The sequence below is a fragment of the Eulemur rufifrons genome, chromosome 15 (assembly GCF_041146395.1).
Source record: "Eulemur rufifrons isolate Redbay chromosome 15, OSU_ERuf_1, whole genome shotgun sequence".
Taxonomy (NCBI): Eukaryota; Metazoa; Chordata; class Mammalia; order Primates; family Lemuridae; genus Eulemur; species Eulemur rufifrons.
This window is the reverse complement of record NC_090997.1, coordinates 61016959-61088404: the sequence shown is the minus strand read 5'-3', so window position 1 is coordinate 61088404 and position 71446 is coordinate 61016959. Positions and strand designations below refer to the sequence as shown.

The window sequence follows — 71446 nt, the reverse complement described above, 5'->3', positions numbered from 1 at the left end:
GTGTATATTTATATAAATATATATATGAATAGGAAGTGAAGAGATGGACAAGAGCAGGTAGTAGAGAGAACAAGTTTCTTTTTTCTCATGCTATTAAACATCTATATTTTCTCTTTCCAATGTCCTACCTACCGACTTTTGATAAGAGGCAGTTGACAGATTACCTTAATTTGTATCTAGCTGTTGCTAAGCTATCACCATGGTATCAAGACATTCAGGCAAATATAGATGCCTAAAAACAAATGTGTAGGAAGAAAACTTTGTCCCTAGTCCCCTCACCTCTACTGTCATCAATTTGAGTAGTACTAAATCTGTGTCGTAGTTGCTTCACAGCCATAACAAAACAAAACAAACAAAAAAAGCTTGAAACCCAAATTACTGCATCCTATAAAAAAAAAATGATGTCTGCAAATTTTATATTTGTCATTTACAAAAGTCATCACTAATCTTCATACCTACACCTTGTAATGACTGAAAGAACCTGCATAGTATTAATAACATTTATTGCCCTCTGGCAGTATAAAATACGTGCAAAAATAAATGTATCTTTTTTGTGCTGTTTCAATAACTAAAGTTCTTCAAAAATAATTCTTAAAATTTCAAATTCTAGTAGATGATTTCAGCAAAATGACGTAGTACAAGCTTTATTTTTTGAAATTGGTATAAATATAAACTGTACTTTCCAATGTTATGTCTTAGTCTTATGACTTCCTTTGCCTCTCCACATCTGCACAATAGGGAAACAGCTCAATTTTCTTAAAAGTGCCCATCAACACTATCAAAATATGTTTATAGACTGGATGTACTTGTTTACTCAAATAGTAGCATAAATATCTGTTTTTAGAAAGCTTTACCATAAGTCTTTCTATATGATTGGATTCTTAAGCAAGGCTATGATTAGGAAATAAACCATTTTCCCCTTTTGCTGGCTGTAATGAAAGCTTTCCAACTTAAACATTGTGTTTGAACACTTCTTCCATTCATAGCATGTGCCCATCAAAAAGCACTTTCCGTTTGCAGTATGTCAACTGTACTATTTATAACCTAGTTAACAATGCCAACGAAAGGCAGTAAAAGGTGTGTATTTCATAAGCTAACTCCCAGCAATAATTTCTACAGTTACATGTAGTTGCTTGCTCTATTATGTTCAACATCAGCATTATAAAACTGAGTACAGGAAGGAGAAAATAGTACTAAAATTATATCATTGTATTCCTTAAAGAATTTTATTGAATAAATTAGAAAAAGGAAAAGCATAAAATGAAAGCAGCCCTAACTTATAATGGACATTTTCACAAAATGACTGATGACTGTTACACTAGCTGTTCAGAGAAACAAAATCACTGTGTGCCATAGGCTCTTCTTCCTATTTGTCTACAAAGTTGTGTTTCCCCAAACAGTCCCCTTTGCTGCTGCTTTGTCTTACCAGACTGTGATTCCTCTGACTTGGAAACCCTTAGCAAAGAAAGAAGTGAGAAACCAGGGTAAGTTCATGCCTTCCTTTCACTGACATTTATTAAGTATTATTGTGTGCAAAGCACAGTCTTGGAATACAAAGGTGAACCGTAGAATGAGATTATTTGTATCTTTCCCACTACATTGTGGGGTTCTTGGGATCAGGTTCTATTTGAAGGCAGTGGGACGTATTAATAACAAATGGAATAGACAGATCTGGGTTCAAATCCTAGCTTCTCCATCAAATGTGATATGAGGCAAATTCCCCAAGTTACTTCTTGCTTTCTTATAGAAATGGAGACCGTCACGCTTACTAGTAAAGTACCTGCGAAGCACCTAAAACCACCTATCACTACTGCACCTGTCACAGAGGTTGCCATTCAATAAATATTGTTAAAGGCAGCAGTATGTTTTTATAACGATGAAACAAGCAAGTAAAATAGAGTAATAGTAAAGGAGCACTGGATTGCAAACTCTTAACTAGAAGAACATAGGTTATAAAATAGATCTGGAGACTTCTTTTAACATACAGAACAATATAAAGTGAGAAAGGGTCTAGAAAAGGGATGGCTAGAGCCCACCCAGAGGTATATATTTAAAAAGCAATATGTAAAGGGCCACCAGCAAATGTAAAGCTTACCATCTGGAAAGTTATGAGCTTGGATGAAAACGGTATTTGCACAATGTGGTCTGTGAACCACCTGTATCAAAACCAAGGGCTTGCATTAGAATAAGGGTTTTAGCCAGACCTACTGAACCAGAATCTCTGAAGGTGAGGTCCAGGAATTTACATTTTTCAGAAGCTTCTGGGTAATTCTCACACACACACTCCAGTTTTAGATTCACTGGGGTAGATGATAAACTTCTAAGATTCCATTAACATCTAATTCTTGGTGTAGTGCAGCAGACAGACATGAACTTTGGAGCAAGACAGGCAGACTGAAATGCTTAAGCCCAGAGTGGGGGGGGGAAATCTATCCAATGCAAAGAAGAAAGACAAAAAGAAGCACAAAATGTATAGTGTTATAACTTGGATGTGGTTTATCCCACCAAAACTCACGATGAAATTTGATCCCCAATGCGGCAGTATTGGGAGGTGGGGCTTAGTGGGAGGCCTTTGGGCCGTGGGGGCGGATCTCTCATGAATAGATTAATGCTCTCTCATGGGGGGGGGGAGGCGGGGGAGTCTTCCCTCTTGCAGGAATGGATTAGCTCCCAAGAAAGCAAGTTAAAAAGAGTCTGGCCTCCTTGGTTTCTCTCCCTTGCTTCGTCTCTCCCCGTGTGATCAGTTTGCACACTCCCATTCCCCATCTGCTTCCCACCACGAGTGGAAGCACCCTCAGACCCTCACCAGATGCAGCTGCCCGGTCTTGAACCCCCCAGCCACCGGAATCCTGACCAAAGCCCTTTTCTTTATAAATTACCCAGCCTCAGTTATTCTGTTACAGAATAAAGACTAAGACATGGAATAAACGAAAAGTATAGAATAAAACGGCAGAAACAAGTACTTATTACATGAATGTAGTAAATATAAATTAAATTCAGTTAAAAAACAGACTCATATTGGATCAAACAGATCTATTAATAAAGGACTGTCTAAAAGAGAAACCGAAATCAAAAGGACAAATAAAAATTGAAAATAAAAGATGAAAAAGAGTAACAGAAAAATATGAACCAAAAGAAAGAGGAGGAAGAATCTCAGTATTGGGCAATATAGAATATAAGGCAAAAAATATCGCTTCGGTCCCCAACCCTCAGGCCACTGCGGATACCTGTCCCTGCAGGGTCCAGGAACCGGGCGGGCACCACTGCCTGAGCTCTGCCTACCCCGCCCCACAACGCCCCCACCTCCCCTGCCTCCCTGGAAAAATTGCCTTCCATGAAACCAGTCCCTGGTGCCAAAAAGGTTTCGGACCACTGTATAAGGGACAAAGAAGGATGTTATATGCTGATAAAATGAACAATAGAGTAAGAAACCATAACCATCAAAAACATGTATGTATCTAATAACACAGCCTCAATATATACAAAGGAACAACTCAAAAGATTGCAGGGAGAAATAGATAAATCAAGTTAAAAGATTTTAACGCACACCCTTCAGAAACTGATAAATCAAGCATTTATAAAATATACATACTGAAAATGTTCATAATACAATTAATAAGCTCAAACTATGAAGTGTATGTATATAGAACTCTATAACCTAAGGAATAGTTTAATAATAACTATTAGGTTGAACTATATGAAAATGTCAATGTTTGATCATTTTTGACCTATAAAAATGACAGTTTCATATTATTCCTATGCCTATACCTATACCTCATAGGTTGTTGAAAGGATTAAATTAACTAATGTGTATAAAATAATTAGCACAATATCTAACTTAGTCCTCCTTGGTCATTAGTCTACTAAGAGAGTACTTGTCTCCATTATTAGTTATCATAAATCAATACAGTAAAAACCCTACTGTAATTGTGAGATCCAAAGAATTCAGTCATGTGAAATGTAAGGCCACAACTTTTTCTAGGGTTAGCAACAAAACAACCAATGTGGGTCTGCCTAGCTAGCTGCAGAGGACCTCTGGGGTCCAGCTGCCCTGGCTACATTCATGCCAGACTCAGCCGTGATTTGATGCCACGTGGTGGTGGTGGTTGGCCCCAACTTAAATATTACTGGGGACAATTCTGAGTCCAGAGGCAGCAGGATAGCATCAGTGATTCCAGAAATGTCTCAGTTAGTTGGCCAGATTTAGAGATTCAGCTGGGAGAATGGTGAGGAATGGAGACTCGCCCTTCACCTCTTCTCTTTCTGAAATAAGTTCACATGCTGTTCCCCCACCTTCATGGCTGTGGCCTCCACTTCACAACTTCCGTTCCCAATCCCTATACATGCCCTATTGTCAAACAGGGGCTAGGCAGGGAATGGGAGCCAGTGGCCAATTCTGCATTGTATCTAAAATTATATTTTTGATGAGTGCATTATCATGGAATTTTACTGAGCTTATCAGGGATTCCCTGAATGCTTATAGCATAGTAGCAAATGTATTTTTTTACTTTATAGCTTTTGATTACTGCAAGTGTTTTGGTTGGCTATAAAAAGTTTTTATCAGGCTGAGACTAATTAAAATTCATGCAGGGGAAAAAAAAGGGAAGAAGACATGCAAAGGTGAAAAATTCCATCCAGAGAATATTAACCCTATTGTATCAATGCCATGAAGTTTTATTTTTTATTTATTTATTTTTTTGAGACAGAGTCTCACTCTGTTGCCCTGGCTAGAGTGCCATGGCATCAGCCTAGCTCACAGCAACCTCAAACTCCTGGGATCAAGCAGCCCTTCTGCCTCAGCCTCCCGAGTAGCTGGGACTACAGGCATGTGCCACCATGCCCAGCTAATTTTTTCTATATATTTTTAGTTGTCCAGCTAATTTCTTTCTATTTTTAGTAGAGACGGGGTCTCGCTCTTGCTCAGGCTGGTCTCGAACTCCGGAGCTCAAACGATCCACCCGCCTTGGCCTCCCAGAGTGCTAGGATTACAGGCGTGAGCCACCGCCACCGCACCCAGCCGAAATTTTAAATAAACAGTTGCCATTTGTGGATGATCTCTTGTTACTCAGCAGGCTCGGAATTCTTTGTTTGGTTTTTTCTTTGTTAAATTTCTTGGTGTGTTGGGGCAATCTGTCCTTCCTTGCACAAACAGACATGTGGCCCTGCTCTAGTATTGTTAGGCGCTCCCCTGAATACACAAGAATGAGCTTCTTGGAAGCTGCATGGAGGTGCCAGACTGTAGAGGGACGATGGTCAGTTATTGGGTACGTTTCTATGTGTCTGTCCACATCCTCCCGATTCTGAGTTCCCACTGGATCCCTAAAACTGGATCTGAGATGGGCAGTCTGAGAGGCCAGTGCTTGCTGAGAGCAGGAAAGCTAGAGTTTTTGGATCAGGGTCTTCTTGCCTGTGGCTGCTCGTTGTCACATTTGTCTTCGATGAAATAGTCAAGCACCAAGCTGACTGCCAGGTCTGGGGTGATTTGTGGCACAGACTGGAGGAGGGCCTCAATCTGTTCACCACCTGTCTCTCTGGCCTTACCTGTTACTTCTGCCCTCCCCCTAACTTCTGGGCGTTCTGTTTTTTGCCCAAAAGGGCTACTTATAGTTTTCCAAATAGGGCCTGCAGTTTCCTGCCACAGCCACTGCCCCACAGTTTTGCAATCAAAGGTGCTAGTAAATACTTCTTAACTTTGAAAGCTTTTGTCATATTAGAGCTGGCCAGGCCATCTTCCAAAGAGGTCTCATCTTCTCCTGCCAACTGCACTTTAGGTACTAAGTGGTCTTGCTCACCTCACTGTACGATTGACATGAGCTAAATTCTGTCACTGCAAATACTCTCTGAGAACATAGGCATTAGGAAAGCACATTCACTTACTCCAGCCTAGACCAAAGATCCCTTTGGTACTTGAAGTAATTTACTTACTTACCTAATATCAAGGCCTAATAAATGCAGTTTCCACAAGTACATTTGCTTACTGAAAGCTAGGATTACAACATGCATCTCAGGAAGACTTTGTATGGCTATAGAAGCTGTACCTTTTGTCTTAATTGTTTAATATTAAATGTTGTTAAATCATTGGATATCAACTTGTATATATTTATTATGTATGCCGTTTGCAAACTTTGGTATCTCCACAAAAAGAATTCAGGAAATACCAAATGTTTGAGTCTTGGAGAGTACCATTTCTGTCCCCAAACGTGTTATGAGTTTCCACTTGCATACACTACTTATTTCTGCTGATGCTATTCCTTTATTTTTTTTTGAGCAGGGTCTTGCTCCATCACCCAGGCTGAAGTGCAGTGGCTCAACCATAGCTCACTACAACCTTGAACTCCTGGGCTCCTCCCACCTCAGCCTCTCAAGTAGCTAGGACTACAGGCGAGTGCAACCATGCCCGGCTAATTTATTAATTTTTTTTTGTAAAGGCAGGGTCTCACTATGTTGCTCAGGCTGGTCTTGAACTTCTGGCCACAAGAGATCCTCCCACCTCAGCTTCCCAAAGTGCTGGGAGTACAGTCATGAGCCACCTCACCCAGCCTATTATTTTCCTTTAAAAAAAAAAATGAATTTCATTTTATTGGAGAACAGGAATCCAAACATCTCCAATTTCTAATGTAATATATCTAGAGGGAAGAAGCAGGTAAATATGGATTATTGAATTCCTCTGGCCCTTTTTCCCTCAAACCCACACTTGGATTCCAAAGGGCAATTATTCCTCTTTGCTCCTGGCTGATTATATAGGTCAGGAGGGTAATAAGGTCATTTATCTGAAGGATTTTCATCTAGTGTATTTCTAATATTCTTGCCCCACTCCTGACCACTCAAATCATTATCACACTGAGACCAGCATCTCTCGCCTACCACGAAAGAAAATGATGAAACAAAGGTAATTTGAGTCTGAACTTTCTGCTCCCAAATTTATCATCTTCCCAGAGCACAGGGCTGTATTGCTTTAGTCCTTTAAACCAGTAATGACTCAGTAATAACTTTAGCTCTCTAAACCAATGATGGCTCAGTAATAACTAGTATCATATATTTACTGTTAACTCAGTGGATAAAACTTCACGGTGCTAAACTCCTTTTGGTGTAGCAATTTATTTCATATTTTTTCAAAAACCTTATTATTGAATGTAGAGATTGCCCATGGCAGAATCAAGAGAACAAGGTACTATTCTAGTAAAAGTGAATTTTATAATATAATAAATTGTTAGGAAGATGCTGTGTTAGATCCATATGTTTTACTGTGAAAAAAATGGAATATTTGATCAATTGGCTGAACTGGTAGTTCCTTTCTGAAAGATTTTCCTAGTACTTCCTTGGAGTCCACAGCATAGAGAAAATCTGAAACTTTTAGAAAAAACCTCAGATCAAATATGTTCTGTAAGTATGTGGGGTGGGATAATATTTTTGAGATGCCAACCTATACCTTTATTCCCCTGGTGTTTTCCCCTCTCCCTTCCCTGCCTTCAAGCAGATGTCCCAATCTGGGTTTGTTTTCTTGGTGAAGCAATGAGGTGGGGCAGAAAGCTGACATAGCCCTCAAGCTTTTGTTTCTGAAAGCTTAAGCCCCAGCAGGAAGAGGATTTGAGCCATAGGCAGCATCTTGGGCAAAAGCAGGCCCCTGGGTGGGGTGGTGGGATGAGCAGGGTGACTGTGTGGGCTTTCAAGCAACCTGGCTGGGAGTCGGGGCTGTTCTTAGAGATGTGGCTGTGTGCTGTGGCCAGGTCCCAAGTCACAAACTGGAGGCCACTGGGCTGGATCTGACCTGCAGACAGGCTTTGGCCATGTGAATTTCAGTCATTCGGTATTAAAATCCAGGCAATTTCTCATAAAAATCCAGATTTGGGGCTTCGCTTGAATAATTGGCAGATTTGGCCATACTGGGTTCAGTCTGTCATGGCATCAGTGGCTGCCTGCTTGGATACAGAATGAAGGCTCTGACCTGCCACAGTCCCCACCAGTCCCTGCTTTGTCCCTACGCTGAGGCTAAGGGCTCATTGTCATTCATCAGGACACTTGCACTGCTGTTTTCTAGGCAATAGAGGAATGTTCCTCTTTATCCAAGATTTTTTTCCATAAATGGGGAAACAAAAGATAGACTAGCGATGGCTGATACTGACAGATACACGAGAGCCAGTGTAATCCTTTGTGAAAGTGAAGCCTGTTCTTACGTGTTTAGTAGGCACACTGCCTGGTTCCCTCACGAACTGTCCTTGCCTGCTCCCTGTAGGCATCTGCACCATAGCCTTGTTCGAGGCAGCCTTGCAAAGAGATGACCTTGTCCCCTGTTGGGACAAGATGCTGCCTACAGGGCATGGTGAGCAGCATGATGAATGGCCTGCAAGATGGAGCAGATGCCTGGAGGGCAGAAGCCCCTAAGTCCCCTGAGGTTGAGAAGGACTCCAAAAGGATGGGATTCAAAATAGAAAGCAAGTTATAAAAATCATTATTTCATACACACAAATGTGTGAACCGAGATTTGCACGTACTATCTATTCCTTCTCACCGGCTTAGTTACTTAGCCCAGGGCTCTAGTGGCACCAAAGTGCACACGTGGCAGAGGCTACTAGATCCTGTCCTGGAGGAGGGCAGGACTCGTTGTTCCTTTCCTTGTGGGTGGGGTGAGGAGAATGTGGTTTGGGGACTGTCATATTTCAGACATGTTTTAGAATTATACAGTGGTATTTGTTTAACTTTCTGGGTGGAGTGTGAATTTAAAGTGGTGTTCCATGGGTGTCTTCCAGGACAGCAATGAGGATTGTCATATGAACCTTTTTGCTTTTGCTGCTAAACTAGAACTGTGTTTGGGGGGTTTTTTGTTTGTTTGTTTGTGTTATTTTGTATGAATGGAAAAAATTATCAAAATCTTGTTAATGTTTCTGGGCTAGTTATTAATATTTCAGCATTTTACTCAGCCAGGCATGGTGGCTCATGCCTGTAATCCTAGCACTCTGGGAGGCCGAGGCGGGCGGATCGTTTGAGCTCAGGAGTTCGAGACCAGCCTGAGCAAGAGCGAGACCCCGTCTCTACTAAAAAAATAGAAAGAAATTAGCTGAACAACTAAAAATACATAGAAAAAATGAGCCGGGCATGGTGGCGCATGCCTGTAGTCCCATCTACTCAGGAGTCTGAGGTGGGAGGATCACGTGAGCCCAGGAGTTCCAAGCTACAGCGAGATCCTGTCTCTTAAAAAAAAAAAATAAAGAGAGAGAGAGAGACCTGAGTAGCTTCCCCCTCCACGCACTTGTGAGCACAGGGCAAGAAGGCAGCCATCTGCAAACCAGGAAGAAAGCCCTCTCCAGAAGCTGACCATGCTGGCACCTGATCTCAGGCTTCCAGATTCCAGAACTAGGGGAAATTTTCTTTCCTTTTCTTTCTTTCCTTTTTTTTTTTTTTTTTTTTACATAGGGTCTTGTTCTGTCATCCAGGCTGGAGGGCAGTGGCCTGATTATAACTCACTGCAACCTTGAACTCTTGGGCTGAAGGTATCCTCTTGCCTTAGCCTTTGGAATACTGGTGCCACCATACCCAGCTAATTTTTTTTTTAATTTTTTGTAGAGACAAGGTCTTGCTATGTTGCCCAGGCTGGTATCAAACTCCTGGCCTCAAGCGACCCTCCCACCTCAACCTCCTAAGGTGCTGGGATTACAGGTGTGAGCCACCATGCCTGGACAATTTCCGTTGTTTAATCCACCAATCTATGGTATTTTGTTATGGTAGCCTAAGCAGACTAAAAAAGCTATGGAAATAGGAAGGCTAAACAAAATTTTACAGCTGTGTGATATTATTATTGCAGAGTTGGTATAGTATGAGCCTGCCATGAATTAGCTGCCTGCGTTTGGGCCATTTGCTTATAACAGCATATGTGATGCAGAGACAATTCCAGAAGGCACCATTCACTGTAGACTGGGAATAGTTCTGCTCTTAACCTTTGACCCTTTTGCTCATCTATACAAAGGGCAAGGGGAAGGGAACATTGATATCTAACAACTCATTTATTCTTTCAAGGAATACTTGTTGAGAATAGACTATGTCCCAGGCACAGTGCCAGACACTTGGAGATACAGTGGCCAGACATGGTCCTGCCCTCCAGGAATTTATGTTCTAGTTGGGGAGACAGACAAATAAAAAGGCAATTACAGCTTCATGAGAGCAGGGTCTCTGTATTAGTCTGCTTGGGCTGTCACAACAAAATACCACAGACTGGGTAGCTTAAACAATAGAAATTTTTCTCACAGTTCTAGAGGCTGGAAGTCCTAGGTGCTGGCAGTAGTGCTTTCTCCCAAGGGCCCTCGCCCTGGCATGCAATGGCTGCTTTCCCACTGCGTCCCACTGCCTTTCCTCTCTGCCTGCTTGTGTCCTAATCACCTCTTCTTATAAGGACACCAATCCTATTGGATTAGGGCCCCACCCTTATGATTTCAATTAACCTCAATTACCTCCTTCAGGGCCTTATCTCCAAATGCACTCATATTCTGAGGTATACTGGGGATTAGGACTCCAACATATGAATTTGGGGGGGACACAGGTCAATTTATAACAGTCTCCATGACAGAAAAAGAAAAACCTGGTTGGGCGCAGTGGCTCATGCCTGTAATCCTAGCACCCTGGGAGGCCGAGGCAGGAGGATTGCTTGAGTTCAGGAGTTCGAGACCAGCCTGAGCTGGTGTGTGAGAGTGAGACCCCATCTCTACTAAAAATAGAAAGAAATTAGCTGGACAACTAAAAATATATAGAAAAAATTAGCTGAGCATGACTGTAGTCCCAGCTACTCGGGAGGCTGAGGCAGAAGGATTGCTTGAGCTCAGGAGTTTGAGGTTGCTGTGAGCTAGGCTGACTCCATGGCACTCTAGCCCAGGCAACACAGCAAGACTCTGTCTCAAAAAAAAAAAAAAAAAGAAAGTGCAGAGTAGGGCTGCCAACTCAGCCCTGGGACACCTGAGGCCTCTTGAGAAAGGGGCCTAAACTGCTAAGGAACAAAGGATGAGGCTGGGGGTAGGGAGGTGATCATTTATATGAATATGATTCTGTGAAGCACAAACCTTGTATATTTCACTCCTCCATAATCTTTGATTTTTTTTTTTTTTTTAACCTCTGTAGCCTTTGGTAGGAATAATTAAGAAAGAGGAACCCAAAAGCATCGTTCCAAAAGCTGGCGAGCTTTGGGCAAGCCACCCCTTCTTTCAGCCTCGGTTTCCTTATTGGTAGAACCAGGCAGTTGACGTCTATTTAGTTTCTCAGGCCCTAATGTGTCATGATTCTAGGGAAATCTTAGATATATCCACAGTTACCTCTTAAAATACAATGTTGACACTTCAGAAGCTTGGAGAAAGGGGCCTTGTATTCTGTAGCCAAATGCCATATTTACTTTCGGGTAATTTTTACCAGGATTTCTTCTCTTCCTTTTTTTTTTTTTTTTTTCTGCTTAAGCCATAAAAATATGCGGAGGAAGAGGGGATTGGTGACCTGAGTGAATCTGAGCTCCCACACCAGCTAAGCGTGACTTAGCTACGGAGGGGTGACTTTTGCTCTTGAGGCCACAGCCATGACTCTGTTTTAGTTCATGGGAAGGGAAAAGGGCTACAAAAGCAATAGACACTTATTCTGGGGGTGGAAATAAAACGAAACATTACACATGAAAAAGTAGAAGTCCCTTTCTCCTTTCTACCATCCTATACCTCAGGGGTCACCACTGTTACCCCTGCATTTCCCAGACCTTTTCTACTTACACCCAGATACATGTGCATAAATGTTTTTCATTTTTTACACAAATGGGATTATACTATATATTAAATCTTAATTTTCTTCCTTTACTCGACAATATGTCGCATTCTTCTACTTCCATGAAAAAGATCACCTTCCTTTTTTCTAAAGCTTACGTAGCTGGTATTATTTATTTAACTGTTTTTTAATCTCTCTCCAATTTTTCTCCTATCATGAATGATCCTGCAGTGAACATCCTTGTGTATGTAACCTTGACTGAATATTTCACCATGAGGGATTCCCAGAAGTGGCATTACTGGATCTTGAGTTCATTTCTGTAACGTGTTTTACAAAGAAGATTTTGGGCAAGTCAAATAATTCTAATTAAAACATACCATCTCATTTATAGAGTCTTTTGATCCACAGCATAAAATAATTTTTTTAAAAATCGGTCAATTGCTAGAGCAGTATACATCTCCTCTTTCTTTAATGGGCTCTGATTGGCTGGGCTGACTGCTCGCTGCTCCCTGCCTGTCGCTGCAGCTGTGTGATCAGTGTGGGATGCCTGACTGTAGGCCCTTGGGCACCCCTCTGGGTGCAGGGGCCCTGGTGGCTTCAGCGCCTCCAGCCAGCAGTCTGGGTTCAGATTGGCACTTGTTTTCTCAAAGGCTTGAAATTGAGAGTGGGATTGCAGCAGTTTTCACTCTCCCTAATATATCTTTTTGCAGAATCCTATTGTGCAAACCAGATATTCAACCAAAATCAGATCCTAATGGCTGTGTTCGGTGCTTAAAATCTCAAGCTGCTGTAAATTATTAAGTAGTTCTCCTACACATAAGGAAAATGCCCAGCACAAATTCTCTGTAACTTTGCATTCAAACCTCTTTTTTTTTTTTTCCACACTGCGTTGTGGGGTGTCATTTACCTGCTCCTCATTCCACTAAAGGTAGTTTTTGTTTTGTTTTCTTTTTTTCCCCCCACACACAGGGGATTAAACCTTGAGGACTCCTCTTCCTGTAGGTCCTATTTAATAAAGTTAATATAACCTCTCTCGCCCCTCTTTTTCTCTGTTGTGAGTGTTCACAGAATCTGGATTTGCCAGCTACTTCTGTTTGAAGTTGAATACTTGGCAAGATTATACATCCAGCAGGCAAGAAATAAAGTGGAAATGTCTCAAAAGTAACAGTGAAATCTGCTGCGTTGTTTTAAGATTTAACTACTGAAAAAAAAGTACTACTAAATATTGTCTTGGCAACTATAAATATATTTTAGCAATGATAAAAACCTTTAACAGTTAAGATATCTGAAACTTAATGTCTGTCTGCCACTCTTAATTATATATATTTATATTATATGTATGTATCCCACTATTAAATGCTGTGTAATTTTCCATTTGAGTTTAGTGTTTTATTTAAGTGTTTTATATGGCCAAATAGCCAAATTTCCCTCTGCTGCATGTTACTCAGGTAAAACGGAAAATGGATTGACTAGATCAGTTGCAGCAGCTCTAACTTGAAATCTTGAAAAATGCATTTCTAATTAAGAATTTTCAAATCCAGCAGACCTCCAAAACTTAGGTTATTATTTTTTTCCAAATCTTTATCCTTATAAACCATGAACTACTATTGACTTCTTAGGGTTGTACTGGGCAGGGTTTTTGCTTTTTATACCTCATTCCTCTCCCCATCTTCTACCATGTTTATTCACATTTTTTCGTAAGGCACTACTTTATCTAATAGCACTTTCAGAATTAAAGTTTCCAAAATTAGATATAACTGTTCCAATACATTTATTTTCACCTTTACCCACTATATTCCCTTTGCCTTATTAAAAAAAGAAAAGAAAAGAAAACCCCATGTACATATATGCAAAACAATTTGAAGGTAGGCAATTTCCTTTCCTAGGTAGTAATGACTTCTATTTCCGTTAAAAACTTACTTGGAACAAACAACTTGTTTTGTTAAGTAGATTGATCTACTTATGCAAATGTACAATACTTAAGTTTTCAAGGTCAGTTTGAGCTTCCTGAAAGAAGTGTTTTAAAAGGTCAGCTAAGTCAGTTAAGCATAGCCTTGGACACTATTTATTAATACAATTATTGTATTTGACAAACATCTTTGGCTTCAAACAATATGAACAGAGAAATGCTAATTTCCATTATTTATTTCTATAGTTTTATTATTTCATTTCTCTTTAACTACATACCTGAGTTGTCACTGTAAATAATTGGCTAAAGATAAATCCCTTCACAGCAAACATTTCATCTAGTCCTCTTTCCAAAAATTTAACAAGTTCATATTACATTCTTAAAGCACTACAGCAAAGTGATTTAAATACAAGATGAGCTTAAATGCTACTCTTAACTGTTCCTAACTCTTCTACTGGGAAATCCTAGAAAACTGAACTAATGAAATGCAACTTCTACTTTTAAATTTCTAATTATAACTGCCACATTAAATTGAAGGTGAGAATAAAACTGCTGTATCTGTTAACTAAGTCAACCGACGTACTGTATCCTACGTGTTATTTAATGTGCAAGTGTAAAAGTCAAGTTCCCGGCAGAATTCGAAATGCCTCCACTCAGTCTTCTGAGAATGTATAAATTAACCATTCTCACCCAAGCAGCCCTCCTCCCTTCCTCCCTCCGCCCTATTTTAAATGTAGATAGGGCGATCCAAGTCTTTTGAATTTGAAGGGCTGCTATCTCGGCCCCATTCTTTTCATCATCCTTTTTTGAATGACACTGAGCACGTATGGATTCTTTTATAAAAGCTCCCCACCCCTCCCCGGATGCAGGGCTCGGATCCCCAGGCTGCTTGCTACTTTTGCATAGCAATTAGTACTGACTTCTCAAAGTCTGCAATCCAAATACAGGACGAGAATGTTCCACGTAGTTCCTCAAAGGTCTTAGATAACTGAACCCTGTGCCCTTTGGTTTCAAACTCGAAGGGGAGGAACTTGCATTATTATGAAATTCCCAATTGGAGTGGTGTGGAGAAGGATACGGTAATCCAAAACTATACGTTAATTCAAACCCTCGCCTGACAGGGCAGCAAGGAGCCAGCATATGCCTTCTTTTAAAACTCTATTCTACCTATTCACCGACCGCGCAGGGCTGGGCCACATGGTCCACCCTTGCAGCCAGTCAGCTGTGAGCAGCAGATGGGATCATTTGCATTTTTCTTTTTATACTTTCTTCAATCGGCAAATTAAAGGATTTTTTAAAAATTTACATTCTCATTGTTTGCCCAAAATACAAACGTGGCTTTTGAATTGGGCTTCCCTGACTCTCACCCAGCCCCTCCTCCCAATCACTGAGACTTGAAAAAATACCCGAGGGGTAGGTTTCCTATTTATCAACTTGGAATCTACTGTCCGGGAGCTGGGAGTAGACAGAATCAGCCTTTATTGAGTTGGTGACTCGTGTTTTCCTATTTTAAGCGCTAGGCGCAGATATCCCGTGGGTTTGTATTTGTGGCGTGTAGGTCTGTGAGCGCGCGCGCTTCTGAATCTCTCGCTCCGCAGCCTCAAACCCCAAAACTTCGGGTTCCAAGTACAACGCAGATTTTTAGCTCTTAGGTTTACAACAGAGGGCGGCCACCCTGCCGGGGGAGTGGCCAGAGCCAGCGTTTCCCAGCGCCCGGGTCGCTCTCCCGCGTCCCGCCAGACTCCATGCCGCCCCGTGGGGCCAAAGGGGCCACCCGGGCTGCGCGCCCCGGTGTCTTTGTGGCGGGCGCGGCGCGGGAAGACCGACCTGGGGTCCGGGGCCGCGGCCGAAATGCCAAAAATGCGGGACAGGCGCGGGCGCAAGGAGGAGACGCTCCGCACAGTCGCCGTCCCGCGGGGGGAAAAAAGTAGAAAAAGAGGGTTTTCGGGCCAAACTCTCGGGTCTGAGGAACCACGTTTTAGAGAAATGACTCGCGGGGGCAGAACACACGGCGTACAGGACACATTGTTCGGCAGCGCTGCCCGGCGCGCCGTGGGTGCGCGGCCGCCGCTCCCCGCCCGGGCAGCCAGCGCGGGCCCACGTGGAGCGGCGCGGCGCCGGCCGAGCCCGCCGGGCCGCCTGGGTCCCCGGAGTGCGCGCCCCAGCTCCCCGCCGCGGCCGTTCACGCCCGAGCGCCGCCGCCGGTCCCGCGTGTGTCCCGCTGAGGGGGAGGGGCGGGCGGGGGTGGGGGCGGAGGGGTTGTGGTTCCACTGCAGCGGGGGCTCCTGTGTCCTTGTGCGGAAATGACACACGGAGTCCCGTCACGTCACGCGAGAGCGCAGCGCACGGACACACACAAAGAGAGGGGAAAATACACGGCGCCCGCCTGCCCGCCGCCCCCAGCAACTCCCCGGGCCGCCCCGGCCAGGCCCTCCGTGCGCGGCCCCCACTCCCCGGCCCCGCGCCCTGCCCCCCACGTGGCGCCCAAACTCGGCGCGGGCCCGCTCTGCAAAGTACAGAACTCGTGTCCCAGGTAAGTGCGGGGCGGATCGAGCCGGCCGCGCGGTGGCGGCGGCGGCGGCGGCGGCGGCTCCGGGGCAGACGGACGGAAGAGTGACTGCAACATCCATGCCGGGGTGGGGGCGGGAGCAGGGGAGGGGAAGCGAAGGGGGGCTGCCCTGAGCGCGCCCGCCGGGAGGGGCGCCCACCCCCGCGCAGGGCCGAGCCGCCGGAGCGGGCACCCGGCGCCCACGGGCTCGCCGCACCCATTGTGCTGCGCGCCCCTTTGTGCCGCTCGGAACGCGGCGGCTCCATGGCGTTCCGGGGAGCACGCGCGCCGCGCGGGCGGGGGAGACGCGCAGTGGAACGGTCCGCGCCGCCGCCGCCCCACTCGCGCCGCGCGCCGGCCCCGCACCCCCGCCAGCCGCCGCGATGGAGCGGCCGGGGCTGCCGGAAGGCTCTGCGGTGCCCGCGGCGGCTCGGCGCTCGCGCTCGGCCGGGCTGCGGCTGGGGACGGCTCGGTGTGTGGAAGGGGGTGTCAGAGCAGGAGCAGGGGGCGGGGACTGGAGGGAGATGCCGGGCGGCGAGCGGGAGGCCGGAGGAGCCGCCGCTCGGAGGAACGAAGCCTCCGGAGTCCGCAAATGGAGCGAGGGAGGCCCGCGGCCGCGGCGGCGGCGGCGGCAGCTGGGAGCGGAGAGGGACGGGCCCCGCCGCCAGGTGGCGCAGCGCTCCCTCCCGGCCGTCCCACGGCGGTTCGCGGTTCTCGCTGCCCGGGAGCTGGAGGCGGGCCCGGCGCCTTGGGTGTGCACCGCGGCTGGCGCGAGGCCTTCCTGGCCGCCACGGAGCTGGAGCCTGGGGCACTCGCCGCCCCTCGTGACCGGCCCTTTCCCTCTATTGTAAACCTGATTTCCCACGCAGACTTTGCCCTCGCCTTAGCGGTGAGTTGTGCAGCACAGATTTGGAGGGCCTGTGTGCTGAAATATACATATGTATATCTGTCTTCCTACACATATGTGTGTACGCATTTATAATTGAACTAAGTGTTTTTACAAAGGTAAAAAAAAAAGAGTTTGACTGCTCAGGTGGCCCATCTGGAAGAATTTTGTAGGTAAAGCCTAACCAGACAGGAGTACCGGAATAGGGTTAAGAGCTTCAGCATCACCTTTCTTAAAGTAACTTTTGAATGCTTAACTGCAAAAGTTTAACGCGCCACAGGGCATCGCGGCTTAGAGTGCTAGAAAGTTACGTTGTGGCAAACTAAGGCAAGGAAGTGAGCCTTTAAGGCTAGCTTGGTACATAAACCACGGGAATGGAGAAGATGCTTTTGTTACCCGCTGCTCACTTCCACCCCTGTAGTTACTTTTTCTCTGTTTCTAACCATTCATCCCTAGTTCCTGGTTTTATATCACCATGCAGGACTCTGTCAAGCTTTTCTCAGTACTGGAACTTGGGCAAGATACTGTATCTTCTTGACAGTTTTACATCCCCAGCCACAAACCTGGTGTCTGATAACTTAGTAGCACCCTGTAAATGTTTGCTAAATGAATAGAGAAAGCCTCTTGGATTTGAGAAGAAAGAGGGAGTCAGAGCGGCCGGTTCCTTCCTGCTCCTGGGTTAGCTAGTGTGTAAGTGGCCCTTGAAATTCACATATTAAAAACCAGACCCATTAAAATCTGTCACATAAACATTCCTGCCACCAAATATGGGTCTCACCAGAGATACCATCTTCTTGCTGAAGAAGTAATTTAACAGGAAAGTTCTATGTCGTTCCACCCACCCTCCCCACTCACAGCAAGAAGAGAGGCCAGTTAGGACCCAGCAGACAAGACAGTCAGCATCCCAATGATTTATTTTATTTTATTTTTTTGAGACAAGATCTCTCTCTGTCGCCCAGGGTAGAATGCAGTGGCATTATCACAGCTCACTGCAACTTCAAACTCCTGGGCTAAAGTGATCCTACTGCTTTAGCCTCCTGAGTAGCTGGGACAACAGGTACGTGACCCCAGACCCACCTGATTTTTCTATTTTTTGTAGAAACGGGGTCTTGCTATGTTGCTCAAGCTGATCTTGAACTTCTGGCCTCAAGCAATCCTCCCATCTCAGCCTCCCAAAGTGCTAGGATTACAGGTGTGTGAACTACTGTACCCAGCCCCAATAATCTTATTAAAGGGTGCCACATTGACACATTTTCTTCACACATTCTCCTTTTGGGTCCCTTCTTGGCTCCTAAGCACCCCTCGTGTGAACGAAAGCATGGCAGAATGTCCAATAATTAGGAAGAGAAAAATTGAAGTCAACCCTGATAAAGGTTTGATTAGGTGAAAACTTAATATGTAGTAGGAATGTCTCACCTGCCACTTTTTAGAGCCATCTGGAAAGCTCCTGAAGCAATGAGGAAGAAAACAACATGCTTGTATGAATTGTATTGACACCATGATGAAAAGTTTAAATACCTCAAATTATATAATATAGAAACACATGAAGATCACTAGCCAACCAGCAAAAATAATTTAGTGTTAACGCATGGGAGGTTAGGATGTAATGATTATTTTCCTGGCACTTAATTTTGATGACAAGTGGTAGATTATGGTTGCTGCCCTAATTACATTCTACCTTTTATTGGCTAAAGTAAGCTTAGAGGCCGGGCGCGGTGGCTCACGCCTGTAATCCTAGCACTCTGGGAGGCCGAGGCGGGTGGATCGCTCAAGGTCAGGAGTTCTAGACCAGCCTGAGCAAGAGCGAGACCCCATCTCTACTAAAAATAGAAAGAAATTATATGGACAACTAAAATATATATAGAAAAAATTAGCCGGGTATGGTGGCGCATGCCTGTAGTCCCAGCTACTCGGGAGGCTGAGGCAGTAGGATAGCTTGAGCCCAGGAGTTTGAGGTTGCTGTGAGCTAGGCTGACGCCATGGCACTCACTCTAGCCAGGGCAACAAAGCGACACTCTGTCTCAAAAAAAAAAGAAAAAGAAAAAAAATAAATAAATAAATAAAGTAAGCTTAGAGAGAATTATTTGTAGAATTAATCGCTGGAATGATAGACCTTTTCTGTATCCTATTAGTAGTGTTTACAGGGGTGTATACATGTGTTGTCTTTCATAGAACTATACACCTCCAGAGAGTCAGTTTCATTGTATGATAATTTTTAAAAATAAAATTTAAAGTCACCAAAATGCACGTGCCAAAAAATGGCATTTTGTGTGACTTGTGAGCATCGCCTTTCTCTCGTGGTTTCTTTCTCCCTTCTGATTTGACAGGTGCTCTTCTCACAATGCTCCAGTATTTCTTGCTACATCATTGTTTCAGCTCACAGCTCTTGTGGTTTCTGGAATTAGCTGCCACAAGTTCCCCACACATGCCAAGCAGAGAGCTCTCTCACGCTTTTATTTTTAATTTTTTTAGAAACAGGGTCTTGCTATGTTTCCCAGGCTAATCTCGAACTCCTGGGCCCACGCAATCTGCCCACCTCAGCCTCCTAAGTATCTGGGACTACAAACACGTGCGACCTCGCCCGGCTCTTTCAGTTTTAATCCAACTTGAAACACATGTTGTTTAAAGTCAACCCTCTTAATTTTTCTTTTAGATTTATTGGGATTCTTCTGAAAAGTAAGCCCTCTTAATTTTTTTGTTTCCTAACAATGGCCACCTCTCCTCCTGATTTTTAGTTATCACTGGCTAGTGAAACACAGTTGCATCAGTATCAATAAGGGTATTGATTGCCCATTGAGTGAGTCACTTGTTGGCCCTTTCTTGTATACCAGGGGTTGTTGGTTTGAGCACGGAGCTAGTAAAGTAGAGCTGAGGCCTGCCTGGGGGTAGGGACCATTAGGGGCCAGATTGTGCCCCAAACCCTAATTAGCTCATGTAGTCATGAGAGGAAACTCTTGAAAAAGTGGGAAGTACAGAGGAAACTCAGCTTTTACCTCCTGGGAAAAATTAGTCACCATTGTCCAGTCAGTCACATGGGTGGGTGCTGGCACGTGCTGTCCCTTTCCACCTTGAGCCTCGGCTTCTGGATGACAAGGTTAAAATTATAAGCAGGTCTGTTGTAAGCAATCTGAGGCAGTAGCCCTTCATGAGACTGGGGAACTTAAGTACAGCCCCTTAGCTGAGGAAGATAGCACATTTAGTCACATTCATAAAATGCAGTGAGCAAAGGGTAAGATGCCGAATGGCAGGCAGGCAGGCAGGCAGGCAGGCAGGGTTGTGTGGTTATACTTGGCTGCATGCTGCAAGATGAGGTTGTGCTTTGACTGAATAAGGAAGGCAGTGACAATTACAGCTTTAGAAAAACTCAGGAGAAAATTGCCCTGGTTTTGTGAGGACTGGTATTTTTCAAACTGCATTTGCAGATGTGTCTAAAAATAAAAACAAATTGCGAACATGTCCTGCAAGTCCCATGGGCAGGATGCCACTGCCAAGAGGACCGGGTTCTGAGAGCGCCGGGGCTCCCAGCCGGTCCTGTGAACCCACAGACCCTTCTCTGCAAGAGCAGATGGCATGGGAACATTCTTCCTGTCCTTAGGGAGAGTGTGTTATTTGATTTCACCCTCCCCTCCAGTTTGTTTCTTTGTGCTTTTAATTTGAAAGAAAAGTTACTAAACTTTTTGAAACTTTTTGCAGTTCTTTTAAAAATGTACCATTGAAATGCACTTTAAAGAATATTTTTCTTTTTTTTTTTTTTTTTTTGAGACAGAGTCTCACTCTGTTGCCCAGGCTAGGGTGAGTGCCGTGGCATCAGCCTAGCTCACAGCAACCTCAAACTCCTGAGCTTGAGCGATCCTCCTGTCTCAGCCTCCCGAGTAGCTGGGACTACAGGCATGCACCACCATGCCCGGCTAATTTTTTCTATATATATTTTTAGCTGTCCATATAATTTCTTTCTATTTTTAGTAGAGATGGGGTCTCGCTCTTGCTCAGGCTGGTCTCGAACTCCTGAGCTCAAACGATCCGCCCACCTCGGCCTCCCAGAGTGCTAGGATTACAGGCGTGAGCCACCGCGCCCGGCCAAGAATATTTTTCTTAAAAGAAAAAAGAAAGCTGTATAATAGGTAACATTGAGTGCTATGTGCCAGGCATGTTCTCCTTTGTAATTTTCATGAAAACTCTATGAGGCAAGGTAGATGTGTTCAGCTCCGTTTTACAGAAGAAAGGACCAAGGCTTGGATGGGTAGGTAAGCAGTTTGCCTGGTATTAAATGCTAAATGCTTTAACTGGGTTAAAAGCCCTTTTAAAAAACCAGGTCAAAAGCTAGGGTTTTAACCCAGTTCTGTCTGACTCCAAAGTTCAGTAGGCAGTTCTGTTTTCTTCTAGATCAACTGCACTAGTCCCTTCCTTGGTCATCTGATGGTGCATCTGGCTAGATGACTTGCTGCTGTATCTGAGCTCAGCCTGTGTTCAATGGGAAGGGGGAAAGCAGAGCCAGGAGGTCATGCTCCTTTCCTCCTTGGAAGGTGGGACTGAGGCTTGTCACCTTGGGAGTCTGCTCGGTTCCTTTCCCTCCTCCTGGTCTCTGCAGCACCACCCAGCTAATTTTTAAAAATTTTTGCAGAGAAGGGATCTCGCTGTTGCCTAGGCCTCGCTCCTGCCTCAAGCGATCCTCCCATCTCAACCTCCCAAAGCCCTGGAATTATAAGCGTGAGCCACTGTGCCTGGACTTTTTCTGGATTTAATTTTTAAAAGTCACTATGACCTATGGCAGAGAGATGTCATGAAATATGCAGTGTGGCAGTTGTGAAAAGGTTGAAGTAAAGTTTTGGTTTTAGTTAAACTTTTTAAATCCTTGAGTTTGTTTTATTAAGGACATCTTTAAGAGGGTCTGAGCATATTCTCTCTGCTTTACTTTTTGTGTGTGTCAGGGGCTACACAGCCACTGCCCTGCATGCATCCCCCTTGTCTCAGGTTCCAGTCGCATTCTCAAGGAAATCTCCTGGTGGTGAGAGTTTGCTGCACTTTACATCTGGAAAAGGGTCTTGCGTGAGAGGCGGATTTTTGTCCCTGAGTGGCCTGAGATGTCAGGGCTTCTGGGGCCAGGGGACCTGCACATCGGGCTAGTGGCAAGTCCTACTAAGCCTGTAGGACATTTCTGATTCAGCAGGGCAAAATCCTGAGTCAGCTGGCTGGGATTTGAACCTCGAGGTTTCAGGAAGCCCAAGTACTTCCCATTTCTGGGCCTGCTGCTTGTCCTGTGTGACTCCGGGCCAGCCCGCAAGCCTCTGGTGGCTCTGATTAGGCTCGGGCTGAGTTCACACAAGAGGCCTTGTCAGGCTGGGCACGGTGGCTCATGCCTGTAATCCTGTCACTCTGGGAGGCCGAGGCGGGTGGATCGCTTGAGCTCAGGAGTTCGAGACCAGCCTGAGCAAGAGAGAGACCCCGTCTCTACTAAAAAAAAAAAAAAAAAAGAAAGAAAAAAAAAATAGAAAGAAATTAGCCAAACAACTAAAAATAGAAAAAATTAGCCAGGTGCAGTGGTGCGTTCCTGTAGTCCCAGCTACCCGGGAGGCTGAGGCAGGAGGATTGCTTGAACCCAGGAGTTGCTGTGAGCTAGGCTGATGCCACAGCACTCTAGCCCGGGCAACAGAGTGAGACTCTGTCTCAAAAAAAAATAAAATTAAAAAAGGGTTTGTCACAGCTGCTCTCTTCTAAGCCACTGATTGTTCGAAGAACTTAATAGAGAAGTACCCGGGGTCACTCCTGCCACCTGTGGGTGTGCTAGAGAACATGTTCCTTTGGAAACCTGTGGCCAGTTAGGGAAGAGACCAGTGACCCCACCGCGGGCTTTGCTGAGGCACGCCACATCAGGTGCCCCTGCTTAGGTTACTGTGTCATCTCGCATCTCAGTTCTTCAGGAGGAAAATTTCCCTGAGTCAGATTCTTGCATGACTCCTTTATTACCACGTTTAACCAGCGACCTAACCACGCTGCTTCCTTTTCCTATGGCCCAGCCACTTCTCGGCTCCCAGACCCTCTTTCCCCACTGCTGCCTTCTGTTCATCCTGGAGCCACGGCCCTGCACCAGGCCTCTGATCACCCAGTGTGATTCGGTTTCGAGGAGTCAGAGAAGGAAGGCTCCAGGTTCGGGACAGGATATCTGCCAGGGTGCTCAGGCACAAGAAAACCCCAAAGAAAGGACCACGTGTAACAGTCTCATCCAGCATCCGGCACGCAGAAACCCAGCCAGTCGGGCCTTTCTGCGCTGGCGAGTTGTGAAGCTTCCCTCCAGACCATTCGTTTCCCCAGCCCGCCACAAACCCCTCTGCCGTGACCTGCCTCGGCTCTCAGCCTGGGCCCCTGATCCAGAAGACTGGGTTTGGGGTTGATTTTTTCTTTTTTCCCCTCTCATGAAATTTGACTCATTTTGAAAAATAATTCAAGTATCAGGCAAATGTATTGATACAGTCTATAATGCACCCACCGGGAAATGACATTTCCTTAGTTTTCTTTTTCCTTTTTTTTAAAGCTAGTCAAATTTAGCAGTGGCAGGTTGTATACCAACTTGAGTGACACTAATGTTAGTAAGTTCTGATAACCCACTACCGTCGGACCAGCCTAGTATTCAAAATTGATCCTTCTACCTTCTTACTGACATGTGGCTTTGTGAGCTGAGACTGATTCCTCCTGTCCTCATACTGAGGAACTTTGTAGGCTGTCAGGGATGGTGAGCAAGTGAAAGGTCTTCACTAATTTGTCAGTTGTTATATTGTTATATTGCTTCTTAGATCATCAGTGTTTTAAATGTTTAAAAGTTAAATGATTTGATTTTATAAACATTCCTAGCTTGTTGCTATTTGTAAAGATAACAGAATAACAGAACAGACCTGCTGGGCAGTAAAGATTATTATAGAGCTAGATGCAGTAGCTCACACCATAGTCCCAGCTACTCCAGAGGCTGAGGTAGGAGGATCACTTGAGACCAGCCTGGGCAACATAGTGAGACCCCATCTTAAGAAAAAAAAAAAGAAAAGATTACTATGCTTCTTATTTTTCATCTTAAAAACTTTATTGTTCAGTATCAAAGAATTGCATGCTCACTGTAGAATACTTTGGAAAGTTGAGGAAAATATAAAGAAAGAATCAGCCATAACCTCCTAATTGGAGGTAATTCACATTTTGGCATATTTCTTTCCAGCTGCTTTATGGCATTTTTTAATTACAGAATTAAGATATCCCCAGTGAACTTTGAAGTATGCTATTATTGACTGGGTAGCCCTGTAATGAACAATTGATTTTGAATCTTAACATGTAATTTAATGCTCAGCTTTTTCTGTCAGTAGAGGTTTTAAAGTCGTATGTTGAGAAAATGTGTAGAAGTTGACTTTCTAACTTTGTATAAAGAATAAAAATAGTGATCAAAGGTGATCTTAATCCAGGTCACATTTGGTTTGTTGTCCCTTCCCTTTTCTCCACAGCTTTTTGTGGACTGCATCAGTAATTAATAAAGGCTAACGGTTGTGAAGGGCTTTCCTACACCAGGGTTCCCGTCCTCACTGGCCGAGGCTTCATGCTGTGTTTACTGTGCCACTAACTGCCACGGGAGGGAAGACCTCCTGGCCCAGTTCCATGTCCTTCTGGCCTTTGCTCATTGCTGTGGCTCCTTATCAGAAGTTTCAAGTGTGTGAGGCTCTGGAGGCGACAGGTCATAGGTCTTTAGAAGCCGAGAGTGACGAGGAAGATCAAGATATGCCTTGATTGACATTGATAGAGTTTTTTCCTAAGTGGACTTTTCCCCTAGAATTTGCTTTGATTAACATTATCTCTTTCCTAAAGGGAAAAAAATCTTATAGGTATATGTTAGGGCTTAAAAATATTTGCATCCAGATCACCAAATTCGAGAGACCGAGGGTCCTCTACACAGCTGTGATACATACATAGCCTGTGTGTAGTAGGTGTGATTATGGTTGTTATAGACACAGTAATTAATGTCCACTAACCTTGAGGTTCTGACTGCTTTTTCCTTCCTGTTGCTTTTATCTTCTTGTGTTTACCCATTCAGTTCTCCCATAGAAGTTCCCAGAGTCCCATCTTCATCCTGTAGGTCCTGTCATGGTAGAGGTGTTGACTGCAGTCCCCTCAAATAACCTCTACCCTGCACAAAGGACAGGTCTGTCCCTCATGGCCACCAGCAACTCCCCATCATGCAGCAAGGCAGAGGGCAGGGACACTGCAGTCCTGGAGCCGCTGCTCAGGAGATGGTGTTGGACATGTTCCTAACCTTCCTGAGCCTCGAGTCCCACACCTAGGAAATGAGAGAACTGCGCTAGATGTTCTCGAAGCTCCCTTTCTGCTCTAACACGGTGCCTCAGCTTTAATGTGTGAAATGGGAAGAACAGGAGTTCTGCCTCACAGGACTGTTAGGATGGATGACTTTACTGCAAAGCCCTCAGCACAGCACCTCCCGGCCTGTGCGGGCTGGTATTGCTGCGTCTCCACTGAGTGCACAAAGCCCTGGGCCGAGTGTGGCAGGAACTGGAAGGGAAGGGCGCAGGAGGGCTACTGCCTTCCTCCAGCTTGCCCAGGTGGGCTGGGTCTTCCCTCTGTTCCTGCTGCCCCTGGACGACACCTCGACACCTCGGGACTTCCTGTTGTGCGGGTGCTGTTTGTGACCGGAAGCTCATGATTGGCTTTCAGCCCATCTCTGTCTCCTCCCAAAGAAACTACTCATCTCCAAATCCTTGTCTCAAGATCTGCTGTTGGGGGAGCCCAAACTGAAACAAATAGTGATAGAGAAATTTCCATGACCTATTAAGGGAAAAAAGTGAGAAACAGAGTTCTCATACCGTTAGCCCCAGGATTCCTTTATGCTCTTAAAAATTATTGAGGACCCCAAAGAGCTTTTGTGTATGTGGATCATATCTATCAATATTTACTGTGTTAGAAATTAAAGCTGGAAAAATACATAAATATTTATTTTAAAGTAATCACATAATAAAAAATAACTGATAAAGCCACTAGACGTTAACATTTTTATGACATACTAGATGTTTGAAAAAACAGTGGGAACAGTGGCATTGTTTACATTTTTGCAAATCTCTAATGAATTTTTGTGCCTGTCCCTGTATTTAATCTTTTGTGAAATAATGTGTCATGTGGCCTCTGGAAAACTCCTCTGCACACCTGTGAGAGAGTGAGAGTGAAAGGCAATAACATCTTAGTGTTACTATGAAAATAGTTTTGATCTCAAGGAACCCCTGAAAGCATCTTGGATGTACTGGTAAACCAGCTGTCCAAAAAGGAAAAAAAATTATCCAGGTGCACACCTGTATTCCCAGCTAATTGGGAGGCTAAGGTGGGAGGATCGCTTGAGCCCAGGAGTTTGAGGCTGCAGTGAGCTATGATCACACCATTGCACTCCACCCTGGGTGACAAAGCAAGACCCTGTCTCAAAAAATAAAGCCCTGTTTGTAGTGAGTGTCAGTTTCCTGGTGTAAATCCTCCCACTCTGGCCAATCTCGGGCTGCGGTGGATTTGGAGAGAGGGACATGAGATCTGTGCAAGCCATGAAGGGGGCCCCAGCACTACCCTTTTGAGGATCACACTTGGAGAACCACTGATACAGACTATCTCTGGCAGGACACACAAGAAGGCAATCGTAGTTGCCTCCGAGACAGTAACCCCGTAACTGGAGGAGAGTGGACTTTTAAACCAAATATCCTTTTTACCTTTTGAATTTCGTTCCATGCGGATGTACAGACAGCCCTCCACGCCCTCGGGTTCAACCAACTGTGGATGGAAAATATTTGGGGGGTGGGGAAAGCCAATTAAAATATAACAATACAACAATAAAATATAACACAAATAAAAATACTATACTGTATAACAACTATTTATATAGCATTTTATTACATAAGCATTGTATTACTTTTTTTTTTTTTTTTTTTTTTGAGACAGTCTCACTCTGTTGCCCGGGCTAGAGTGCCATGGCGTCAGCCCAGCTCACAGCAACCTCAAACTCCTGGGTTTAAGCAATCCTCCTGCCTCAGCCTCCCGAGTAGCTGGGACTACAGGCATGTGCCACCATGCCCAGCTAATTTTTTTCTGTGTGTTTTTAGTTGTCCAGCTAATTTCTTTCTATTTTTTTTAGTAGAAATGGGGTCTTGCTCTTGCTCAGCCTGGTCTCGAACTCCTGAGCTGAAATGATACGCCTGCCTCGGCCTCCCAGAGTGCTGGGATTACAGGCGTGAGATACCACCCGGCCTGTATTACATATTATAAGTAAGTTAGAAATGATTTAAAGCATACAGGAGCATGTGCATAGGTTTTATGCAAACACACACCATTTTATATAAGGGACTTGCATATCCTTGGATTTTGGTATCCTCGGGGCTTCTGGAACCAATTCCCCATGGATGCTGAAGGATAAGTGTATCATCTGATAAAAAAAAGAAAAAAATCACTTTACGCACCTTCCCTTTAAAGGAACTCCAAAAGTACGAAATGTCCTCAACAGTGTAAGTCTTTCCGGCGTTTCCATTTCTCTGTGGTGTGGTTCTTCCTGAGCACCAGAGAATGACTCTCACTTTCTTGCCTTGTCTTTCTTCACAGACTTCCTTCCCTCCTCAGCGTCCCTGCCAGCCCCAGCCAGGTGCGCGCTGATAGGCACAATTCTCATTCTGGCTTCCAGCGTGAGGCGCAGAGGTAGCCCCAAGCCCTGCAAGTTACTGCATTTATGTAGCCCGTTTAAACAGTTTATCCTTTGTAATTTGATATTCGAGTGTCTAAAGCATCTTGTTATTTCTGAACATTTGGGATTATCCTCCCTATTGTGCTTTTTGTAAACTGAAGGGTTTCTGGTGACTTCTAATCTTCCCCACCCACATGCCCTGAATGGAAAATTCAACATTGTCCATCTCACTCCATGAGGAGGAATAGAGACTAGTAGGCATAATAATAAATTTATATATACTCCTATGAGCTCTGCAACATTTGAAATCTTTTTGTACCAATGACAGTCACTTTGCCTCAGGCCTCCTAGGCTATTTGTTTAAAAAAAAAAAAAAAAAACAAGTATTATCACTTATTAAATTAACCAGGAGAGATTGGTCCTGTTTGAGAGTTACCCTCTGACAGGTCATCTACAACCTGTAGCAACCTGTGGCATTTTAACTAGAGGCAGCTGCAAGCCGCACACGTCTCCTTCATTTGCTTCACCCTCCCTAGAAGCCGTCAAGGTTTCCCAGGGGCATGGAACAGCCACCCCTTGTAGAAGAAGCTGATTTGGGGGGGACATGTGGATGCACAGACTGTCTCACAATTTGAGTTTTGTGCTGAGTGGAATAAGATGATTTTGAAAGGCAGAGAATGTTAGAATGAGAAATTCTCTCAAGTCCGGCAGGCAAAGGTTGCAGCAGCTCCCACAAAACCTGTAGTCATGCAAGCAAAAGTAATGTCTGTGGCGTGCTAGGCATTCGGGTGCTCTGTGTCCGCCCGAGAGGAGCACAGCTTGTGACCCTCATCTGGGCAGATGACCAGGAAGTGGAAGTAGCAACGTGATGCCTAGTCCCTTTCTACCCAGCCGGCATGTGGTTCACGTGCTGTCACTGCGGCAGCGGGGGATGCAGGGAGTGGCCTACACTGCACTTGTGAAACTGCATGTCCGTCTTGTGAAACTTCTCTGTGCGGTGGGGTGGAGTCTGTTTGTGATGTGGAGCAGACTGGTTTTCCAGGCAGCTACCTGGAGGCAAAGGAGACTTGGGTTCCCCGGTTGCTGTTGGACAGAAAGACCCCAGTCCAGAAACAGGTCAATATATTCACCAAAAGAACCTTAATAAAATGTTATTTCCTCACTCAGCTGGCTGATGGGAGGCACAGGCAGACTGGGTCTGAATCCTGGTTCTGTCCCTCAGTAGCTGTGTGACACTGGAGGAGTTACCTGCCCTGAGTTTCTTTATTGCTAAACTTGAGACTAAAATAGCCCGGGGTGAGGCAGAAGCCACACGCATTGGGCATTGGGACCTGGCAGGAGCTGGTGGGCTGGGTGTTGCGAGCACCCTCACTGCCTCCCCGGTGCACCCAGTGCCTTGCATATAGGAGATTCCCTGGCTTCCCAGTGAGCGGGGCCGATCCGCTGGCTGGGAGGGAAGGGGCCCACCATCCTGTGTTGTGGGTTACTTCTGCGCTAACCTAACATCTGTCACTAGTCTATAAATGAACCGGAAATATTTTCCAAAGCAGATGCCCTGGCTGTCCTGAATGCCCCGAGGGGTGAGCCTTCCCAGCTTTCCGGCCCCGCCAGGTGGCTCAGATGGGTGCTCTTCCTTCATCATTTTCTGGGGTCTCAGAATTCAAGGCTAAATTGCCTGCTGTAGCATCACATGGCGGTTGTTCAGAACATAGCCTTCCTGCTCGCCAAGCCACATTCCAGCAGCAGCCTGGACGCCCTGGGGCTCCAGCACTGCTCTCACGTGGTGGCCCGAGGAGAAACAGGGCTGGCCGGGTGTCAAGGGAGTTAAATGTGCCCTCCTTACTCAGCACTTGTGGCTCTGCTGTGTTCTTTCGTCAACTCCTGCTTTCTTTCCTCCTGTATTCACTCATCCTTCTAATGCTTTCTGCTTAGCCCGAGTCTTTGCAGTTTTTCCTTCACCACCCTTTTCCGCCAAATAGACCATCCGTATCTTCTCCATCTCCTGCCTTTTCTCTGCACGTTGTGATTTGTCTTGTGCAGTGTGTGGGTCTCCAACAGCCCTTGTTCCTCCCCATCCGCTCTGCTGCTGCTCAGCCTGCCCTCAATGGGAGGGACTGGGTTATGTGACCGTGTGGCAGAGTTTCCAAGGGCATTTGGCAAGCTCGGGGCATTCGGGTGACCTGTGTGTTTCCTGGAGAGGTCCCCTGTCTGGGCTGGAATCAGGTCTGAACTTCTGCCTGGCTGTGTCTAACCCTCCTGTCTGTTCAGAGACACCCCGCTCAGGTGACAGTTATCGAATTCTGTTTATTTTCTTGAAATACAACGGAAGGAGTTGCTAAAATTCACGTCCGGTAACATAGTTCTTAAACCCTTGAGGTTGACTTACCACTTGTTTTCCATCACTATCACCTTGCGTGTTTTGTTTTTCAGGTAGGAGATGATTGGTGAGTAGGAATTATTTTCAGTTTCAAATAAATCTTACTATCTTTTTCATTCCTCTGAAAAGAAATTTGCCTATCTTGCACCATTGTATACTATTCTTGCATTAAGAATAGTGCTCCCCATCATAAGCACTTTATAAGTATGGCTATTATTGGTGAATTTTGAATTTTGAGTTACGGTGCTCACAGATTGCCTAGATGTGCTCTCTCTCTTGGCCCCTCCCACCCCATTAACCCGTCTCAGGCAGGGGACTCTGTTGACCACACACTGCTCTGTGGCTACCCCTTGAATGGGTTACTGACCATTGTAGATGGCATCCCTATTACAGGAATATCTAAGAAATACTCCTTAGTCCTGCTCTCCCCTGATCCTTAACCAAAATGAGAACTCAGTATCTACAGTCAGCTTAGTCAGTTGGCTCCCAGGGCCAACATTAAGGGTTGCAATGTGTATTCTTTTCCAAATGTTACTACCGCACTTGTACCTTATACTATTCATGTACATGCTGTTATGGAATTTGGGAAATCGCAAAGACTTAGTGGTACTTTTAATCTTGGTGGCAGGGCTGGGTTTGGTGGCTCATGCCTGTAATTCTAGTACTCTGGAAGGCCGAGGTGGGAGGATTGCTTGAGGTCAGGAGTTTGAGACCAGCCTGAAGAAGAGTGAGACCCCATCTCTACTAAAAATAGAAAGAAATTAGCTGGACAACTAAAAATATATATATAAAAAAAAATAGCTGAGTATGGTGGTGCATGCCTGTAATCCCAGCTACCCAGGAGACTGAGGCAGGAGGACCACTTGAGTCTGGGAGTTTGAGGTTGCTATGAGCTAAGCTGTTGGCATAGCACTCTCGCCCGGGCAACAGAGCAAGACTGTCTCAAAATAAATAAATACATACATACATTAAAAAAAAAACCAAAGGAAAAAAAAAATCATGGTGCCAGTTCTGTCCCAACTGGAGCAGTAGGAGTGAGGGGCTGGTTTGCACCACCACCCCTTCCTGCCTCAGTGTCTATCTGGTCTGTTTGGGACAGATTGTATGGACCTCTAACACCCTACACTTTAAAATCCATAATGCTTGTTTCTCCTTGTTACTTCTGAAGGAAGGGCTAGACCAGTGCCGTCCAGTAAAAATATAATATAGGCCAAGTGTGGTGGTTCACCCCTGTAATCCTAGCACTTTGGGAAGCCAAGGCGGGAGGATCACTTGAGGCCAGAAGTTTGAGACCAGTCTGGTCAATGTAGTGAGACCTCATCTCTACAAAAAAATAGAAAAATTAGCTGGGTTTGGTGGTGCATGCCTATAGTCCCAGCTACTCGGTAGGATGAATTGAGAGGATCACTTGAGGCCAGGAGTTTGAGGTTGCATTGAGCTATCATGATGCCACTGCACTCTAGCCTGGGTAATAAACTGAGACCCTATCTCAAAAAAAATTTTTTTAGATATATCTGCGTACATATATATATAAAAATATGCACATATGTAATTTAGTTATTTATTTTTGAGACAGGGTTTTATTTATTTATTTTTCTTTTAGTTTTATTTATTTATTTATTTATTTATTCTTTTTTTTCATCGTTTCTATCAACTTCACATCCACTGGCTTGAGACAGGATTTTGCTATATTGCCCAAACTGGTCTTGAACTCCTGGGCTCAAGTGATCCTCCCTCCTCAGCCTCCTAAGTAGCTGGGACTATAGGCATACACCACTGCATCTGACTCACATATACAATTTTAAATTTTCTAGTAGCCACATTAAAAAAAATAGGTAAAATTAATTTTAATAAGAATTATTTAGCCCAATAAGTCCAAAGTATTATTATTTCAACATGTAATCAGTACAAAACAATTATCGGTGAGATATTTTACATTCATTTTACGAGGCTAAATCTGTAGTATGGTGTTTATTTTACACTTACAGCACATCTTCATTTGGACTAGCCACATTTTGAGTCCTCGGTAGCCACGCAATGGCTAGTGGCCACTGTCGTGGGTAGCTCGGGTCTGTTGGGATCCACAGCCTCCAACCTTCTTCAGCCTTTTCGTGTTGTGGCTAGAATTTATAAGCATAGACTACAGGGAGATCATTACAATTGGGATCTTTTTTAAGACTTGATTAGTTCAAGTACTGTTCCCCTGGTTCAGAAGTGGCTCTCAGTGTATGCTTTAGGACACATCATGCTCACATGAAGTCCTAGAGAAGGGCTTCCTGCAGGTGTACCCAAGGCCTGTCTGCTCCTGAGTGTCTGTAAACAAGATTAAGGGGACACCTGTGTCCAGTGCTACGGCCTTTGGCCTTCTATTACCCAGAGCTGGGGTTGGGAGGGTAAGGGAATTCTCTGGGGGTAAGGGAAATTAAGAAATAAATCAAGCAATAAATCAAGACTTTTTCTTTGTCTTTTCATTTAGTGGAATAGAAGATGAACTCAACTGAATTCAGTGAAGATGTAGAAGAAGGTAAAAAAAAAATGTTTTACAAAATGTTTTTAATTTAGTATTTTTTGATTAGGTCATACATTCACGTGGTCTAAAAATATAAAGCAGTGTATAATGAAAAGTGTCCTCCCAGCCCTGTGGGTTCCCATCCGCCTCCACCCACACACCTGTTATAATTATAAGCATCTTATGTATCTTTACAGAGTTACTTTTTAAAAGCACAAAAAGATAATATTTATTTCTCTCCCTCCATCTCCTTCTCCCCCCCACCAAAAAGATGACTTTTAAACCAATTTGGAACTAAATATTCTTGGAACATGGTTTTATTGTATAGCACTGGTGCAACGAGAACAAAATTGCATTGTTGAAAAGCACAAGTTTGCTATGACTAGACCTCTTTATCTGAGCGACAGTGTCAAAGGGCCACCCACAAATCCCCCGTGGCTCAAGAAAGCCCTGCCGATTTCTGTGTGGCCCTGGTCTTTCCCACTGAGCCCTGTTTCTTCTCTGCCACAGTTCTGAAAAATAACACTGTGAAAGTGGAGACAGAGGCTGAAGATGCTGCCCTGGACTGCTCAGTGAATTCCAGGACTTCTGACAAGCACGCTCTGGACAGCGTCTTCACTGCCCTCCAGGACTCTAGCAAACGAAAGCAGCTGGCCAGCGATGGGCTGCCAGACTCTGTCCCCAGCGTGAAGAGGAGGCGGCTGATACCTGAGGTGAGGGCCTGGCCACTTCCTCGCTTTGCTTGGGCTCTAACCCTCTCTGATTTGGTGCTGAGTCTCCCTCTACTCCGGTGCTTCCAGGCAACTGCTAAACCCTTGGACACAAGAAGGGTTTCATTTAAGCTATCCCATCTCTGGCTGTGGTTTCTAGAAGGTGTCTTTAACAGGAATTCTTGTCTCTGTCTGGATTCCTTATGGGTAAGAGGATCTTCACAGTTCAACTGCTTCTGAGTTCGCTGTTTGGCTGTGCTCCACTGGGGAAGGCTAGAACTCGCTGATAGTAAGGACGGTTAACATAAGCCTACCTCAACTTTACGCAGTAGATTGGGGGCTAGATCTTTTCCTAAATTAAATCCATCTCTCCTATCTATTAGAGGATGTTGTTCCTGAAGAAACTCTTTTTGAGTGAATCTTTTTGTAAAATGGGGAATTCTTTACCCCCCAAGTTATCTGTTTTATGAATTTGCTTTATTTCTTAACCACCTACTGGTTATATTGAACTTGGCCAAATGCTGAGAGAGACAGAATATAGAAATGGACATGTGGCCCCCTGTAGCAGCCTACGGTCTGGGAGCGAGACAAGACATGTACATGGCACAGCCAAGGCCGAGGAGAGAGGCTGCTCTGGGAGGCGGGTGACTGGCCGGCCAAATGCCCCGTCAGCAGAACCTCCCTATGGTACAGCAGATCCGCCTTTAACTATTAGAAGAACATTTTCCCAAGTTCCCTGACCCAGCCCTACCTCCTACTCCCCCTCCCCCAACTCTTCAGGAGACCCAGATGAGCATTTCAACTTCTGCATGTTTGTTCAAAACCGCACAGATTTGCAGGCTCCTCATCGTTAGCCAGAGCACCGTGGGGTGTCAGCCTGGGACTCGGCTTTAGTGGTTTGTTTTAATTCTCCCCTTTCCAATGATGTTAGGGCTGATCCAAAGAAATTGATAATGTATGCATTTTAGGGGTTTGCTTAGGCTTCAGTAAGTGAAAACTATCTTCTCTTATTTAGCATAGTGATGGGACTAAGATTCTAACCAGAAGTTAAATATACGTGTTTACATTACATGCCAATGAGGACCTGCATTCCACATCATGGAACATCGAGTGATACATTTATTTATTGTTTTATTTTATCTTATTTATTAATTTGGGTTTTTTCCAAACAACTTTATTGAGATATAGTACACATACTATATAATTCACCAATTTAATTTGTGTAGTTTAGTGGTTTATAGTATATTCACAGAGTTGTGTGACCATTACCACAATCACTTTTATGAGGGTATAGCTCAGTGGTGGTGCATTTGACTGCACAATCAACTTTAGAACGTTTTCATAACTCCACAAACAAACCCCTACCCATTAGCAGTCACTCCTCATTCCCCCTTCTTCTAGCTCCTGACAACCACTAATCTACTTTCTGTCTCCATGGACTTGCCTGTTCTGAACACGTCATGTAAGTGGAATCATGGACACTGTAGCCTTTTGTGTCTGGCTTCTTTTACTTAGCATAATGTTTGCAAGGTTCATCCATGCTGTAGCATGTATACAGTACTTCATTCCTTTTTTATTTTTTAACAGACTGTATTTTTTAGAGCAATTTTGAGTTAACGGCAACATTGAGCGAAAGGCGCAGATTTTCCATATACCTCCTACCCTCACACATGCATAGCCTCCTGCATTGCCAAGGTTCCGCACCAGAGTGGTACATTTGTTACAATTGCTGATCCTGCATTGACACATTATCACCCAAAGTCCATAGTTCACATTAGGGTTTGCTCCTGGTGTTGTATAGTCTGTGGATTTGAAAAAATGTATAATGACATGTATCCACCATTCTAGTATCATACAGAGTAGTTTCACTGCCCTAAAAATCTCTTGTGCTGGGCCTGTTCATCTCTCCCTCCCACATAACCCCTGGCCACCACTTATCTCTTTACTATCTCAATAGTTTTGCCTTTTCCGGAATATCATATAGTTGTAATCATATAGTATGTAGCCTTTTCTAGATTGACTTCTTTACTTATAAATATACTCTTAAGTTTCTTCCGTGTCTTTTCATGGCTTGATAGCTCATTTTCTTTTAGCAAAATATTCCATCGTTTAGATGTACAACAGTTTATTTATCCATTCATCTACTGAAGGACACTTAAGATGCTTCCAAGCTTTGGCAATTATGAATAAAGATACTGTAAACATCCATGTATAGATTTTTGTGTAGACATAAGTTTTCAGCTCCTTAGAGTACAAGGAGTGTGATTGCTGGATTGTATGATAAGAGCATGTTTAGTTTTGTAAGAAACTACCAAACTGCCTTCCAAAGTGGCCGTACCATTTTGCATTCCGGCTAGCAACGAATAAGAGATCCTGTTGCTCCACATGATTGCCAGCATTTGCCGTTGTCAGTGTTCTGGATTTTGACCACTGTAATAGATGTGTAGTGGTATCTCATTGTTCTTTTAATTTGAGTTTCCCTGATGACATATGATGCAGTGAGTCATTATAAGCTTACTTGCCAGCTGTATATCTTCTTTGGTGAGGTGTCTGTTAAAGTGTTTGGCCCACTTTAAAATGTTGTTTGTGTTCTTATTGTTGAATTCGTTCTATATTTTGGTTAACAGTCTTTTTTTTTTTTTTTTTTTTTTATTAGAGACAGTTTCTTACTCTTTCACCGAGGCTGAAGTGCAGTGGTGCAATTACAGCTGCAGCCTCAAACTTCTGGGCTCAAGAGATCCTCCTGTCTCAGCCTCCTGTGTAGCTGGGACTACAGGTGTGCACCACCACATCAGCTAGTTTGTTTGTTTTTTTTTTTTTTTTTTTTTTTTTTTTTTGGAGATGAGGTCTCACTGTGTTGCCCAGGCTGGTCTCAGCGTCCTGGGCTTAAACTATCCTCCCATGCCAGCTTCCCAAAATGCCAGGATTACAGGCATAAGCCACTGCACCCAGCAATAGTCCTTTATCAACTGTGTCTTTTGCAAATATTTTCTCCCAGCCTGTGGCTTTTGTTTTCATTCTCTTGACAGTGTCTTTTATGGAGCAGAAATTTTTAATTATAATGAAGTCCAGTTTCTCAGTTCTTTCTTGTATGGATCATGCCTTTGGTATCATATCTAAAAAGTTATTGGCAAACCCAAGGTCATCTAGATTTTCTCCTATGTTATGTTCCAGGTGTTTTATAGTTTTTCATTTGACATTTAAGTCTGTGATCCATTTTGAGTTAATTTTTGTGAAGCGTGTAAGGTCTGTGTCTAGATTTATATATATTTGCATATGGATGCCCAGTTTTTCCAACACCATTTGTGGAAAAGACTGTCTTTGCTCCATTGTGTTGCCTTTGCTCCTTTGTCAAAGATCAGTTGACTATATTTATGCTGGTCTATTTCTGGGCTCTCAGCTTTGTTCCATTGGTCTATTTGTTTATTCTTCCGTCAGTACCACACTGTCTTGATTACTTTAGCATGAGTCTTGAAGTCAGGTAGTATCAGTCCTCTGACTTTGTTCTTCGCCGTCAATATTGTGTTGGTTATTCTGGGTGTTTTGCCTCTCCTATAAACTTTAGAATCAGCTTTTGATGTCAACAAAATAGCTTGCTAGGATTTTGATTGGAATGTATTGCATCTATAGATTGAACTGGGAAGAACTGACATGTTGGCAATATTGAGTCTTATCTATGAGCTTGGAATATCTCTCCATTTATTTAGTTCTTTGATTTTTTTTTTTGTAATCAGAGTTTTGTACTTTTCCTCATATAGATCTGGTACGTACATATTTTATTAGATTTATAAACATGTATTTAATTTTTGGAGGCTTAATGTGCATGGTATTGTGTTTTCAATTTTAAATTCCACTTATTCATTGCTGGTATATAGGAAAGCAAATTTACTTTTGTATAGTAACCCTGTATCCTTCAATCTTGCTATAACTGCTCATTAGTTCCAGTAGTTTTTTGTTGGTTCCTTTGGATGTCCTACATAGGCAGTCATAGCATGTGTGAACAAAGACAATTTTATTTCTCCCTTCCTAATCAGTATACCTTTTTGTTTGCTTTTTTTGTCTGATTGAATTAGCTAGGACCTCCAGTACAATGTTGAAAAGGAATGGTGAGAGAGGATATCCTTGCTTTGTGCTTAATCTTAATGGGAATATTCTAGTTTCTCACCATTAAGTATGATGGTAGCTGTAGGATTTTTGTAGATATTCTTTTTCAAGTTGAGGAAGTTTCCCTCTAGTCCTAGTTTACTGAGATATTTTTTTTTTTTCTAAACCCTTAGTTGGTGCCAATACTGAGAGTTTTTATTATGCATGGTGTTGGATTTTATCAAATACTTTTTCTGCATTTATGGATATGATCATGTGATATCTCTTTTTTACCCTGTTGCTGTGATAGATTAATTGATTATCAAATGTTGAACCAGCCTTGCATACCTGGGATAAATCTGACTTGGTCATGGTGTAAAATTTTTATACATTGTTAAATTGAACTTACTAATATTTCATGGAGGATTTTTGCATCTATGTTCATGAGAGATACTGGTTTGTAGTTTTCTTGTAATGTCTTGGGTTTTGGTATTAAGGTAATGCTGGCCTCATAAAGTGAGTTAGGAAGTATTAATAGTTTCTCTGCTTCTGTATTCTGAGATTATAGAGAAATGGTGTCATTTCTTCCTTAAATGTTTGGTAGAATTCACCTGTGAACCCATCTGGGCCTGGTTCTTTCTCTTTTGGAAGGTCATTAGTTATTGATTCAGTTTCTTTAATGGATACAGTCCTATTTAGATTGTTTCTGACTTCTGGAAGATAGTGTCTTTCTAGGAATTGGTCCATTTCATCTGGGTAGAGATGTTCATGGTATTCCTTCATTATCCTATCGATGTCCATGGGATCTGTAGAGTGATGTCTCCTCTTTCATTTCTGATATGATTAATGTATTAATTTGTGTCCTCTCTTTCTCTGTCTCTCTTCCACCCCCTCTCTCTTTTTAGTTAGCCTGGCTAGAGGCTTATGGATTTTATTGATCTTTTCAGAAAAATAGTTTTTGGTTTTATTGATTTTTTTTTAATTTATTGATTTCCTGTTTTCAATTTTATTGATTTCTGCTCTAATTTTTGTTTCTTTTCTGCTTACTTTGGATTTAATTTGCCTTTTTTTTTTTTTTTTTTTGCTGCTTTTCTATGGTGGAAGTGTAGATGAACTTTAGAACTTTGTTTCCTAATATATGCTAGCAATGCTAAATTTCCCTCTAAGAACTGCTTTTGCTGCATTCCACAAATTTTAGTATGATTTCTATTCATTTAAATTTATTAAGGTGTGTTTTGTGGCCCAGAATATGTTAGCGAATGTCCCATATGAGCTTGAGAAGAATGTGTACTCTGCTGTCATTGGATCAAGTAATCTATAGATGTCACTTATATCCAGTTGAGGATAGTGCTCTTGAGTTCAGCTGTGTCCTTACTGATTTTCTGCCAGATCTGTCAATTTCTGACAGAGGGGTGTTGAACTATAATAGTGGATTCACTTGTTTCTTCTTGCAGTTCTATAAGGTTTTGCCTCACAAAGTTTGACACTCTTGGTAGGCACATTCATGTTAAGAATTGTTATGTTTTCTTGAAGAATTGACCCCTTTATTATTATATAATGTCCTCTTTATTTCTGATAAAGCTACTCCTGCTTGCTTGCTTGCTTTTTTTTTTTTTGAGACAGAGTCTCACTCTGTTGCCAACACTAGAGTGCCGTAGTGTCAGGCCAGCTCACAGCAACCTCAAACTCCTGGGCTCAAGCGATCCTCCTGTCTCAGCCTCCCCAGTAGCTGGGACTACAGGTGTGTGCCACTATGCCCAGCTAATTTTTTCTGTTTTTTATAGAGATAGGGTCTTGCTCTTGTTCAGGCCGGTCTTTCAGGATTTTTTCTTTATCTTTGATTTTCTGTAATTTGCAAATGGTATGCCTAGGTGTAGGTTTTTTTGGCATTTATCTTGCTTAGTATTCTCTGAGCTTCCTGATTCTGTGGTTTAGTGTCAGGCATTAATTTGGGGAAATTCTCAGTCATTATGGTTTCAAATATTTCTTCCGTTCTTTTCTCCCTTTCTTTCCTGGTATTCCCATTATGTGTACGTGACACCTTTTGTAGTTGTCCCACAGTTCTTGGATAGTCGGTTTGGTCTTTTCAGTCTTTTTTTTTCTTTGCTTTTTCTGTTTTTAAAATATCTATTGAGTTACCCTCAAGCTTAGGGATTCTTTCCTCAGCCATGTCCAGCCTACCAAAAAGCCCATCAAAGGCATTCTTCATTCATATTGCAGTGTTTTTTTAATCTCTAGTATTACTTTTTTTCTTTCTTAGAATTTCCATCTCTGTGTACCTTGCCTGTCCATTCTTACATGTTGTCTACTTTACCCATTAGATAAAGTAGCATATTCATCATGCTTGTTTTATATTTTCTGTTTGGTAATTCCAACATCTCTACCATATTTGAGTCTGATTTGGTCTCAGTATGCCTTGTAATTTTTTCTTTTGAGTTCTTATTTATTTATTTTTTTGAAATGGAATCTTGTATGTTGCTCAGGCTGCTTTCAAATACCTGGGCTCAAGCAATTCTCCCACGTGGGACTATAGTGGGACTACACCGCGCTCAGCTGTTAATTTTTTCTTGATAGCCAGACATGATGTCCTTGGTAAAAGGAACTGCTGTGAGTAGTCCTTCCTTTAGTGATGTGGTGGGAAGGTGTAGGGGGAAAGGAGGCCTTCTTCAGTCCTGTGATTAGCTCTGAGTCTTTTAGCAGCCTTGTGCCTCTGGCCTGTGAATTTCACGTGGACTTCTTAGCTCCTCCCCTCCTCCGTTAGGTGGGACTGGATGACTCAGGTGGGCTGGAGTTTGGTGTTTTCCTTCCTCCAGGTGAAAGTCTAAAGGCAGCTGGGGTTGGGTGTTTCCCTTCCCCCAGGTCATTTAGGCTCTGATAAAACCTCTGTAGGTTTGGCTCTGGTTAAATAGTTTCTTCGGAGGGAAGGCTTTCTTAAGACAAACAGAATGCTCCGGGGTATTTCAAAACAGTTCCTTTCCCCTCCTCCTGCTTCAAGCACGAGGGGATTTTTCTGTAATATTCACTGTGAGAACCTGGTAGAGCTCTTGGAGGTAAAACCCACACAGTTGTGGGGACTCTGTGACAACTGGGTGCCCCTGGAGTTTTTAACTCTCAGCCCCATCCATACTGAGCCTCGGGCCAGTCATCAGTTACAGTTCAGGCTTTCCCACCGCGCACTGGTTGCCATGGACATGTCTGACCTGGTAAGTTGTGACTCTCTGTATTCGCCTGTCTGTCCACTTTTGGGCGCAGCAGTTTTCCCTGTGACCTTACCTGTCTTACAGATCTAAGGAAAGTTGTTGATTTTTTAAATTTGTTCAGCTTTTTATTTGTTAGGATGGAGTGGTGACTTCCAGGGTCCTTACATGCCAAACCAGAAACATGAAGCCACTTTATGCCTTTTTATGGCCAAATAGTAGTCCACTGTATGGATATACCACATTTTGTTTATCCATTCATCAGTCGATGGACATTTGGGTTGTTTCCACTTTTTGACTATCATGAGTAATGATTGAGCAAGACATTTTTTAAAATCTATAATGCCCAGAAAAAAAGTTTAATTTTTTATACCTATGAGCCTTTTTTATAAAGGAATAATTAGAAATATCCCACCCTTGGCGGGGCTTGGTGGCTCACGCCTGTAATCCTAGCACTCTGGGAGGCTGAGGCAGGGGAATCCCTTGAGCTCAGGAGTTCAAAAACAGCCTGAAGCAAGAGCGAGACCCTGTCTCTACTAAAAATAGAAAACATTAGCCAGGTGTGGTGATGATTGCCTGTAGTCCCAGCTACTCGGGAGGCTGAGGCAAGAGGATGGCTTGAGCCCAGGAGTTTGAGGTTGCTGCGAGCTAGGCTGACGCCATGGCACTCACTCTAGCTGGGGCAACAAAGCAAGACTCTGTCTCAAAAAAAAAAAAAAAAAAAAAAGAATTACCTGGCACTCTAGCCCCGGCAACAGAGCGAGACTCTGTCTCAAAAGAAAGAAAAACAAAGGGGCCGGGCGCGGTGGCTCATGCCTGTAATCCTAGCACCCTGGGAGGCTGAGGCGGGTGGATTGTTTGAGCTCAGGAGTTCGAGACCAGCCTGAGCAAGAGCGAGACCCTGTCTCTACTAAAAATAGAAAGAAATTAGCTGGACGACTAAAATATACACAAAAAATTAGCCAGGCACCATGGCTGTAGTCCCAGCTAGTCGGGAGGCTGAGGCAGAAGGATCACTTGAGCCCAGGAGTATGAGGTCCTGTGAGCTAGGCTGACGCCACGGCACTGTAGCCTGGGCAACAGAGTGAGACTCTGTCTCACAAAAAAAAAAAAATCCCACCCCATGACTCAGGCTGCCTAAACCAGTCACTTGCATACTTTGTGATCTGGGGAAAGGTTTCAAGCATGGGTTGCAGTTTCCAGTACACTGAGTAATGACTAGATTAAAACCCACAGGTTCCTTACTACTGTGGATACCTGCTGTGGCAGATGAAAGCTACAAGATGGTTAGTAGGACAGCTTATTTGAAAAACATTTAACCATCTGCTTTTTCTTATGTTTTACTCTAAACCATAATTTATTATACTTTTCCCTAATGATTGGTATTTAGATGTTTTTTAAATATTAATTTTATATTATTACAAATAATGCCACAAGGGATATCCATATACCTAAACAAACCTAGTGATCTTGTGAGTGTTTCCATAGGTTAGATTCCTAGAGGTTGTTCTGAAAGTTTTGAGAAGTTTGAGAAGCTGTATATTAAGTTCCCAAAGGGACACGTGAAAACATTTTTCTTTGTGTGTCACATTACTTTTTTGTTTATGATTAATTCTGAATTTACTTCAAGTTTGCAAGCAAAAGGAAATGAAAGAGAAAGTTGAGTGTGTCAGTTTATGTGAGCAGTGTAACAAAATACCCCAGAACTTAGTAGGTTTTTTTTTGTTGTTTGTTTTTTGAGACAGAGTCTCACTCTGTTGCCCAGGCTAGAGTCCTGTGGCATCAGCATAGCTCAGAGCAACCTCAAACTCCTGAGCTCAAGTGATCCTCCTGCCTCAGCCTCCTGAGTAGCTGGGACTACAGGTGCTCGCCACCATTCCCGGCTAATTTTTTGTTTGTATTTTTAGTTGCTGGGCTAATATTTTCTGTTTTTAGTAGAGACAAGGTCTCACTCTTGCTCAGCCTGGTCTCAAACTCCTCACTTCAAGTGATGCTCCCGCCTCGGCCTCCCAGAGTGCTAGGATTACAGCCCTGAGCCACCGTGCCCGGCCAGAACTTAGTAGTTTAAAGCAACCACCATTTATTTGTTTGTGATACTCTGGATCAGCTAGTGGTTCTTCTGATTTGGCTGTGTTGAGGGATCAGCGGTCTGGAGTGGCCTCACTCACATCTGGGTCCTCACCTGGGGTGGCTGGCATGGCTGGAGCTTCCCTTTGTGCACATTCTCCTGTTGAGGGGGCTACTCCAGGCTTGTTCGTGTGACGACGGAAGAGTTCCTGGGAGCAAGAGAGGGCAAGCTCCAGAGTGCAGACACTTGTCAAGCCTCTGTGGCCATCACACATGCTGGTGTCCTGTTGGTCAGAGCAAGTCATGTAGCCAAACCTATGCCCAAGTGTAGAAAAATAGACTCCATCTCCCGATGGTGGGAGCAACAAAGTCATATTGCAAAGAGGCATTCACACAAGGGTAGGACAGACTGTTGTGGCCGTTGTTATAAATAAGGAACAGCAAGCTCTCCCAACGAGGAGCTCTGTCCATACGAGGACCAGGTTGTCGCCTTTGTAGACAGCCTGAGGTGGCCCTGTTGCCTTGTTACACAAATGGTGTCATACTGTATCCTTTCAATAAGTTTCTGTTGTCACAGGATCATAGAGAAGGGACCATCTTCATATTCCTGGGGACAGAAAGGGAAGGGAACGTTCCTGTGATTTATATTTTAGCTGAATCCTTCAGCGTGTAAAGCAAATCAGAACAGATCTGGCACTGGGCTGGAGCTCCATCAGGTGTACAGTGGGAGCTTCCCGAGTATCACATGAATGCTGTGAGGTTGCAGATGTTCTTGATCTAGTGGGGCAGCAAGCTTTGTCTGGCTGGAGCTTCAGGTATCACCTAGAAATTCTGACGGGTTTGGGCAAGAGGGAACCAAAAATGCATCTGGATATTTCTAACATGGCTTGTCCAAACGACACAGACTAAAATGGTCATATGTATTTACTATACTCTTCAGTGCATTAGATACAGAAGGTAGTTCTAACTCATTAGACTATGGAGTAGAAAAGTCATGTTAAATCCTGAGTTTTATTTAAGTGTTTTATTTGCTCTGTTAATTTTCTGTAGTGTATATAAAGTGAGATTGAGAATCCCTGCTCTCCTTCCTGTTCTGTGAAAAGAATGTATATAAGTATAAATCTTTTGAAATTCCTCAACTCTTGTAGAAAGGTATTGTGCATTCACGCAGTATTCCTTTTTGAAAAATTTGTGTAAGTTGATGTGTCAGTAAATCAAGTCTTAGAACCTTGGGGACTTTAGAACAATTCATCTGTTTTATGAAATGATAGTATATTTTGATTTTGCAAAATAGTACTAGTCTTAGTTCAGAGTGAATAATTCCTTATCCTTCTCCCCGTGAATTTTCTGAGCCCCCTTGTACATGTGTGGGGGTGGGGCAGGGAGTGTGTGCTGTGTTTGAAGCACTTTCACCACCAGAGACAGAGAAACCTGGAGGCTGCAACCAGTGACAATCAAAAACAGTAGCGGCCGGGCGCGGTGGCTCACGCCTGTAATCCTAGCACTCTGGGAGGCCGAGGTGGGCGGATCGTTTGAGCTCAGGAGTTCGAGACCAGCCTGAGCAAGAGCGAGACCCCATCTCTACTAAAAATAGAAAGAAATTATATAGACAACTAAAAATATATATAGAAAAAATTAGCCGGGCATGGTGGCACATGCCTGTAGTCCCAGCTACTCGGGAGGCTGAGACAGGAGGATCCCTTGAGCTCAGGAGTTTGAGGTTGCTGTGAGCTAGGCTCACGCCACGGCACTCACTCTAGCCTGGGCAACAGAGTGAGACTCTGTCTCAAAAAAAAAAAAAACAGTAGCAAGGAAGTGCATAGTTATCAGAAGCTACTCAACAACTAGCACCGTTCCATATTTTATTCCATTTAATTCATAGAAAATCCAGTGATGAAGGGGTTGATATCACCACCAAGCAGATGAGCAAACTCAGGCACATACATTAAAAAGTGCCAGGATGCCATTGGGCAGCCTTGTTCCTGGTGTGAGTATGAGCAGTGATTGGAAGGAGCTGGCTCTCTGCTGCCCTTCACCTTCTTGATGGATCCTACGGGCAAGGTAAAACACCAGAATGAGCAGGGGTCAGGGAAGGGGCAGATGGCCAAGACTCAGGATCTCGGGCTGTGCTGAGGGGAAGTGTGGATCACGTCGCTGGTTTCTTGTGGGTCAGCGAGAGAGCCCAGGTGAGGAGCCCAGCACAGTCACCCTGCAGAAATGTCACCTGCTGCCCCTGAGGCCTCATCTCCACCTCCAACCCGTGACCCTCCACACTGATCAGAGTGCAGTTGGCATGGGAGGCCACTGGGTGTCCCCTGGGATGCCCCAGGCCTGAGCACCATCCAGTGAGAACACAGCTGTCTTCTGTCTCCTCTCCCCCACCCCAAGGGAGGGGCAAGAGGGCAGAGGGGGAGCCTGAATGGGAAAGTGCGTCCCATTTAAACCCCCATCAATGTTGATGACTTGTTTTATGAGTGACATTTAGTACAATGCTTAGAAGAAAATTAAAGCCTCCCTGTAATGAAGGGCTGTATAAAGACTTACTTGGCACCCCCGCTGGGGAGGGCTTCCTAGCCAAGTACAGCAGATGTGGAAGGTGAGTGGCCAAAGCTTTTATTGGTAGTCATCTTTTTGTTCACAGAAGTGACGGTGATGTTCAAAAGCTGCATGCCAGGCAGAGGTTAGCTTTATTCTCCTTGGTTTTTTGTTTGTTTTCATTTTATTTTGTTTTGTTTTTACATCCTAAAATGTCATTTTGGTTTGTTTTGTAATTGGAGAATGGACATGCCATCTCACTCATGCAGTGCGCATGTCCCGAACACCTCCCACCTGTCAGTTCCTGTGGAGCAGCTGGGACCCCTAGGGACTGTCACCCAGCCACGGCAGAGAGGTACCACGGCCGTTCCCATCTCAGCGAGGCTCAGAGAAGTCAGCACTACCAAGCCTGCCCGATTCAGAACTGTGCACTTAAATGCCATGCTGGTGGCCCTGAGGGCCAGTGGGATGTTTGTAAGATGCACAAGCAGCCTTAGATGTGCTAAGATTTTGCTGTCTCTTCTACTCTTCCTCTTCTCCTTTCATTATAGTTGCTTTATCTCCCCAGAGTCTTATTTCTTCAAGCTTCATAGCACATTCGTCATCGTCACCATATACTATTGGCAGCGTTATGGTAAAAGCCACGAGAGCAGAGACTGACTGGCTTTTTCCCCCTGTGCCCGAGGCCTTGCACAGTGCCTGCCAGATGTCGGGCGCTCGGCAGCATTTGTTCGCTGGCTCTAGGTGGTGTAGAGCTCTTCCAGACTCATTGCTAACTAGATCTGGTCACTTAATGATAATGATGATGATAAAGATAATTCTGTTGAAAATGAAAAAGATAAGCATCATTCTCACCACTGTTATTCCATGAGGGGGCCAGCTCCCTAGCTGCCATTTCACACGGACTGCCCTGAGGTCACTTTAATCCTCGACTCCTTGTGTCCTCGAGGCAGGCTGTTTTCTGGGAGTTCTGGGTTGCTGACTCTGAGCACTATTTAGCCACTCATCATTCATTGAACAAATTCAGTGACTGCTTCTGGATCTGGGGTCCTGATGAAGATGTCTCGTACTTGGATCATCTCCATAGTGACCCAGTCCCTGATGTCACTGGGCAGGGACACCTGGAATCTCCCTAGTTACCCCTCACTTGTAACCCAACATCATTCTTTTATGTCATTCACATTCTCCAGCTGAGAGATCCGGGCCTTCCCTCCTGAGTCCGCGGGAGCTGGTGGTGGAGTGAAGTGCCCTGGGGGTCCGGGCTAGAAGCTGGCACTGCGGAGCTGAGCTGTGCAGCAGAGCTCCCATATGGCGGGAAGATGAGCCTCAGAGAATTGGGCGTGTGTCAGCCAGTCACCCAGTGCCAACTAGCACAGATTTAAAGATTTCTTGATGCTCCTAGGCAGCTGAGCCGAGATTTTATCATCGGCAGCAAATGCAGCCAGCCCGTTGTCGCCTTGGCAGCAAACTGGAGCACTGAGTTGACAGGACACCAGTGTGGGGCTGTCTAAGAACCTTCTCTTTGGTGCCTGTGTGGTGTTCTGTGTTGAATTGTGTATCCAGGGTTTCTGGGAGTGAGGAATATTGCCCTCTACTGGGATGCTAACATTTTTAATGCAAGCAGTGTAGCCAAAAATGTTTCTGTTGACAGCAGTGTTTCTAACATGCTTGGTGGAAAGTGAAATATTTGTATTAATGAGGCTGAATATTGAGAGTTATAGAAGGCGTTTCCAGTTCTGATGTACTCTCGCCTCCTGCCTGTGGTAGGAATGTGAGGAGTCAAAAAACTTATATTTGTTGTTGGTATTGAAGTAATTCACCCAGAAATTCTTCTCTGTACTTATTTGCTACCCTGGGTAATTAATTAGGGCAGGTCTCCCTCTACAACGTGTACTCTTGTTGGATGGTATGTGAATGATGATCTTTCTGCGTGGAATCCTATTTTAAATGTACCGCTTGGACCACTTGTTGTAAACCAAGGACTGCTTTTCTAAAATCACTCCTAATGTAGTTATGATTTATAATTATTGGTATTACAAAAAATTTCTCTATATTGGTAAAACCTCGTAGTAATCTCATGGTCCCTAGGACCTCTAAAATTATTTTGATGTAATAGAATTTAATGCTGAATAAATTGCTAGAAATCTAATTTATATTCTACAGGAATTAACAAGTAAGGCACTTTGAATTTGTTAGGGCGTGCTTTTCAACAGTGACCCACAGTTAGAAATCTACCTTGTAGGGCAACAGCTCACGTGTATGTATTTGTACCTAAATATATAGACATACACATGGAAATGAAACAAAACTTTCCCAAATTTATTCTGTGCAGTACACTCTGATATTTCCTGTTTTTCTTCCTATCTTTTATTTTATTATATTATTATTTTTTTGAAACAGGGTCTCACTTTATCACTTGGGCTGGAGTGCAATGGCATAATCACAGCTCACAGCAACCTCAAACTCCTGGGCTCAAGCGATCCGCCTGCCTCTGCCTCGTAAGGCGCGAGGATCACAGGTGTGAGCCACTGCTCCTGGCCTCTTCCTGCCTCTTCCTGTCTTTTATTTATTTATTTTTTTTTTGAGACAGAGTCTCACTCTGTTGCCCGGGCTAGAGTGAGTGCCGTGGCGTCAGCCTAGCTCACAGCAACCTCAAACTCCTGGGCTTAAGCGATCCTACTGCCTCAGCCTCCCCAGTAGCTGGGACTACAGGCATGCGCCACCATGCCCGGCTAGTTATTTTTGTATATATATATTTTAGTTGTCCATATAATTTCTTTCTATTTTTAGGAGAGACGGGGTCTCACTCTTGCTCAGGCTGGTCTTGAACTCCTGACCTCGAGCGATCCACCCGCTTCGGCCTCCCAGAGTGCTAGGATTACAGGCGTGAGCCACCGCGCCCGGCCTCTTCCTGTCTTTTAAATGTCTACTTCCTTCTTTCTTCCCTCTTTCTTCATATGCTGGTTGTGACCCACCAAAGTCAGTCATCATCTCCTAAGCCATGGTTTGAAGCATACTGCATTAGGGATAAAGATTTTCAGCTATCTCCACCCCTTCCTTTCTCTAAGTTTCTGGTGGGTGGGTGGTGTGAGTGTGTGTATGTGTGTGGTTCTTTTCTTTTTAAAAATAATCCTCTGCCTTCTGCCAGATAGCAGAACAAAAGAAATATGAAGAGCTTAGAATCCCCACCTTCGCCTTTGGACTCAGTTGCCCTGACTCTCCTCCAACCGTTAGGGCAAATAGCCCTCTCAGAAGTGCCTTCCTCAGTGACTTACCCTGAGGTGCTGTAGGAAAATCCTTCTCTGTTTACTGGGGGAGAGTGACCATTACAACTGCTTTAATAAGACCCACAGAATTACCTCTGCTGTGGCTTGGGAGTAGCATTATTTAATAATCATATTGTAATAGTAAATATTTATTGAGCACTCAATGTGATTCAGATGTGGCCTCAATGCTTTATGTGTGTTATTCATTGAGTCTTCACAACTACCCTGTGGGACAGGTGCCACTACTTACCCCGAGTTACACACAGGTGTAAAAGGCCATGCAGAGGACGCCTCGGTTGAGCTGAGTCCTTACCCATGAGCCACCTCTCTGCCAGAGGGCCCAGCAGAACAGCCGTTTCCGCAGGCTGCGCTTGAGAGTGGCGGGACGCCTTGCCCTGCTTTAAGTGTTCGTGCGTGTGGTCGAACACAGGCATTCGTTGACGTCTTCTGTGCCCCAGGCACTTTGCTAGACACTGTGGACAGACTCAGGAATGACATGGTCCCATCATGCAGTGTGATGAAGATGGGGACCGCTCCCTGAGGAGACCCCAGAGGGAGCAGGGCAGGGGGCAGGCCACCCATGGTGGGCTCCCTCTACCCGAGTATATGCCTGCTTCTCTGCTCTTGGGGAGTGGTGTGGGGTGGGGAGTGGCATGTAGGAGGGTCACAGGGGCCAGGTGCCACTGGCCCTTCGTTGGCTTATATACACAAACCCCAAGGAAAGTATTGGCCAGCTTTGTGGGATAACTAAAAAACACTTTTAGGAATCCCTTTATCTTCATGTTCCTAAGGGAGTAAAGTAGCTTTTCTTTTGCATGGTTGTCATCAATGGGGATGCAAGAGAAAAATTAACCATTCTCTAATTGAGTCAGATTATTATTATTTTTATTTTAGAGACAGGGTCTTGCTCTGTTGCCCAGGCTGGAGTGCAGTGGCGAGATTATAGCTCACTGCAGCCTCAAACTCCTGGGCTCAAGTGATCCTCCTGCCTCGGCCTCGTGAGTAACTGGAACTGTAGGCGTGTATCACCACACCTGGCTAATTTTTATTATTATTTTTTGTAGAGATGGGGTCTCACAAAGTTGCCCAATCTGGTCTCAAACTTCTGGCCCAAGTGATCCTTTCACCTTAGCCTCCCAAAGTGCTGGGATTAATAGGTGTGAGCCACCATGCCCAACTAGATTATTCTGTTATCTAACAGAGGGTCCTGGAGGTAATTCTTTAATTTAAATGAAAAATAACAGGCTGGGTACAGTGTCTCATGCCTGTAATCCTACCACTCTGGGAGGCCAAGGTGGAGGATCACTTGAGGTCAGGAGTTCGAGACCAGCCAAGAGCAAGACCCCGTCTCTACTAAAAATAGAAAAATTAGCCAGGCATTGTGGCACATGGCTGTAGTCCCAGCTACTGGGGAGGCTGAGGCAGGAGGATCACTTGAGCCCAGCAGTTTGAGGTTGCAGTGAGCTATGGTAATGCCACTGCACTCTAGCTGGGGTGACAGAGCAAGACAAATAAATAAATCAGTAAGTAAATAAATAAATAAATAACATACGGGCAGTTCAGAAAGATCAAAGTTTTCTATGTTTATGTGGCCTCATGATCTCTTTTCACCCTGGACCTACCTCTTCTCAGTGCCATGTTGTAAACCTAGCTTGAGATTGTATCTCTTCCCCACATCTGTTTAGGCTACAGAGAAAAGCACCTCACAAACTGTTTTGTGCTGGCCTTAGTTATCTGAAAACTTGCAAATAACAGTGATCTGCCTGGGTGAGATGAACTGAGCAGACCCTGTCTTCCAGTCCTGACTGCTCAGAGAGGACAGCAGCAACAGCGCTGGGAGCTGACTAGAAAGGCAGGCCCAGGGCTCCTGCTCTGCATTCTAACAAGGCCCAGGTGATACACGTGTACACGAGGGGAGAAGAAGCACTGCCTAGGCCAGGCCAAGACACGGTGTTTTTCCCAGGTGTGGAAAGAAGCATCGGAGGATGCCCTTTGTTCTTGTCCACTCTCCAGCTGCCCGAGGCGTGTGTGGGGTGGCCGTGGGAGCCAGCACTTTGTGCTTCTACCCTGCGTGCTCCCCGACACCCACCAGTGCTCACTGATCAGCTTGCCTGCTTAATTAAACCCTCAAAACTATATTTCATCCTGTGGTGATCATACACACACATATAATTTCAATAAGTTTCTGGGTCAAATTCAACATTTGTCAAGAACAGGCTTATTAGGTTACAACTGAAATACAATGAATGGTACATATTTAAAGTATACAATTTGATAAGTTTTGACATATGTGTATACCAGTGAACCCATTGTCACAATCAAGATCATCAACATACCCATCACCCACTAAAGTTCTCCAAGTTCATCTGTATCCTCTCTGCCATCCCCAGGCAGCTGCTAGTCAGCTTTCTGTCACTAGGGGCAAGTTTGCATTTTGCAGAGTTGTGTATACATAAATGGAATCAAACAGCATGGCCTTTTTTGTGTGTGTGACAACTTTCACTTAGCATGCTTATTTTGAGATTTGTCTTGGGTACCTTGTGTACCTTGTGTATCTGTATTTCATTTCTTCTTATTGCTGAGTAATATTCCATTGTATGAATGTAACACAGTTTATATACTTGTTGGTTAAAAAAAAAAAAAAAAGGAAAGAAAGAAACATTGGAGTCTCCATTCTCTCCCAGTTGCCCAGGCTCGGGGATTTTCTCATGCGAGATGAGACGTAATGCCAGGCAGTGGTAGAGCTGGCGGCAGACTGCTGGTCTCTGCACTCCATTTCGCCTGTGCCTCTCAGAGGAGCCTTCCTGAGTGCAGATACTTGCTCTCCCAGGTGCTGCAGGTTGAAAGGACACATTGCTGGAGCTACCTTGGGCAGGAGTCACTGTCCCTGTCTGAGAGCAGACTGAGGCCTCAGTCTGTGGCTGGGCAACCGTGGGAGCTCCTCACCTTCCTGTGCTCCCCCTCTCCTCTCTTGCGGAGTTCTTGCCCGGCCCTGCCAGTGTCTGTGCTCGGCCTTCCGATGGGCCCTGTGGGCAGGGAGTCCAGGGTGTCCTGCATGTCAGTGGCGCGTTCCTGGATGGCAGAGTGATTTGGGTGAGGAAGCCGTGTCTCCCATGCTCCCGAGGTTGACCTCAGCCCCTCTGTGTGTGACACAAACCTTGGTCTAGTGTAGTAGTAAATCAGAACACCCGCCTAATGCCCTGGGAAACGCTTTTTGTTTTCCAGGCACTGCTAGCGGGCATGCGGAACCGTGAGAACAGCTCGCCCTGCCAGGGCAACGGAGAGCAGGCCGGCAGGGGCAGGCACTCGGGCTCTGCGTGGCTGGGCGAGGACGAGCCCTGCAACGATGTCACCACCCCTTCCTACAAGAAGCCTCTGTATGGCATCTCACACAAGATCATGGAGAAGAAGAATCCTCCCTCGGGAGACCTGCTTAACACGTATGAGCTCTTCGAGAAGGCAAACCCCAGCAACAGCCCCTCGCCGCTGCGGCTCCTGAATGAGCCACAGAAGCGGGACTCTGGCAGCACCGGGGCAGCCACCGACGGCGACCCCAACATCTACTTCCTGATCCAGAAGATGTTCTACATGCTCAACACCCTCACGTCCAACATGTCCCAGCTGCACAGCAAAGTGGACCTGCTCTCCCTGGAGGTGAGCCGCATCAAGAAGCAGGTGAGCCCCACTGAGATGGTGGCCAAGTTCCAGCCGCCCCCTGAGTACCAGCTCACGGCGGCTGAGCTCAAGCAGATCGTGGACCAGAGCCTGTCGGGCGGGGACCTGGCCTGCCGCCTGCTGGTGCAGCTCTTCCCCGAGCTCTTCAGCGACGTCGACTTCTCCCGCGGCTGCAGTGCCTGCGGCTTTGCGGCCAAGCGGAAGCTGGAGTCGCTGCACCTGCAGCTCATCCGAAACTACGTGGAGGTCTACTACCCCTCGGTGAAGGACACGGCCGTGTGGCAGGCCGAGTGCTTGCCCCAGCTGAACGACTTCTTCAGCCGCTTCTGGGCCCAGCGGGAAATGGAGGACAGCCAGCCTGGCGGCCAGGTCACCGGTTTCTTTGAGGCCGAGCAGGTGGACACTGGCCACTTCCTAGACAACAAAGACCAGGAAGAGGCCCTGTCTCTGGACCGGAGCAGCACCATTGCCTCGGACCACGTGGTGGACACGCAGGACCTGACCGAGTTCCTGGATGAAGCCTCTTCCCCAGGCGAGTTCGCCGTCTTCCTCCTGCACCGGCTCTTCCCCGAGCTCTTTGACCACCGGAAGCTGGGCGAGCAGTACAGCTGCTACGGGGACGGCGGCAAGCAGGAGCTGGACCCGCAGAGGCTGCAGATCATCCGCAACTACACGGAGATCTACTTCCCCGACATGCAGGAGGAGGAGGCCTGGCTGCAGCAGTGCGCCCAGCGCATCAACGACGAGCTCGAGGGCCTGGGGCTGGACGCGGGCAGCGAGGGCGAGCCCCCGCGCGACGACTGCTACGACTCCTCCAGCCTGCCCGATGACATCTCCGTGGTCAAGGTGGAGGACAGCTTCGAGGGCGAGCGGCCGGGCCGGCGCTCCAAGAAGATCTGGCTGGTGCCCATTGACTTTGACAAGCTGGAGATCCCGCAGCCCGACTTCGAGGTGCCGGGCGCTGACTGCCTGCTCAGCAAGGAGCAGCTGCGCAGCATCTACGAGAGCAGCCTGTCCATCGGCAACTTCGCCTCCCGCCTGCTGGTGCACCTCTTCCCCGAGCTCTTCACCCACGAGAACCTGCGCAAGCAGTACAACTGCAGCGGCTCCCTGGGCAAGAAGCAGCTGGACCCGACCCGCATCAAGCTTATCCGCCACTACGTGCAGCTGCTCTACCCCCGGGCCAAAAACGACCGCGTCTGGACTCTGGAGTTCGTGGGCAAGCTGGACGAGCGCTGCCGGCGCCGGGACACGGAGCAGAGGCGCTCCTACCAGCAGCAGCGCAAGGTCCACGTGCCGGGCCCCGAGTGCAGAGACCTGGGGAGCTATGCAATCAACCCCGAGAGGTTCCGAGAGGAGTTTGAGGGGCCCCCGCTGCCCCCCGAAAGGAGCAGCAAGGACTTCTGCAAGATCCCCTTGGACGAGCTGGTGGTGCCCTCGCCCGACTTCCCGGTGCCTTCCCCCTACCTGCTGTCAGACAAGGAGGTGCGTGAGATCGTGCAGCAGAGCCTCTCCGTGGGCAACTTCGCCGCCCGGCTCCTCGTCCGGCTCTTTCCCGAACTCTTCACCGCCGAGAACCTGCGGCTGCAGTACAACCATTCCGGGGCTTGCAACAAGAAGCAGCTGGACCCCACGCGGCTGCGACTCATCCGTCACTACGTGGAAGCCGTGTACCCCGTGGAGAAGATGGAGGAGGTGTGGCACTATGAATGTATCCCTAGCATCGATGAGCGGTGTCGCCGCCCCAACAGGAAAAAATGCGACATCCTCAAGAAAGCCAAGAAAGTAGAGAAATGATGGCCTGTGGTGCTGCCCAGAGACTCAAAGGCCAGGAATGCTGAGCAACGGGCACCCTTGGGACTGAGCGTTATTTTGGAGCACGTGTACGGTATCCACAGACAGGCACCTTATGGCAGTGGGGAGTGGCTTTTACTACATTTGCACACGTAAACACCCACCCAACCACAAGAAAGAAGCCTTGAATTGGTCTCTTGTACTTTAGACTTTCGTCCTGTGTTCCCTGATGGTGCAGCCCACACGTGGGGACGCCCAGCTGTGGGAACAGGGTCTGGGGCGAGCCTCACTCCCTGGTGGTGCCCACCCCAACCCCTCACAACTTAAAATGCAAACTCAGCAACTCTCTTGTTCCTCTTCCCACATTTCACATCTTCCATTTTGATCCTTTGTTTTTAATTAAAAAGAAACTCTTTTTAAAAAAATTATTGGGCTCTTTGGGAGCCATTTTACTAAGAGAAAATTTTTTAAAAGTGCCATGTTCATGCACGATGGCTAATCATAGATCCAAGTGGCATAGAGACTGATTTTATTGGCCTTGTCTTTTACATCTGATTTTGGAAGAGTCAGAATGCCCCTTGGATGGCAGTGGAGGGGCTGGAATGGTATGAAGTGCTTTGCAGCCATGTCCAAGTTTCCCTCTCTGCTGTGGTGCCCAGGAAGGCTTCGTTGCAGCTTGGCCTGTCTGACGTTGCCGCATCAGTAGAGTGTTGTACGCACTCTCTGTAGACAGAACACTGGATGATATTAATATGAATGTCGATAGACGTGGAAACACGTTCACAATGTCCTCATCTGAGCTGTGTCCTGCCACTGCCCCCATTCCCTCTCCATGTGTGGCTGCTGGTTGGAGGGAGCAGACATGTTTCCTTGGAAAACAATATGAGGGCATTGGCTTTTTGTTTGATTTAAGGCTGGGCCTCTTTGGGCTCACCACTAGCTGTTTACTTTCTGAGTGTGTATTTGTACAAGATCCGGGTTCTGGGAGCTGTGTTGTGACTTCCCCAGACCTCAGTGTTAGCTCCTCCAGGCAGCAGTACGTCCTTGTTCCTCAGAGCGGGCATTGGAAGGACACAGGTCATCTCAAATGGGACTCCTATGTTCCTTCCCTGGGTCCACTCAGAACTTTCCCCTTGAACCCTATTGAAGATCCTGCTGTCCTGCACCTGGCCCATCCCTTGGCTTTGGGGTGCACATCTCTTCTCTCCCCACTGATTGGGAAGGTCAAACTACTCCAGGCCAGCAGCATGCTCTCTAACCGAGACATTCCCCAACACGTAATTTCCTTAAAAACAATACTTTTACCTATCTAACTTTGGGGGCCAAATGCCTAAGAGGGAAAGGAAACAGTCTAACACAAACTGAATACGTCATACCAGAGACCCAGAAAATTAATTGAATCACACAGGGTAGCCATAAAACCCTTGTGAGATGTTACAGATTTAATAACCTAATGGCTTAATATTTTGCTACGTTAAAATGCAGAGATAATAGAAACAATCTGTGAATTTTCTTAGTACAGCTGATACGGACTTCAGTTCTGGTGGCTGTATGGCATAATTTTGCCTATACCTAGTGGGCATTTTTTTTTATATGATGTAGGATCTGTGAGCAATGTAAAGTTGCTGATCTAACTTTAGTAAATTTGCTTTTAGATGTCATTTACAGATTATTTCTGTTGAAACTGTAAACCTAAATTATTTGAAATTTAGAAATGCACAGGGACTTAATGACCCTTTCTATCACACATGCACACAAACTTCTTACTAAAAAATGAAGTGAGATGAAGGGGACCTACATGAATAGCAAGTTCAACTTCCTTGTGCCTGGAAAGGAGGGACCGAATCAGCCAGGAACTCACTTCCCCTGTCACTTGGGCCTTTCTCTACGCCTTAGTCTCTCCAGCACACGCATGCCGCACACACGCACCCTACCCAAAGATGGCTGGGGCACACTCCCGCCAGCCCTGCTGGTTGGGAGGGTCCCGTGGAATTTGTTCTGGCCTCCAGGATGTATCCAAGAGGATTCCAAGCCATGTGAAAATTGCCCTGCTTTCTAGAGGGTAGAATGTGACCCTGCAACTTTAGAAGCACAATCATTTAGTAATAATTTTTTTTAAACTTCTATCTACCCATGTTAGAGAAATCAGTAAGTTCTAGGAATTAAATACGTCTCTTTGTAACCTAGAACATGCTACGTTTTTAGAAACCATATTGTGGTGGTTCTCTTAATCCCTTTCGTGTGTAGCGCTTCTTCCCCCAAATCTTACAGTCCCTTGTTCAGTGAAGAGAGGTGGACATACTCTGGGAGCTGTTTCCTGTCCCTCTGGACCGTCGTCAGGAAACGCCTGCAGGTCCTGTGTTCTGTCTGTATGGGGTCCTCACCTGTTCATCCATACAGGTAACTCCAGTGGGCGTTTTTTTTTTTTGTTTGTTTTTTTTAAATGAAGCAATAGAAGTACAAAAGACTTATTTTTTCAAAATTTAATATGTTCTGTGAAATCTGTTGGCAACCCTCTTCCTTCCCCCCATCTAAATTCTTAGGTTTTTACTTGTTTTTTGGAATTTTTTTTTTTTTTTTGGCCTTGTATTTCAAGGACTGAAAAATTAGCACACATTTTGGTGTTAAGTGAAATAGTAAGTCACAATAGGTGGTAGTCTTCATCATCTTCTCTGTTAGTAAGTTTTTAAAGAATGTATGAAGATAGTCGTGAATGTACTGAGTGTTGGAATCCTGCTTCAGTTCACCTTGGCTGTGTCTACATGACAACAAACCATTTGACAGGGAATAAAACTGTGTCTAGTGTCATTAGCAGTCATGTGCTCCTCCCCCTTCAGTGTTGGCCCCAAACCTTCCTTTCCTTTTAAGTTTGGGGGGAGGAGTAGCACATCAGCTGCAATCAACCAACCTATGGGATCTACTTAGTGGTGAATGGATGGATGGCTGTTGGAAAGGTGAGGGTCACTGGCCTGACTACACCACAGCATGGCCACCTGGGTTCCTCTAGAGGTGGCCTCAGTTTCCACCGTTTCCCCCACCCAATGTTTGCTTCTTGCCCAGTTGAGAGGAGTTCTCGAGACTCCTGATGGGAGGCCGTTGCGCTTGCACCCTGCCCGGCTGTGTAGGTAACACTGAAGTGGGGGTGGGGGCCGGGGGCTGTTACTGCTGTTGGGAAATACTTGCCTCTCGTAGATCCAGCCTTAATGTTTTTCTGACATCCTAGTAAGAGCAGACCCTGCACAAAGTGGATATCAGAGTTAATACTGTGAGGAGACAAAATAATGAGAATAGTTTTACCAAAGATAATGAAATATCACATGTCTGCATTTTACCATTGATCTGAGTGCATCCTTAGAAAACTGAATGTAACAAAACCCAGGACATTTTTGGAAATTGTATGCTCTCTAGCAACTTTGTGTGAATTTTTATACAAGCACTGTTTTATGAGTTATATAAAATGTTATAAAAATAGAAAAACTGTGGTCTTGTAACATCTTATTTTCTTAGGGCATTGATCTCTCAGAAGAGAATGCGTCTTGGTCTGTTTGTCTCTCTGTGCAGCCTCCTCTTCCTGCCCCCAGGGCAGAGCGCGATCGGTCTGGGGGGTGTCAGCCCCTAGGGCGTCCACAGTCCGGGTGTCAGAGACACCGCTCACACACAGGCTTTCGGTCGGCCACAGCTAATGACTGAGACGCCGCCAGATAAATCCTCCAAGTCTGCGTCTCCACAAACCACTTCCTGGCCATGCAGTGGGAGGCTCGTTTAACCTTTTTTTACCTTTCCTGGTCAGGTGCCAGGCCAGCCCTCAAAGCTAGCAGACCTTCATTTCGCTCTAACCTTTTTTTCCCCCACTTTGGATCAAATGGGATTTAGTTCCTCAAAATTAATGTATCAGCCGGTAATGAAAGGATGCGTGTTTTCCCTCACTTTCTCTTTAACTATAAATAATTAAACTTAAATAATATTTCATAGTAAAAATAATGTCTCAAACTGCCAGAGAAACTTTTTTTTTTTTTTGGCACAGGGATCCACAAGATACAAAGCAAATTGTGGCTCGTTACTGGAACACTTTACCTAGGGTAAGTGTTTGCATATTCCTGATTTGACGGCCCTGAAGTCTGTGCGACCGACATTGTCTGTGCTCTGAGCCTCGTTGGCAGGTCAGCCCTGGTTGGGGGCCGGAGCCCCAAATACTAAATCCAGTTTAAGCAATGATTGAAGAAAGGCTAGATTCTTTAAGCCCCTCTGGCAGTAGGTATCTTTGTTTTCTACCAAAAAGAAAATTCACAGAATATTTTGATACATGAGAATGTACTTGTAATATCTAGTTCTCAGACATAAGAACTGAACACCAAATTAATCTTTGTGGATCATTGGAATGGTGAGAGGCAATGGCTCTTTAAGGGAGCTTCCAGACAAATCTAAAATCCCTGGCCAAGAGTAGGGAAAGGAAGGAACATTCATTGCCACTGGCTGAAATGGCACCTGACATTCACTGATTATAGACCGTGTGCCAAGCACTCTGCCAGAAACTGCTTCCATGATGTCTTGTACTCCTTTCAAACATCCTGTAATTTCCGTAGTTATACCTTGTTAACAGGCAAGAAAGCTAAAGCCTTGGATGGTATATATGCTATCTCATTTAATTCTCATAAAAACTCAGTGTCATGATCATTGTTATCATCTCTGTTTTGTGGGAAAGATGCAGAGAGTAGATTTCTTGTCCAGGTTCACACAACTGCAAAATGGCCGTGCCAGGGTGTGAACCCAAAATGGTCTCTTTCCATCATACTATACCGTGTCAGGAGCTAACGATCCCCTGAAATTCAGATCCCCAAACAATTGCAAGTCAGTGGTGGCCTCTATCACTCACATCCTCTAAGCCCCAGTTTGTATGAACTTAGATACAGGTATGCTGGTTTTAGAATTAAACTAGTTCTAAATAACTGTAGCAATCGTGGACAGACATGTTGTGGTGACTGTGAGTAAATTTAAAATTGTGAAAGTAATTTCTGTAGACCGGGTTCCCTAGGTGCAGAGTCTGAGACTGGGATTCCTAGGCAGGCAATTAATTGAGAGCTTTCCCTCAGGAGAAGGGGCGGGGGACAGGAGGGTGGGCCAGGGAAGGCAGAACTGACTGAGGTCTCTGTCTCAGCCGTGCAGAAGCCCTGCAATATGAATCATGTGGCAGAATTAGTCCCAGCTGAGGCAAAGGGGCTGGTTGGTCATTGCTTAAGGTCTTCCCCAAGGAATGGTGGCTTCCCTGGCAGGGTGGCTCCCTTGGAGAAAGGGCAGTGCTCCAGCAGGGGCCGCTGTGGCTGTTAGCAGCCACCCCCCAGCAGCTGTGGGGAGCTGGTAAAGGGGTCTGAGTGGGATTTTGTCAGCGTCCCCCACTACAGCAGTAGGTCTCAACGTTTATCTGCGTCAGAATCTCCAGGGGGCGAGTTAAAACAGATTGCTGCCGCCCACCCCCAGAGGTCTAGGGTGGGGCCTAAGAACCTGCATTTCTAACAAGTTCTCAGGTGATGCTGATGGTCCTGGGACCACACTTTTTCTTTCTTTCTTTTTTGAAACAGATTCTTGCTCTGCTGCCTGGGCTAGAGTGCCGTGGCATCAGCCTGGCTCACAGCAACCTCAAACTCCCGGGCTCAAATGATCCTCCTGCCTCAGCCTCCCAAGTAGCTGGGACTACAGGCATGCGCCACCATGCCCAGCTACATTTTTCTATATATTTTTAGTTCTCCAGCTAATTTCTTTCTATTTTTAGTAGAGATGAGGTCTTGCTCTTGCTCAGGCTGGTCTCAAACTCCTGAGCTCAAACAATCCTCCCAACTCGGCCTCCCAGCGTGCTGAGATTACAGGCGTGAGCCACCACACCTGGCCCTAGGACCACACTTTTTCAAAAAAATTTTTTGTATTCCAAAATATTAATTAAGGAGGAACAGGTGTTTTTGTTACATGGATATCTTGTATAATGGTTAAGTTGGGGCCTTCGGTGTGCCCATCACCAGAATAGTGTTCACAGTACGCAATAATTTTTACCCCACACCCACCCTTCCCCCATGGGACCACACTTGAGAACCACTGCACCATAAGTAACTTCCCAAAACATGCTGTGTACATTATAGAAACCGAAGGGTTAGCATTCTCCTGGTTATTAGAAATAGATCTGAGCTGAAATGAGTGGTTTCCTGTTGTGTTCAAATAAAACTGCTTTTTAATTAAATCCTAGCTTAGGAAACTAAATCTTAGGTTTCAGGCCAGTGGGAAGAGGTAGGTTTACGGCTGGGCACGGTGGCTCACGCCTGTAATCCTAGCACTCTGGGAGGCCGATGCAGGAGGATCGCTAGAGGTCAGGAGTTCGAGACCAGCCTGAGCAAGAGCGAGACCCTGTCTCTACTAAAGATAGAAAGAAATGATTTGGACAGCTAAAAAAATTAGCCGGGCATGGTGGCGCATGCCTGTAGTCCCAGCTACTTGGGAGGCTGAGGCAGTAGGATCACTTGAGCCCAGGAGTTTGAGGCTGCTGTGAGCTAGGCTGACGCCACGGCACTCTAGCCTGGGCAACAGAGCAAGACTCTGTCTCAAAAAAAAAAAAAAAAAGAGGCAGGTTTACAAATGCTTCAGCATCAGGGATTCTGAGCAGTGGCCAAATATGACAGCGTTTGACAGAACATTTCTGCAGGGGGAGGGCTGTCTATTGATTTTAAGGAGTAAAAACTCATTTGTTCTTCTAAATAGAGTCTTTGAATTCCTGATGCTGAGCTGTGTCCTAGACACAGGGGTTGAGCTTTTAATGCCATAACTCCTGCTTCCAGGAGTCCCTGCAGTGTGACAGCTGTGGATTCAGAAGCGACTGTGGGTCCTTAAGTTACAGAGTTCTCTTATTAATAATAGCTCCCATTTTCAAGGACCTGTAATGTGTCAGGTGATATACTAGGAACTTGACATATATCATTTCATTTAATCCTCACAGAAACCCATTTTACAGATGGGGAAACCGATGCTGTCAGAGGTTAAGGTCATAGAGGTGGCAGAGTTGGGGGCTTTAACAATGGTTAGGCTGACTCCAAAGTTTGTGCTCTTGGTTTCTGTAATGCCACGTGGGTCGCTGTGCACAGCAAATCAATTTCTCACTCTGCCTTCTGGTCCCTCTGATTTAACTTGGAGTTTTGCTGACTATCCACAGTATCTGGGCTTCTGAATCCGCCCTAGTGAGAGCATTTGACCCAGGAAAGCTTTCAATGCCACAGAAAATAGGGAATGTAGTAGGTAAGAATCATCTATCTCTAAAGGAGGTTCATTCATTCAGCAAATACATTTGGAAGGCCAGCTATCTGCTGGGCACTGCTCCATAATTCTAACAAGTCCCAAACTCATGAGTTAGTAGTTAAGAAGCCCATTTTAGCTTGGCGAGGTTCTGGTAGTAAACAGCACAAAACCTGACATCTTTTGCCTGAAGCAGATTTTCAAGATGTCTGTGGGTATAACCAGCCGGGGAACCTTGGCTCCTCCCTTCTGCAGACAGCTGAGGCCACTGCAGATAGAATCAGGCTGTGCTCAGGCCTGAGGCACACCTGCGGTGACTCTCCTGTTTCTCACACACTGCAGCATAGTTCCTAAGCAAGCTGGGAGGGCTGACTGCAGAAGGCAATAGCCCTGGTCTTTCTGGTGTTCAGCTGGTGCTATTTGTGACATGAGGTATTAGACGTACGTCACCTCCTTGGTTTTGACGAGCTGAGACCTTAGCACAGGCACAGCTCCAAGCACGAAGAGGCATTTACTTCTGCATATGTAATGCTCCAACGTGCCTTCCTGTTCTCCAGACAGTTAATACTGATTGAGATGCTTGAATCCAAAGAGTTGGCCACTGTCATTTCAGCCTCATCTTTGTTTCGTCTGTCTTAGAATCAAGAGGTTAAGGGATTTCCTATACAATCCTAAAGAAAATTCTCTACAGGGTCTATGAAGAAGTGTCTAGGCCGGGTGCGGTGGCTCAGGCCTGTAATCCTAGCACTCTGGGAGGCCGAGGCAGATGGGTCATTTGAGCTCAGGAGTTCAAGACCAGCCTGAGCAAGAGCGAGACCCCATCTCTACTAAAAATAGAAAGAAAATTAGCTGAACAACTAAAAAACAATATATATAGAAAAAATTAGCTGGGCATGGTGGCACATGCCTGTAGTCCCATCTACTCGGGAGGCTGAGGCAGAAGGATTGCTTGAGCCCAGGAGTTTGAGGTTGCTGTGAGCTATGCTGACGCCATGGCACTCTAGCCAGGGCAACAGAGTAAAACTCTATCTCAAAAAAAAAAAAAAAAAAAAAAAGTGTCTAATAGACTCCTCTGAGTGAGGCTCCGGAAATGAGTATTACCTGTTCTGACCCCTAGACAGAAATTGCCCATTTTAAACACCCGTTGTTCCACCCTGACTCGTTCTTTTTTTTTTTTTTTTTTTTTTTTTTTTTGAGACAGAGTCTCACTCTGTTGCCCCGGCTAGAGTGAGTGCCGTGGCGTCAGCCTAGCTCACAGCAACCTCAAACTCCTGGGCTCAAGCGATCCTACTGCCTCGGCCTCCCGAGTAGCTGGGACTACAGGCATGCACCACCATGCCCGGCTAATTTTTTCTATATATATTTTTAGCTGTCCATATAATTTCTTTCTATTTTTAGTAGAGATGGGGTCTCGCTCTTGCTCAGGCTGGTCCACCCTGACTCGTCTTTAGGCCTAAACTTGTCTACTTTGGGGAAGGTCTCACTTTAAGAATCTCAGAGGTCCACTGCGTGCAGTTGGAATGTGCACTACAATGGAATCAGGAAGTGTATTGGGACCCATGTCCTCAGGACCATCTGCTTTTGATATACGTACCAAATCTTTTAACTGATAATGACGCACAAAAAACTTCAAAACAAAAAAGGGCCAGCAAGCATGTCCTTGAGAGGAACAGGCAGTCTCAGAAATCTGCCTCCAATTTCAGCACTCTTCAAGAATTCCAAGCAACGGGGCCGGGCGCGGTGGCTCACACCTGTAATCCTACCTCTCTGGGAGGCCGAGGCGGGCGGATCGTTTGAGCTCAGGGGTTCGAGACCAGCCTCAGCAAGAGCGAGACCCCCATCTCTACTAAAAAATAGAAAGAAACTAGCTGGACAACTAAAATACATATATATCATATATTAGCCGGGCATGGTGGCGCATGCCTGTAGTCTCAGCTACTTGGGAGGTTGAGGCAGTATGATTGCTTGAGCCCAGGAGTTTGAGGTTGCTGTGAGTTAGGCTGATGCCACGGCACTCTAGCCCAGGCAACAGAGTGAAACTCTGTCTCAAAAAAGAATTCCAAGCATTGGGTTGGATGGTAGCAGCTACCAAAAGGCAGAAGCAGCAGGCTGTGGAGGCGTGTGTTTAAGAAAGAAGTTATCCTCAAAAAAAAAAAAAAGAAAAAGTTATGAGGAGTGCATGTTAAAAATAATCTCTCTGGCTATTCTCTCTGGCTAGGTGCGGTGGCTCACGCCTGTAATCCTAGCACTCCAGGAGGCTGAGGCTGGAGGATCTCTTGAGCTCGAGACCAGCCTGAGCCCTGACCAAGAGCGAGACCCCATCTCTACTAAAAATAGAAAAAAATAGGCCGGGCGTGGTGGCTCACGCCTGTAATCCTAGCACTCTGGGAGGCCGAGGTGGGCGGATCGTTTGAGCTCAGGAGTTCGAGACCAGCCTGAGCAAGGCGAGACCCCATCTCTACTAAAAATAGAAAGAATTTATATGGACAGCTAAAAATATATATAGAAAAAATTAGCCGGGCATGGTGGTGCATGCCTGTAGTCCCAGCTACTTGGGAGGCTGAGACAGGAGGATCGCTTGAGCCCAGGAGTTTGAGGTTGCTGTGAGCTAGGCTGACGCCACGGCACTCACTCTAGCCTGGGCAACAGAGTGAGACTCTGTCTCAAAAAAAAAAAAAAAAAAAAGAAAAAAATAGCCAGGCATGATGGCATGCACATATAGTCCCAGCTACATGGGAGGCTGAGGCGGGATTGCTTGAGCCCAGGAGTTTGAGATTGCAATGAGCTGTGATGATGCCAGTGCAGAGTGAGACTCTGTCTCAAAAATAATAATAATCTCTCTACACTTATATTACACTGGCAAACATTAGAAAGCTGAGTAGTGCAGGGGGCTGAGTGAGGCAATGGGTCTACAGGCGCTCTTGTGTGGTGCTGGCAGGAAGGCAGCTGGGCAGCCATTCTGGCGAGGAAGCAGCACTGTGTTATTTGTGGTGAGGGGAGCTGGGTACAGTCTGGGACAGTGTCACTGGGAAGTGGGTAGGCAAAAATGGGGTGATACATTTTGGTCTTTTATCATGGAGCAGTGAGAAGCAATGGATCAGATGTACCTATAGTGCCATGATGGATCTTAAAAAACCATACTAAGTGAAAGAAGATACAAAATGAAATATATAATAATGCCACTTGTGAACTTTAAAATACAGGTACACAGAACAGCAAAACGCATTTTACAAGAATGCATACAGGCCAAGCAAGTTGCTCATGCCTATAATCCCAGCACTTCAGGAGGCCAAGGCAGGAGGATTGCTTGAGGCCAGGAATTTTTTGCTTTTTGGGTTTTTTTTTTTTTTTTTGAGACAGGGTCTCACTCTGCCACCCAGGCTACAGTGCAGTGGCATCATCATAGCTCACTGCAACCTCAAACTCCTGGGCTCAATCGCTCCTCCTGAGGAGGTGGGATGCCAGCATGCCTGGCTAATTTTTCTATTTTTTTTAGAGATGGGGTCTTGCTATGTTGCTCAGGCTGGTCTTGAACTTCTAGCCTCAAGCAATCCTTCCCCCTCAGCCTCCCAAAGTGCTAGGATTACAGGCATGAGCCACCACGCCCATGGAGGCCAGGAGTTTGTGACCAGCCTGGGCAACACAGTGAGACGCTGTCTCTGAAAAAAAAAATGCATACAAACAAAAAGATACATATTAAATACGTTAGAATCATTGGCAAAGTACAAGAAAGAGGAAAAAAAATAACTCCAAAGAATTTGGAGGGTGGACACTGTTGCCAGGGTGTTTTCTAATGGAAAAACTCTCATGGGTGGGTTCCCCATTCTTCCCAGTGGTGTGCTGGTAAATGTTTAACAACTTCTTCTCTGAGGGGAAAACACAATGTGTAGTGTTTGCTGATTGCCAAAGTAAAAATACTCCCCTTGCTGATTTCAAGCTACCTACATGACTCACTGAAAGCAGTTTGGGAGACGCACACATTTGCTCTAGGTCTACTCACCAGAATTCATCACTTCCTTCACTGCTCCCTTGAGATCTTTGGGAAGTTGTTGACTGATAATCCTTTAACAGTAACTTTTTGAAAGCCAAAATACATATGACCAAGATAAGGCAGAATGTTAGCAGAGCATCCTTTTACTTGCCTGAAACACATTGTACACCCTTATAGAAGGTTCATGGAACATACACCACTACCCCAACTGAAATGTTTTCTTCGATTTTCTTGAAAAATGTTAGTTATGTTTGTCTCTCCAGTGATTATTGCCCATATAAACTATGACTTAAGAATTATTCCCCTTGTGCTGGACAGAATTATAATATAAACAAAAAAAAAAAAAAAAAAAAGAATTATTCCCCAAATGTCTACGTTTCTCCCTAAAATGCTAAAAAGGTAATCAAACTATTGCCTATCCATCTATGTAATTTTCCAAGAAAGCTAATAAATGCTATTTGGCAGGGAAATGCAGTTAGCATCATGTTTCCTAGAGGAGAGATATTTAATATTTCTTTTCAAAGGATTACCATTACTGGTAAAAGGGCTGGATAGGCCTTTTCCAAAAGCCATAACTTTAAATTGTTCATCCTTTTAAAATTGCAAACATACACTAGAAATATTTTCAGACTTCCCTGGGAAAGCAAGAACTATATATTTAAAAAAAAAAAAAACCAATTCTTCCTTGTCATCGTATTAGAATAGGCTTTCTCAATCTTAGCACTATTGATATTTTGAGTCAGATAATTCTGTTGTGGGGGCCATCCTGTCCCTTGTAGATGTTCAGCCTCATCCCTGGTTTCTCTACTCCCTAGATTCCCACAGCACCCCCTCACTCACGACAACCAAAAATATCTCCAGATGCTGCCAAATGTTCTGGAGAGGAGGGGGCAAAATCACCCCCAGTTGGGAACCACTGCATTAGAAATTTTTCCTTTAATCTTTTCATTATGTTGATCACATTTTCACTGAGGCCTTGCCAGGACCACATTAAAAAGCAGCTGTCTTTGGGCTGAGTTAAGTGCAAGAGTTCCATAAATCCTTATGTATTGTTTGGTTTCTGCTACTGTTTTATAAATATGTTCCAAGTATAGATGACTATGAGAGATCAGTTTTTGCCATGGGCTAAGACCAAACCAACATTCTCTGTCATCGGATGTCTTTTTCTTAGTCTGATTTTTAAAAAATAGAAGTTTGGAATGGGTCAAACCCTGCCCAGCAGCTAAGTTGAGGTACTGATAACAACAGAGCTTCAAAAAGCCTTTCAAATGGCCCTTCCTGCTTCGTAGCTACTGTCAACTTGTCTTACCTCTCACAACATGCTTTAACGTTCTTTCTCCTTCAAGACACGAGGTAGAGCAATCGGTATCCTGATCTCCATTTGACCAGTGAGGAAACTGAGCTAGAGAGGTTAAGGTAAAACTATGACCAAAGTAACCCAACTTGCTAATGGCAGGATTGGGCCTGTTAACCCAGGACCCTGACTTATCACTAGATCGTACTGCCCTCACCAACCAGGACCTCCTAGGCTTTCTAGTCCCTTTCCAAAGAGAAGTCAAGGGAGGGTGAGAGAGAGGGTAACGGTGAGCAGAGGTGGGGGGGAGGAGAAGAAAATGAGAAAAAGTATGGACATCTAATTTCCCAAATTCATAACTAACTCATGTAGAAATTAAACATACAATTGTTACTGATTACTCAGTAGAGCCAAATTAACAAGTGGTAAAATAGGAAAATTCCCTGTTACACTGCATAGTATATATTATTTCTTCCTGAGAGTTTAAGCTTAAAATAAAAATCAGTTTTCCTGAGGCTTCTGAAAAATGAGCTGGTGAAAGACTTTCAGACTCATGGGCCCAAGCATCCACTGCTTTGGTCTACAGAAGTATCTCTTCATGGCAGTTAACGATTCTCAGGAATTCCTGGAGGGCAGATAAAAGAGACCAGAAACAGCCAAGTCTTTTTGACATGACACAACCTAACAAGTCTCCTAGTGGAGCTGACCCTTCCAAGCGCTAGCAAACAGCTCCTGGGGATCTACAGACCAACTTATTTATGCACATGCCCTTTGCTGAGACGATGTATATTATGTGTGTGCCCCCAAACTAATTTAAGGCTTTGGTCCCTTTTATAACACTTTCTTGAGAATTAGAATAATTGGTTCATTTCTATTCGTTGATAAAATCTATGTGTTACCCTAAACCAGGGGTCATCAAACTTTTTCTGTGAAGTATCAGATAGTAAATATTTTAGGCTTATGTGGGCCACAAAAGGGCTCTGTTGTATATTCTTTATTTCTGTTTTAAACCCTTTAAAAATGCAAAAACCATTCTTGGCTTGAGGGCCACACAAAACAAGCCTCTGGCTGCCTTAGTTTATCGACCCAGCTGTTCGGAATTAATTAGTTGGAACGACTTTACTCATCCAGACTTCTGAAGACAAACTGAAGGAACTAAGGCCAGCAAGTTAGTCGTTCAGAAGGGCAGCTGGGGGAAAGGGCTCTCCCAGTGCTTCTCCCCTGACTGTCTGAAGGGTGACCTTGACTTTGCTTGGTTTTGTCTCAAAAAGCCTGAACCCAGGGAAGCTGGCCTCCCAGCCTGGACAGGGAAAAAATTTAAACAAAAACACTAAGAAACAACAAGGCTGGTTTATTTTACAATGAATCCTGAGGTAGTTTATGTGGGAAACAGCAGGCAAGTCATTAAAACCCTCTCTGGGCTTAGTTCAATTCAGCACACATCTCACTGGGCAAAGGGCCCCCACGCTGATGTCCTCATTGTGTCAAAAGAAGCACAAATCAAGCCTGGGCGGGAAACCCAGGCCAAGTGAAGTGTCTCCAAGATATAGATCCCAATTTCCACAAAATGGCTCAGTAGATTCCACAAATGGTAAGAGAACTTTATTTTAATAAAAATGTCCTCTTAAGTTGGCCCCTTCCCCCCACCACTAGAAAGCAGCTTTATCACTAAAAAGCAATCCATTTATTTAGACATACTCTTCTTAGGCAACTTTAACTTCTTCCACCGTCGTAACACCACTCTGTATTTTTCAGTTTCAGTCTTCTCCTCAAACACTTTTTTCAGGAGAATCCGCATCACTGTCTCTGCTTCTGCTTCTTTATCGTCTCCAATGAGAAGATCCAATGTGTCTCCCACTTTCACCTGAAAAGCAATGGAGACTTTATTACATTTTGGGAATCCCAGGCCAATGCAAACACTCCTGCTTTGAGTTTCTACCAGGCAATCACCATCCAGAGGAGGGGCAGGTGGGACAGACCCTGACTCTTCTATAACTGTCACCTCTCTCCAGTGCCTCGGCATGGACGGGCCTCACCGGGAGGGTTCCTCACACAGGGCTCAATACTGGCAGACTTCCTTCAGACCTAGACAGCGGGCTGCCCATGGACGGTCCCTGTGGACGGCAGCTCGAATACTTACATCAATAGGTGACTGAAGGACGTATGTGAATGGACATATTTAATATTGTGGTAACACTGGCAAAAGACAAAGGAAGTGGGGCACAGTCTTCGTATGAGTATAGTAATCACTAACTACATGCACGGGGAAGACAATTTCCAATACACACTTCTCCTTGATTTCAACCCAGATGAGCTACATAAACGGGGATGGGCAGTCTGCTGGAAATTAGTCACTGTAGAACAGCATCAGCTGTAGAGAAATGGAGGAAACTCCTTTTCCAGTGTTGGCTGGCCCCAGTGACACCACATAATCAACGAGACAAGCCTCAACTCACAAAAAAGGGGAGAGCTGGATGCTGCTTCAGTGTGTTAAAAGGGCTGAGGCCAAACCCATTTTTGCTCTGAAGGGAGCTTTGGACTGAGCCAGTGCAAAGCATGCCCTAGGGCAGTCGTGTCAGCTCCCAGGCCCCAGGCCCCAGGCCCCAGGCCCCAGGCCTGTGCCTAGGGTGTGGACAGCCCATGACAGACACCTGGTCCAGGCAGCTAAGGCTCTCAGGGCATCTGCCCAGAAACTCAAGAGGGGGCTAAAGGGACCCAGCTGCCACATGCTGCTGCTTCTACTATAGCACAGCCAGGGGTGATGGGGCATCTCAGCGTCCAATGTAGGGTGGGGCATGACTCCACGAGTGGCCACTGACTCTAAGTGGGCACACATGGCCATTTAAAAGCCTACTGAAGGGCTTCTGTTTAAGAAACATGGTGTCGGCCGGGCGCGGTGGCTCACGCCTGTAATCCTAGCACTCTGGGAGGCCGAGGCGGGTGGATCGCTCGAGGTCAGGAGTTCAAGACCAGCCTGAGCAAGAGTGAGACCCCCGTCTCTACTAAAAATAGAAAGAAATTATATGGACAACTAAAATATATATATACAAAAAAAAATTAGCCGGGCATGGTGGCGCATGCCTGTAGTCCCAGCTACTCGGGAGGCTGAGGCAGGAGGATCACTTAAGCCCAGGAGTTTGAGGTTGCTGTGAGCTAGGCTGACGCCACGGCACTCACTCTAGCCTGGGCAACAGAGTGAGACTCTGTCTCAAAAAAAAAAAAAAAAAGAAACATGGTGTCAAATGCTGACTTTCACCTTACTTTCCAATTAATTTTTCTGAGACGGACATAACTTCAGACTGTCAAAACCTATGGTATCTCACCTGGGCAGGCCCCTATCTGTTCTCCTACCCACTCAAGACCTCTGCGGGCCCAATACTCAGTCAACATGGGCATGCATACCTGCTTGCCACAACACTGCACTGGTCAATCTGGGAAGCCCAGAGTAGCTGGATAGTAAACTCCCAAAGATGCATATTTTAAACCATTAACTACCACCCCTTTGGACTGAGAAGCAGAAAGGCTCACATCACACCTAGGTATCAAGCCTGATTCTCCCCTTGGGTTTGAAGGATGGACTGACACAGGCATTACTGGGAGGGGGGGGGAGTTTCCACTCTCCTGTAGTTCTTCTGGGTTCAATTTAAAAAATGACCACCTTAGCCTGTGTGGATATAAAAAGAAAAAAAATTATCTAGAAATACAAGGTGTGGGAGCTCTGTTTTACCTTTTTTGGCATAACTTTTATTACTAATTTTAATTTCATTACAATTCTTTTTTTTTTTTTTTTGAGATGGGGTCTCACTATGTTGCCCAGGCTGAAGTACAGTGGCTATTCACGGGTGCAACCATAGTGCACTACAGCCTTAGGCTCAATCGATCCTCCTGCCTCAGCCTCCTGAGTAGTAGCTAGGACTACAGTCATGCACCACTGCAATCAGCTAAAATTCATTTTAATAAGTAATAAATACATTTGATGCAAAACTTAGAAAATACAAAAGGGTATACAAAGAAAAGGCAACCCTTCTTGTGTATCCTTTCATAGATCTACTGTGCATGATATCTGCCCCTTAAAAGAAAAGCAGGTTGGATGGGCGCGGTGGCTCACACCTATAATCCTAGCACTCTGGGAGGCCGAGGCCGGAGGATCACTTGAGCTCAGGAGTTCAAGACCAGCTCAGCAAGAGTGAGACCCCCCCCCTACTAAAAAAAAAAAAAAAAAAAAACAATAGAAATTAGCCGGGGCCGGGCGAGGTGGCTCACGCCTGTAATCCTAGCACTCTGGGAGGCCGAGGCGGGTGGATGGCTCAAGGTCAGGAGTTCGAGACCAGCCTGAGCAAGAGCGAGACCCCGTCTCTACTAAAAATAGAAAAAAATTATCTGGCCAACTAAAAATATAAAAAATTAGCCGGGCATGGTGGCGCATGCCTGTAGTCCCAGCTACTTGGGAGGCTGAGGCAGTAGGATCGCTTAAGCCCAGGAGTTTGAGGTTGCTGTGAGCGAGGCTGATGCCACGGCACTCACTCTAGCCAGGGCAACAAAGTGACACTCTGTCTCAAAAAAAAAAAAAAAGAAAAAGAAATTAGCCGGGCAACTAAAAACAGAAAAAATTAGCCAGGCATGGTGGCACATGCCTGTAGTCCCAGCTACTTGGGAGGGTGAGGCAGGAGGATTGCTTGAGCCCAGGAGTTTGAGGTTGCTGTGAGCTAGGCTGATGCCATGGTACTCTAGCCCAGGGACCAGAGCAAGACTCTGTCAAAAAAAAAAAAAAAAAAAAAAAAGAGCAGGCTAGTGTGTAGCTCAAAAGCAAATTCTTCTGGGAGCCTCTTTCTAGGGCAGAGAATAGGGAAGGGGTATTTTTCTGTTACCCAGCTGATCCCAGGAAGAGATGAGTTTAGGGAGGATTCAATCCCTCTACTTGG

At 45.1% G+C, this 71446-nt stretch overlaps 2 protein-coding genes across 3 annotated transcripts in view; one reads left to right on the top strand and one right to left on the bottom strand.

Annotated features, from left to right (window-relative positions):
- Window positions 1–32621: 32621 nt before the first annotated feature.
- BEND3 (BEN domain containing 3) lies at window positions 32622–54068 on the top strand. Its single transcript, XM_069488381.1, has 3 exons — window positions 32622–32658; window positions 33154–33356; window positions 51727–54068. The coding sequence occupies exons 1-3, from the start codon at window positions 32622–32624 to the stop codon at window positions 53971–53973; spliced, it is 2487 nt and encodes an 828-aa protein (XP_069344482.1). The 3' UTR covers window positions 53974–54068.
- Window positions 54069–67855: 13787 nt separating this feature from the next.
- MTRES1 (mitochondrial transcription rescue factor 1) overlaps window positions 67856–71446 on the bottom strand; it is a 16184-nt gene continuing 12593 nt past the window's right edge. For both annotated transcript variants that reach the window (XM_069488280.1, XM_069488281.1), the window contains exon 4: window positions 67856–68388. In XM_069488280.1, coding sequence (XP_069344381.1) covers window positions 68209–68388 — 180 coding nt within the window. In that variant the 3' untranslated portion in view covers window positions 67856–68208. The remainder of the gene's footprint in view (window positions 68389–71446) is intronic.

Bases quoted from the DNA above. Each gene is read 5' to 3' on its own strand.
- BEND3 (XM_069488381.1), top strand. From the start codon at position 32,622: ATGAACTCAACTGAATTCAGTGAAGATGTAGAAGAAG. The intron at 32,659-33,153 runs GTAAAAAAAAAA...TCTCTGCCACAG, and splicing joins CAGTGAAGATGTAGAAGAAG to TTCTGAAAAATAACACTGTG. The intron at 33,357-51,726 runs GTGAGGGCCTGG...TTTGTTTTCCAG, and splicing joins GGAGGCGGCTGATACCTGAG to GCACTGCTAGCGGGCATGCG.